Source organism: Monodelphis domestica, chromosome 1 (assembly GCF_027887165.1).
Source record: "Monodelphis domestica isolate mMonDom1 chromosome 1, mMonDom1.pri, whole genome shotgun sequence".
NCBI classification, from domain to species: domain Eukaryota; kingdom Metazoa; phylum Chordata; class Mammalia; order Didelphimorphia; family Didelphidae; genus Monodelphis; species Monodelphis domestica.
The window spans coordinates 239,265,392-239,337,480 of NC_077227.1; positions in this window are offsets into that span (position 1 = coordinate 239,265,392).

Below are 72,089 nucleotides of genomic sequence, written 5' to 3' on the forward strand. Positions count from 1 at the left end.
CATACCAAGGAGCTGGGAAGTTAATCCCAGGGCATATAGTACCCCTGTAGAACTCCCAAAAGAGGAGCATCTCTCATTTATAACTCTTTAGCTCACTTTATCCAACATCAACAGTACAGAAATTTGAGTTTTTCCTAGACTCCTCTGCCACATTTTTGTAATGATATCTATATTTCTTGATGATGTTCTAAAACCAAAATAAGTTTTACTTTGTTTAAAAATATGTTTACCAAAGTTGAAAGATTTGCTATGTCTGTAAAAACTTGTGGCAAGTATCCATTTTCTTTAAAAATGCCATACAGCAACTTATATGAAATATGATAGTGGGTTTGTTTGTTATTGTAATTAACTAGACTATTGAGAATTTTGGGGATATTGATACCTATGTATTTATACTACTGTTCTTTATAATAAAAAAAACTGTTACTTTGTGAAATTTATTTTCTTGTACTCACAGTGGATCATGGCCAGATATGAAGAGGAAATGGATCTCATTTTTGGTGAGAAAGCCTTGTATTCTATACTTTCTTAGCTGAGACAGTGTGTCAATGATTATAAGCTATATTTTTTTAACTTTAGAACTCTTTTATTATTATACTTTTCTTGCATGTGCAATATACTATTTCAGTTTTTTTTTTATTTTCTTCTCTCCTTTTCATATTTGAAGCATATGTCACCAGTATTAAGATTTTCTTTATTTTTTTTTTGGTTTAGCAGTAATATAAGTTTAAAATACATTTGCTCTAATATCAATGCATGCCCCCAAAAGCTTGAGACTATAAAAATGATGCCACTAATTGTTGAAAAAAAATTATGAGACTTTGCTTAATGATTCTGTCTGATTCCAAGAAAAGATATACAAAAGATCCATTGAACAGGGCCAAAGAAATCAATCCAGGAAGGATTGATGCACTTCTAAGCCAATAAAAAGGACTTGAGCCAGGTGTGAGCCTAGAGGTTGCGACTCTTGGCATATGTTAAGACATAGGCCTTCCTTGTATCCACACTCTTCATGAAAATACTTACAGACGAGTTCTCAAACTTGGCTCCTATCTGGCTCCTATAATCTAGTCCTTTTTCTGTCTTTTCTAGTGTGGCAACTTTCTGTAGTCCTGGCTACTGACTAGGTAAATGCTTACTTGCTTATATCATTTTAATTGGGTCCTGATTCATGGACCTGTTATAGATTTATTTTTCCTTTACCTAGAATTTTTACACATAAGGCTTTGATAGTCTATATTTTCATCCAGAAATTATCTTTTATTATTTGGATTTTTCTGATGTCTTTTTAATTTCTCTTGCCAATTGATTCATATACTTCATAACTCAGTCATGCATCCCTAAATGATTCCTGTGTTTTTCAATCACCCTCTTCAAAGGGGGAATGTAAAAATATTATTATTTTAAAATGAAAAGTTTAAATTCCTTTTGAGAAGAATTTTAGGTTGAGAAACATGAACTGTTTGGACAAGACACCATGAAGACATCTGCAGACCACAAGCTGCATGAGAAGATCAAGAATGAACTTTGGGTGTGGTTGAGTGAACATTTATTTGTATGTATACTTTCATGCCAAAGGGAACTGCCCCCTAATTGGGTTTTTGTTTAGCAATTATTGGTTTTGTTCTTTTTTCCTCTTATACTCAAATTATTGTAATCTTTAAGTTGATTATGTTTTCATGATGCTTTTGGGGAAACTGGTTTCCCAATAACGATCAAAGGGGAGAATATAAAAATGGAGATTTGAACCCCAGACTTCAATCCCCAGAAGTCCTTGGTACTTCCCAGAATTCCCTATAATCTCACCTGAGTCTCCACCTGGACAAGATCACAATTTATTATTTAAAGGGCTCTCAGCCTCTCAAGAGCTGTTCCTCTACTGAGAAATTGCAACAAGATATAAGTGCATTTTGAATGGGCTAATCAGCCCTAGGCATGTGCTTTTCTTATTTTGTATTTTCTTATTTCCTTGATTTCTAATAATCTTAATAGACCTCATAAAATATAATACTTTTAGTAGAGACACTAATTTAACTGTTACAGTATTCATATTTTGGTTTAGATTGATGACACAACTATATATACATAAGAGGAGGGATAATATATATTTTTGAAAATATATATATATATATATAGTTAGAAAAATAAAATCAGAAATAATTTTTAAATAAAATTAGAAATGAAATTGGGTCATAGAAATTATGGTTTTAAAAGTTAACTTTGTATGATAATATAGAAATCTTTTGAAAATTGTGTATAAATTTTTTTATAGAAAATACCAGAGAAATAGAAATTTTAGAAGAATTTTAAAGAAAATGTTTTATCACTGAAATTATTTTGGCACGAAAAGAAATACTATTTTGGCCTGTAAAAAAGTAGAAATGATAATGATAAGGTCCATCTCCTTGGAGTATTATGGGGATTAAATGAGGTGATGCAATAATGTACTTTCTAAACCCTAAATACTATGTAATGCTAGTTATTTTTATTGTTATCATTCATAGTTATAGAGATGAAAAAGATCTTACTTGGTTACTGTACTAATCTATAACATATGATAACAATTCATACTTCTACCTCAGTATTCAACATGATGCCCCAGCTCCTTATCCTGAAGCATGCTTTTCTAGTGAGAGTTCAAGAATATAATCTCTGCAAAGTATATGTTAATTGATTGCCTTATGGCTCCACTCACTATCTTTGTGACTTTTCTTTTGAAAACAGTGCCCCTTAGACACCAAATGTTTGATATTTGTTTTCTTCTCCTAGGAGAATGTAGGGTTAAGACTCTCTAGCTTTTTATCTTTGTATCCAAGTGCTAAACACTGGACCTGGAGCATGTTAAGAGCTTAATACATTTTTATTCAAAGTACCTTGTTGGGCTGAGCCTCTCCCACTGCTGCTTGTTCTATATTGTGTTGGATTTTGCCCTACCCTGCCGAGGTACCATGGTGCTCTTTCCAGTGCTTCTTGTGGTATATCAAGATATCAAGTCCAAGTTCTGCTGAAGCTTGTCAAGTACTCTCTCCTCATACTTCAGTGGGAGGAGTCCTTGTTGTCTTTCCATGTTGTTCTGTGTTGGAGCACTGCTTCACACCTTCTGTTGGTTCTGTCACTCCAGTATTTGTTTTGAGGTGATTTTGTTCTTCTGTGGTCATTTTGAAGGTGTTGGTAGGCTTCAAGTATTTCTTACTTTACCATCTTGGCTTGATCTCTTCAGTATTTCCCAACTCATTCACCTGGGTCTATGGGCTCCACAGCAGTCATCACTGCCCCTGCCAGAAGACCCTCTCCAGGGCAACATTTTAATGTATTATTCTGATCTACTGTTAATCATTTTATTCCTATTAAGAAGTTCTTTATGTTTCTTAAGTACTTACTTTAGAGTCAGATAATTTGAGTAAGAAAGGACTTGAGGCCTCTCTCCTAGACTCAGGATATGTAATCAAATCCTAAAATATGTCAGATCAAATAAATCAATGGTTTTATTTAGCTTTATGAAAGGGGATACTCCACCCCAATAGAAGCATTTGAAGATATAATTTTCAGATGTGGGGTTTTGGGGTACAAGGTTTAAATGAAGATAGCTTCCTTTGAAGCCTATAACTTCTGGAAGTGTACTCAAGAAAAAGGAAAATTTAACCAATCTTCACATAAGTAATATTGTGTCAGTTTGGATGAGTCAAGTACTCTTGACTCTGTGTAATGTGTAGCTTACATATCTTTCTGAGATTTGATACAAGGGCATAATTATACCTCTTGTGAGAGAATTAACTCCTAAAACCCTCCTATACAGACTAGCTTAGTTTTTTCCTATGGATGACTAGCTGACACAGTGAATAGAGTCTTGGGTCTAAAGTCAGAAAGACGTCTTCCTCAGTTCAAATCTGATCTCAGACACTTATTGGTTATGTGACTCTGGGCAAGTCACTTAAGCCATTTTGCCTCAGTTCCTCATCTGTAAAAGAGTAAGAGAAGGAACTGACAAACCACTCAAGTATCTTTGCCAAGAAAGTCTCAAGAAAATGAAGATTCGGACACAAATGAACAATAATGCTCTATCATATATTCACAAGAGTAGCTTTTACTTAATAGGTATTGGAATGTTTCAAGATACTCCTTAGGCTAAAGAACTAATATTCAAACCATTCAAGATGAGGTCAAAATGGTAAAGTATAGGTATAGAAAGCTTGAAACTCTATGAGAATACTCTTCATCTAATCTTAATATAATGCTTCAAAATGAATACTAGAGTGACAGAACCAATAAAGGAATAAAATGAAGCATTTTTCCTATACAAAACAATTTGGACTATGGGTAGAGAAGGTCTGGCTCACTGGGGTGAGAGGGAAGCTCAACTCTCAGCAAGGCCACATAGCTCACAGCAATGCCAAACAAAACCTGTGCCCAAACTAACTTTGAGACTTTCTAACTCTCTCTAAGCCAATTGCAGAGTACCCCCAAATTCTACCCCTTGAAGTTCAAGCCCTAGAGCAAGGCTATAGAAAATATTCAAGTTCTAGCACAAGGTGGTCCTCAGTGTGCCTGGGTGGTTGAGGACTAAACTGAGGCTTAGAACCCCTCCCCAAGCCTACAGTGAAGACCTAAGTCTCATCCTAAGTCATTCTTCAGTGTGCCTGGGCTATGGAAGCCTGGAATGAGGCCCAGAGCCCCAGAAAATGGTTGGTAACAGTCCTCTGAGTCGTGCAAGTCATCAGCAATCCTGGGTGGAGACTGAATCAGTTGTAAGAGAGAGTTTTCATAGTTCCCAACCCACAGATAATCATACCACCTTGGGTGTCTTGAAACTTATAGAAACCCAAAATTAGAGGTAAGAGTATCAGTAATGAAAAACTGAAATTTAAGAGAGTGATCTTCCTATTGTGACAAGGAAACCACTTTAAAAGACTGATATATATTAATTTAAGGTCACCAAGGAATTCAGCTATGTAATTCCTAAATGAAAACTCAAGTCAGCAATCAACCTTTTATAGAGTTTAATTACAAAACAGGAGGAAGAAAGGAATTAGAGATAGAGAGAGAGAGGGAGAGAGAAAGGGGAGAGAAGGGGATAGGGCTTAAATACCCCTTCTGTTTAGGCTGGGCCAAAAGGCACAAGCCCTTAGATAGCTGAGGCAAAGAAAGGAGATCAGTCCCTATTACTCACGTGACCAAAATAGAGAAACAGTCTCAAGGGCCTCCACCTCCAGCTTCCTTCAGAGCCAACCCTCAAAGCACCACCTCTCAGAGCAGAAACCTCTCCAACCAACCACCCTCAGTCCTCAGACCCCTCTATCTTTAAGGAAACCATCCAAGTTCCCTCCCCTCAGTTCTCACATCTACCAATCACTGTCCATCAATTTCCCTGTGCCAATGGTGGCTCTAGCTTAACCCAGGACCACCCAGAGGTCTGTGGCTTTGCACATGTCTGTTGAAGGTCATATTCTCAATAATTAAATCTTGATCCTTTGCTGCAGCCCTTCCTAAATCCTATTAGGACTGAGTGGGCTTGAAATTGTATTTTGCAAGACCTGGTTCTGTCATTCCAAGTATCACTATTGTATCAATTCTAAAATTAATCATGACTCAAAGAAATTCCTGTTCTATGCTTAAGCATAGGTCAAAGCCCTTTCCATTGTTCAGCAAAAGGTTTCTGTCCTAAAGTAATCTTAAGAAGGGAGGAGGAAGAACCTCCCATGCCAATGGGGTTCACATTCCAATAGAGTTCCCACTATCAATAGGAAATTTTTCAAGTATGAAATTTCCCAATGGTGAAATTTCCAACATTTATAAGTCTAAGAAATTTTAAGGTTTACAATCCCCCCTGATGATCATTGGGAGACTAGTCTCCCTATTGATCATTTAACATAATCATTTTGTAGTCCTAAATTCACTTCTAACTAAAGATATACACAATATTCAATTTTCTAAGAGAAATTAGAATAGTGAGAGAGGAAATAGAAAAGAAAAGAAAGCAAAACCAATGTTTGCTAGGCACATTGACAGAAAGCCAAATTAGGGGCAGTCCCTTTTGGCATAAATGTGTACAGTTACAATAAATGTTCAATCAAAAGTTCAGTCCAATCAATCACATCCAAAGTTCATTCTTGATCTTCTTGATGAAGTGTAGGTTTTCGGCATCTTTCTGCAACAGTTCATTCTCTGGATATAAAAGTGTCAAGCTTCTTTCTTGAAGATCTTTTCTCAAACAGAATCAAAATCTTTGAATTTTTTTTTATAAAAGTAAAATCTTAAATAAAATTCTTGGATTTTTATAAAAATACAATCTCAAACAACAAAAAATTCAAAAAAAATTCTTAGATTTTAAATTAAAATACAATCCCCCCTGAAGTAAGTATTAAAAAAATATCAAGTTTAGCTCAGAATGCAATGTTCAGTTATGGGGGTGTATGTGTCAATTATCAAAAGAATAGAAAAATAATCAAAAACATAAGAAAAATTCAAAATAGGCCTTGTATAGGTCCAGTTTAAAGTAATTTCTATCCCACAAGTATGTAGGACAGAATGCAGTAATATTTCACTTAGCCATTTGTAGCCAAGACTACAGGAAGTTGCCATAATATGAGAAGAAAAGAATTAGAATTCTATTTTGATGGGGAAATGTCATTCCCTCATCTGATTTTTTTTTCCATTCAGGGATATAGGGAGCCAGCATGATAGTCAAGCTTTGTACTAGTTTGAGTACTTCGTAAAGAGTGTAGATACAAGGAAGTCCTACGACGTAAACATAAGTTAAGCGTCGCAACTTCGAGTCTCACTTTAATATTTCTTGTGTGCTCTATTGGCACTATCCAGGTTTAGTCTGTGCTCCTTGTTTTTATCCCTTTTCCTGGAATCAGACACAAACATTAATCACAGTCCTATAATATTTTATCAATAAATGGCAGGTTCCAAAAGTTTAAAGCTTTTAGGCATATATTGATATTATAGCAAGAGTATATATATTAACTTGTATTACTGCAGGAAAAAATAATATTAATATTAATTATGTGTACCTTCAGTAAAAAAAAAGAGAAAAAACCAAATATTTTGATCAAAAAAGAAAAGAAATAAGGAAAATAAGAAAAAAATCAGTAATTCAATATATTCTTGAAAAAACAGCATCCATTTGTCTATGGATTATTATCTCCAATTCATATGATAAGATAGAGTCACAGTTCATATGATAGGATAGAGTCAATCAGTCTCAGCAGAAGATGCTTTCCTCACATGTGAGCAGTGAATCCAAGAGACTATTTCTCCAATCTTTATAGATGTTGGAGTAGTTAATAATATTTGGAATGGTCCTTCCCATGAAGGTTGAGTTGCTCCAGTTTGCTTGAAATTCTTGATATAAACTTTATCTCCTGGGTTCAGGTCATGCAGAGAAAAGTCTAATGGTCCGGCTTGTACTGCAGCTCTGGATTCATGAAGTTCACATAGTTTGTGCTGTAACTCCTTTATATAGGAAGCAATAGTAATATCTCCCCCTAATAGCGATGTATAAGCCGGGGAGAAAGGCTTAGCCTGTATAGGCGGATGTCCAAAAAGCATCTCAAATGGTGAAATATGTAAGTCTCCTCTAGGCCTCCTTCTAAGATAAAATAGGGCCAGAGGGAGAATTTCAGGCCATTTTAAATGGGTCTCTGCATAATTTGCCAATCATAGTCTTAAATTCTTTGTTCATTCTTTCCTACTATTTGGAGAGGAGAAAAAAAACTGAAAAAGGTTAATTAATATCAACAAAATCAATACAATCTAAGAAGAATCATCTTCATTATATTAGGAAGTTCCTTGGGCACCCTCCTGAAGGGCACCTCTCTGAGGTTCATTAGCACCTCAAGCATGTTTTGGACGAACGTCATTTCTCATATATTGTTGTTGAGTATTATCATTTTCTTCATTTGTAGAATTGTCATTATTTTCCCAATTCCTATTTCTATAATTTTGGTTTCTAAAGTTCTTATTTCTATATTGATTATAGTTATTTCCATAGTCATTATTATAATTTCTAGAATTCTGGTTTCTATAACCATTATCATCATTTCTATAGTTATTATTTCTAAAGCTATTATTAAACTGTGTATTCCTTCCAATCATCTTAAGAAAGGTTCTACATTCCATCATTTTGTGGCCCTTCTTCTCACAGAAGTGGCAAGTAATGGATTGATAATTGGATTTCTAGAGAGGGGCAATTGTCGTTGGTTCATTATCATGCCCACTTTCTAATTTAGTCATCCTATCTATTAAATATCTCATTTTTTCTTCATTTCCTTCATGTCATCATTATTTTCTTCCTCCTTTTCTTTGTTTCCCTTTAAAACATATATAGCTGTTTTTCGCAATTCTTCAAGGTCCATATCTGACCATCTTGGGCATTGTGTTCTAAAATAATTCTTAATTGCTTTGCAAGAGTTATTTACAAAGATTCTTCTAACTTGTCTTAAACTACTCTCTTTAGTTAAATCCCAATCTAAGTATCTGTCCCCAAACTCGATAATTCTATCCATAAATCTGGAGGGTGATTCTTCTTCCTTTTGCTTAACTTTTTTCCAGTTCTATCCACTTATCTGTACTGTCTGCACATTCCTTCATTGCCGTGAGAATGGCCTCTCCACAACAGTATAGTTGTAGATAATCCTCCGGATTGTTATAGTCCCATTCGGGATCCTGAGATGGCCAATGTGCTGCATTATGCCCCTAGGTTTTGTTGACATGAGCAATTATTTTATTTTTTTCACGTTCACTTAAAAAAGCCTGTAGTACATTCTCAACTTCCTTGTAAGACGGATTATACTGAAAAAATATGTCTCCCATCTTTTTTGTTACTAGAAAAGGATCTTGTTCGTATGTGGGGATATTTTGTGTAAATTTACTTATTTCTTGGGGAGTAAACGGTATCCTATGTCTTAAAGTCACCACATCCCCATTCTGTCCTATTTCAGGTACTTCTCTTAGAGGAAACAGGCCTCTAGTTGAATTTTGTACCTGTGGGTCAGTTTGACAAGGACAGGTTTACACTATCCTGAGAACAGAGTCCACATTTAAGATGAAAGTAAAAATTGAGAAAAAGGATAAATAAATGAGCAAGATTTTGAAAAACCTAATCACAGAAAACTATTATGGAGATAACAAATGACAAGGAACAGACCCGGAAGGGAACAGTGAGATAAATGCAGTGACACACAAATCAGTCTTCAAAGAAAAATGTGAATTGGCCTCAGGCTCTGGAAGAACTTAAAAAGAATTTCAAAAATCAAATAAAAGAGGAGAGGAAAATGGGGAAGAGAAATGAAATTGATGTAAAAAGAAAATAAAATCTTAAAAAAGCACAATTGGTCAAAAGGAAAAAGAGGCAAAACAATAACAACAACAATGAAAAGACTTTTTTTTAATTTTATTTAGTCAATTTAGGATATTATTCCTTGGTTACAAGAATAATATTCTTTCTGTCCCTCACCTACCCCTACCCTTCCCATAGTCAATGCTCAATTCCACTGAGTATTACATGTGTCCTTGATCAGAACCTATTTCCATGTAGTCGATGTTTGCACTAGGATGATCATTTAGAGTCTATATCCCCAATCATATCCCCCTCAACACATGTAATCAAGCAGTTGTTTTTCTTCTGTATTTCTACTCCCACCATTTTTCCTTTGAATGTGGATAGTGTTCTTTCTCATAAATCCCTCCAAGTTGTTCTAGATCAATGCATTGCCACTAATGGAGAAGTCCATTACATTTGATTGTACCACAGTGTATCAGTGTACAGTGTTCTCCTGTTTCTGCTCCTTTCACTGTGCATCAATTCCTCAAGATTATTCCAATTCACATGAAATTCAACCAGTTCATTATTCCCTTGAGCACAATAGTATTCCATCACCAACATATATGACAATTTGCTCGGCCATTCCCCAATTGAAGGGCATCCCCTCATTTTCCATTTTTTTTGCCACCAAAAAGAGCAAAGCTATGAATATTTATGTACATGTATTTTTCCTTATTATCTCTTTGGGGTAAAAACCCAGAAGTACTATGGCTGGATCAAAGGGCATACAGCCCTTTGAGCATAGTTCCAAATTGCCCTCCATAATGGCTGAATACATTCACAACTCTACCAATAATGCATTAACATCCCAACTGTGCCACATCCCCTCCAACATTCATTATTTTCCTTTCCTATCATGTTAGCCAATCTGATAGGTGTGAGGTGATACCTCAGAGTTGTTTTGATTTGCATCTCTGAATTTAAGAGATTTAGAACACTTTTTCATGTGCTTTTTAACAATTTTGATTTCTTTTTTTTTAGGTAGTGATTCTGCAATTCTTTAATTCTTTTTTTAAATTTTATAATATTTTATTTGATTATTTCCAAGTATTATTCATTAAAGACAAAGATCATTTTCTTTTCCTCTCCCCCACCACTCATAGCCGACATGTGATTCCACTGGGTATTACATGTGTTCTTGATTCGAACCCATTGCTATGTTGTTAATATTTGCATTAGGGTTTCCTTTAGAGTCTCTCCTCTGTCATGTCCCCTCAACCGCTATAGTCAGGCAGTTGCTTTTCCTCTGTGTTTGTACTCCCACAGTTTATCCTCTGCTTATGAATGGTGTTTTTTCCACTGGATCACTGCAGATTGTTCAGGGACATTACACCTCCACTAATGGAGAAGTTCGATTATACCATCGTGTATTAGTTTCTGTGTACAATGTTCTCCTGGTTCTGCTCCTCTCGCTTTGCATCACTTCCTGGAGGTCGTTCCAGTCTCCATGGAATTCCTCCACTTTATTATTCCTTTTAGCACAATAGTATTCCATCACCAACATATACCACGATTTGCTCAGCCATTCCCCAATGGCTGATGGGCATCCCCTCGTTTTCCAGTTTTTGGCCACCACAAAGAGCGCAGCTATGAATATTTTTGTACAAGTCTTTTTGTCCATTATCTCTTTGGGGTACAGACCCAGCAGTGCTATGGCTGGATCAAAGGGTAGATATTCTTTTGTCATCCTTTGGGCATAGTTACAAATTGCCCTCCAGAATGGTTAGATCAGTTCACAACTCCACCAGCAATGAATTAATGTCCCTACTTTGCTACATCCCCTCCAGCATTCATTACTTTCCTTTGCTATCATGCTAGCCAGTCTGCTTGGTGTGAGGTGATACCTCAGAGTTGTTTTGATTTGCATCTCTCTGATTATAAGAGATGTGGAGCACTATAGTTTTCTTTCTCTGTTTTTAACCTACCTGACTTTGGATTCAGTACCATATTTGTTTTGTAAAAGGAATTTGGTAGAACTCTTTCTTTGTTTATCCTGTCAAATAGTTTGTACAATATTGGGAGTAGTTGTTCTTTGAATATTGGATAGAATTCATTTTTGAATCCATCTGGTTATGAAGATTTTTTTCTTAGGGAGTTTTTTTGATGACTTGCGTGTTCAATTTCTTTTTTCTGATATGGGGTTCTTTAGGTATTCTATTTCTTCTTCTTTTAGTCTAGGCAATTTACATTTTTGTAAATAGCCATCCATGTCACCTAGATTGCCATATTTATTGCCATATAATTGGACATAATAATTTTTAATGATTGCTTTAATTTCCTCTTCATTAGAGGTGAGGTCTCCCTTTTCATCTTGGATACTATCAACTTGGTTTTCCTTTATCCCTTTTTTAATTAGATGGATCATTATTTTTTCTATTTTATTTGTTTTTTTTCTGAAAGTACCAACTTCTAGTTTTATTTATTAAATCAATAGTTCTTTGCCTTTCAATTTTATTAATTTCTCCTTTGATTTTTAGGATCTCTAATTTAGTTTTCATCTGAGGATTTTTAATTTGTTCACTTTCTAGTTTTTTAATTTGAATGTACAATTCATTGACCTCTGCCCTCCCTAATTTGTTAATATATGAATTCAAGGATATAAATTTACCCCTGAGTACTGCTTTGATTGCTTCACATAGATTTTGAAAGAATGTCTCATCATTGTCATTTTCTTCAATGAAAATATTAATTATTTCTTTGATTTGTTCTTTAACTAACCAATTTTGAAAATCATATTATTTAATTTCCAATTAATTTTTGATTTGTCTCTCCATGTATCTTTACTAATTATTATTTTCATTGCATTGTGGCCTGAGAATGATGCATTTATTATTTCTTGTCTTTTGCACTTGTTTGCAATGTATTTGTGGCCTAGTACATGGTCAGTTTTTGTGAATGTATAATATGCTGCTGAAAAAGCTCATTCCTTTTTGTCCCTATTTATTTTTCTCATCATATCTACTAACTCTAATTTTTCTAAGATTTCATTCATTTCTCTTACCTCTTTCTTATTTATTCTTTTGGTTTGATTTATCTAGTTCTGATAGAGGAATATTCAGGTCTCCCACTAGTATAGTTTTTCTATCTATTTCATCCTTGAGCTGCACTAGTTTCTTCTTTAGAAATTGAATGCTATGCCATTTGGAGCATACATGTTGAGTACTGAAATTTCCTCATTCTCTATACTGCCTTTTATCAGGATGTAATTACCTTCTCTATCTCTTTTGACTAGATTTATTTTTATTTTGGCTTTGTCAGATATTATGATTGAGAAAAAAAACCTTCTTTTTCCCAACTGATGCCCAATAGATTTGGCTCCATCCCCTTACTTTTACCCTATATGTGTCTACCTTCCTCATGTATGTTTCTTGTATACAGCATATGGTAGGGATTCTCAATCCACTCTGTTATTTGCTTGCATTTTATGGGTGAGTTCATTGCATTCACATTCAGAGTTATGATTACTAGCTGTGTTTTTCCCACCATTTTTATTTCCACTCATAGTCCTGCCCTTTTTTCTTTTACTATTTCCTTCTACACCAGTGTTTTGTTTTTAATCAGTCCCCTAATTCCCACCCTTATTTTATTTCCCTTTCTACCTCCTCCCTTCTTTTTCCCCTCTTATCTTCTTTACTGTCTTTTTAAACTACCCCCCCTCCCCCTCCCTTTTATTGCTTCCCTACCCACCAGTCTGTTTCTTACCCTTATACTTCTCTATGAGGATCAAATCTATTCTCTGCCCCAATGGATTTGATAGTTCTTCCCTCTTTGAGTCAATTTCAATACACAGAAGAATTGAGTATTTCCTATCTCCAACCTCTTTACCCTTCCAGGGTATTGCTGTTCTCCCCCACTCATGCCATGTACTTCTTTATGACATATAAATTTACCACATTTTGTTTCTTTTCCCATTTCTATTAGTATCAACCTCTTTTTACCTCTAATTATATATATATATATATATATATATGTGTGTGTGTGTGTGTGTGTGTGTGTGTATATTTATGCATACATATATCTATATACATATTTATATATTGGCATTTCATCATATAATGCTGGTCACTGTTCCCTCTAAGTATAATTCTTCTAGCTACCCAGGTGATAATAACAATTTTTTAGAGTTACCAATATCCTCTTTTCTCATAGGGATAAATATAATTTTAACTTATTGGGTCCCTTAAAAAAGTTGTATTGTTTCATTTTGTTTTGTTTTGTTTTTCGTTTTTCTGCCTGTCTTAATTACCTTTTGATGATTGTCTTGGGTTCTGTGTTTGGGCATCAAATTTTCTTGTGAGGTCTGGTCTTTTCTTTGCAAATGCTTGGAATGCTTCTATTTTATTAAATGGCCATACTTTTCCTTGCATAATATAGTCAGTTTTGCTGGGTAGTTGATTCTTGGTTATAGACCTAGTTCCCTTGCTTTCTGGAATTTCATATTCCATGTCTTCCTGTCCTTCAGTGTAGATGCAGCCAGATCCTATGTTATCCTCACTGTAGTTCCATGGTATCTGAATGACTTCTTCTTAGCAGCTTGTAATATTTTTTCCTTGGTCTGATATCTCTTGAATTCGTCTATAACATTCCTGGATATTGTCAGTTAGGGATTAAGTATAGCATGTCATCTGTGAATTCTTTCAATCTCCACCTTTTCCCTCTTGTTCTAGAATGTTGGGGCACTTTTCTTGGATAATTTCCTGTAGGATGATAACCAGGCCTTTTATTTTGTCATGGTCTTTGGGTAGACCAATAATTATTAAGTTGTCTCTCCTGCAATGATTTTCTAAATCTTCTGTTTTATGAATGAGGTGTTTCATATTTTCCTCAATTTTTTCATTCTTTTGATTTTGTTTTATAGTTTCCTACTGCCTTGTGAAATTGCATGCTTCTAATTGTTGTATTCTGGTTTTTAAAGACTGAATTTCATCCCTGGCTTTTTTTGTCATCTTTCTCCTTCTGGTCTGATTTTCTTTGGAGGTCACCTTTCATCTCCTTTACTTCATTTTCAAGATGATTAATTTTGGCTTTCAAGACACCATTTCCTGTTTCCAGATGACATCTTGCTTTTTTAAGTTCTTTTCCCAGTTGTCTTCAGCCTCTTTTAATTGTGTTTTGAATTGCATTTTGAGTTCTTCCAAAGCCTCTGTCCAATTCACTGGAGTTTCTGTGTTTTTGCTTTGTGTTCCTTGATCCTCCTCTGTTACATTTGCTCTTTTTTTATTGCCTGGATAAAGTCTGTTGATTGTAATTTCTTTTTTTTTCTTTTTCTGTTTTTTGCTCATATTTGACCCTTCTTTTCTCCCTGTAGTTGCCTGAGGTTTTGCTCCTCTCATTATGTGTTGTATCTGTGGGTTTGGGCTTTTCTATCAGCCTTCACCCTTGGAACTTAGCAAGGCTCTCAGAGAAGTCTGTGGGGTAGAGGTGTTGGAGCTTTAGCTTCCCTTCCTTCTAAAGGCTTGATAAGATTAATACCAGCAAAGTTGAATTTGTGGAGCTGGATGTGCACTCAGGCTAAAACCTCAGGAAGGGGTGCGGGCAATATGGAGCTGTGACTAGGCTGCCTGCTCTGTGCTTCTTCTCTAACTGTTTCTCCACTACCTGTTTTCAAAGCCCCGAGACTGGCAAGGCTTTACCCACAAGTTACTCCACCCAGACTAGTGCCTTTGCCCACTGGAGATTCCAGCCACCTCTGGAGGTTCATTACTATAGGTGAGAGAGGGGTCTTGGGACCTTCCTTTTTCCTTCCCCTTAAACCGAGTGTTCTGGGATTCAGGTTTTTGGAGGGTATATCTTTTAAGTTTAGTACAGCATGAGAGTTCCTATTTCTCTGTCCTTTTAGGTTTGGTTTTCAGTCCCCTAGGAGCATTTCATTTATAATCGATAAGGAAGGGTTTTCAGAGGTCTGACTTTTCACTGCCTCTATTCTGCCATCTTGATTCTGCCTCTCAAGAAATGACCTTTTAAAAAAAAGTAGAATTGGCCAAAAGGAAAAGGAGATTCAAAAACTCACAGAAGAAAATAATTCCTTATAAATTAGAATTGGGCAAGTAGAAGCTAATGACTTCATGAGACATCAAGAAAAAATAAAAATTATGAAAAAGGAGGAAAAAAATAATGTATTCTATTTAAAAAATCCATATAGAAAACAGATCTAGGAGAAACAATTTAAGAATTACTGGATTACCTGAAAGCCAAAATAAAAAAAAAATTGTAGATATCACATTACAATAATTTATCAAAGAAAACTTTCCTGATATTCTTGAACAAGAAAGTAAAATAGAAATTGAAAGAATCTACTGATAACCTTCTGAAATAATTCCCCAAATGACAACTACCAGATATATGGTAGACATATTCTAGAGCCTCCAAGCCAAGGAAAAAAATACTACAAACAGCCAAAAAAAAAATTCAAATATCATGGAGCCACAGTCAAGATTACACAGGGCATAGAGGATTATACATTAAAGGATAAGAAGGCTTGAGATACAATATTCTACTTGGGAGAGAAACTAGATTTATAACAAAAAGTCACTGACTTGGCAAAACTAAATATATTCTTTCCAAGACAATAGCCATTTATTAAAAACAGAATATTTCCAGTTTTTTTCTGATGAAAAGACCAAACATAAATAGAAATGTTGATGTTCAAATATAAAACTCAATAAAATCATAAAAAGTTCAATGGGAAAGAGAAAATTTGATGGATTTAATAAGTTTAAACTGTTTACTCTTAAAATTTTCATCATTATTAGATCAGTTAGAAGAAGTATTTATAGACAAAGAGTATGGAAATAAGTTGATTCAGATAACAGGAAATTGCAAAAAAAAAAGTAAAGGGGTGAAAAAGAGGACTGTACTGAGGGAAAAGGAAAGGGAGACTTAGAATGGGGTAAATTATCTCAACTAAAGAGGTGCAAAATATATATTAATGGAGGGGAAGATGAGGTTCGAGAATGCATAAAGCTTTCTTTCATCAGAATTGGTTCAGAGAGGAAAAAACAACCATACTCATTTGAGTATAGAATCTGATCACCTTATAGAGATGTAGAGATGAGATAAAGGGTAGGGGTGAGTGGTAGCAATTATAGAAGGGAGGAAGAACTTGGGCAGGGGAATTAAAAGTAAAACAGTGTGAGTAGGAATGAATGAAAATAGAGATAAAGAGCAAGATCAAAAAGGAAAGTGATATGGAAGGGAATACACAATTGGTAATCAAAACTATGAATGTGAATGGAATGAACTCACCAATAAAACAGAACTGGATAGAAGAGTGGATTAAAAAATTAAAATCCTACTATATGGTGTTTGCAAGAAATACATCTGGGGTAAGGGAATGGTGCAGAATCTACTGTGCAATATGTTCAAGTAGAAGTGTCATTAAAGGTTATGATCATTCTTTGTATATCTGAGCTTTGCAGTGGCAATTTATTAAACTTTTCTTTTAGCTGATATCTACCTTCTTTGCATTTCCACTTTAATAGCCTTCTCGTGGTATTTTTTTCCACATGGTGAATGAGTCTGCATTCTCTATCCATCCCTTTCTCTCCAATCCTGGAAACTTATGTCTCCTATTTCCTTAAATATCTCTCCTCCGTTAGATGTTATGCTGAAAGAAGAAGTAATTTAGCTTTGGCCTGCAAATGACTGGCAAAGAATAATGTGTTACTTTCAAGAAGCATTTATATTTCAAGGGGGTAGAAAATATTAGGACTTAAAATATTTGGAATTTTATGCACTAAGGCTAATGAAAGATTGGGAGAATTAGGAGGTAAAACTGTACTCTATAAACCATAGCATGTAAGAAAATGCCTGTTCTACTTACATATATGTAAAACCAGACTTGAACATGACATTCAATAAAAGTAGAGCTTGATAGTGAAAAAAATAATTAAGGGTGAAGCAAGGATGCCTAATATAAACACTATTATTTATTTTTATTAACTCAGAATTTTTCAGCAAATTTTGCTGATAAAGGTCTAATTTTTCTATTCAAGAGTGATTTAGAACATTTTAATATGATTCTTTAATTATTTTTTAAATTTGTTTAACTTAATATAATTATATGCATATAATTATATAAATAAATTCTTTAATATTATTCTTTAATTTCTTCAACTGAAAGCTACTTGTTCATATCCGTTGACCATTTGTCAATTAATATTCTGTATTATTAGGAATTATCTTGTTTTCTATAAATTTGAGAAATTAGACTTTTGTCATTTTATACTATAACACTCTCAGACTGACTTTGATGTTGGAGGGGATATGAGAAAATCATGATATTCATACCCTGTTGGTATAACTATGGATTGATCCAACTATTCTGAAGGATAATTTGCAATTAAATCCAAATGGCTAAAAAAGTGTGTATATCCTTTAATCTTGTAATGCCCAGAAATTTAAAAAAAAAAGGACCTACTTTTATGAAAATATTCATAGTAGCTCTTTTTGTGGTGTAAGCAGGATGAGTTCAGAAAAAGCTGGAAAGAACTACATGAATTAATGCAGAGTGAAATAAGCCAGAACCAGGAGAACACTGTGCACTGTAACAGCAATATTTGTATATGATGAGTGACTATGAAAGGCTTAGCTACTCTCAGCAATACAATGTTCCAAGAAAATTCTGAGGGACTTATGACAAAGAATGCTATCCACTTCCAAAGTGAAGTGTGCAGAAACAAGAGAATATTGTACACAGTAACAACAATATTATTTAATGATCAACTGTGAATGACTTAGTTATTCTCAGTGATACAATGACCGCATACAATTTAAAAGGACTTACGATGAAAAATACTATCCACCTATATAGAAAGACCTGATGAAATCTGAATGTAGTAATATATTTTTAAACTTTCTTTTTCTTTTCATTATTTTTTCTTTTACTACATGACTGATATGAAAATATGTTTTGTATGGCTGCACATGTAAAATCTATATCGAGTTGCTCTCCTTCAAAAGGAAGTGGGACAGGAGGGAGGAGCAGAATTAGAAATAAACATTTTAAAAATCAAATTTTTAAAATTCTATTTGCAAACAATTAGGAAAAAATATGAAGACTGGGGGGAAAATAAGGAATCGTGAGTAAACAAAAAATCCCAAGCATTAAAAGTTTCTACATTGACAAGGAAGCTCAACATGCAAATAATCTTTTTCCTTGTTTTTCCTTGATGTCTCATTGAGTCATCATTTTCAAATGTTGAAGTCTAATGTTAAAGCATCGTTTTCTTCAGTATTTTTTACTTTTATAATTTGATCAAGTCTTAAAGAAAAATGTAAATTGGACACAACATTAAGAAAAATTCCCAGAATTTAGGAAATACATAAAAAATAAAAATGATTATTTGTTTTAGGAAATTCCCTGATTCTGCCAAGAACATGAAAGCAAGATTTTATTATTTCATTTTTCTACCATATTTTCCCCAATTAGATGTAGATAGAATTTTTAATAATCACTTTCTGATATTTTGTGATCCATGTTCGCTCACTTTTTCCTTCCTCCACCTGCTTCTTGAGATAGAAAATAATATTATATTGGTTATACATGTCCTATCATGATATATATTTCCATATTCATCATGTTGTGAAAGAAGACCATTATCACATTATAGTAGGAAAAAAAGCTCATGAGGGAAAGAAAGCAAAAAATGATACATTTCAAACTACATTGAGACTATTCCAGTTCCTTCTGTGGTAGTTGATAGGCTTTTTCAACATGAATCCTTTGAAGTTGTCTCAAATACTTGCATTGTTCATAATAATAGAATCATTCAAAGCTGGTCATCATATAATATTATTGTTACTATGGAAAATGTTCTTCTGGTTCTTCCCAGTTCACTTTGAATCACTTTATATAAAATCTGCAGATTGTTTTTGTGATCATCTTGTATCATCATTTTTATATGGCACAATAGTATTCCATTACAACCTTATACCATAACTTGTTCAGCCATTCTCTAATTGATGGCCATTCCTTCAGTTTATAATTCTTTACCACCATCAAAAGAACTGGTATAAATATTTTTCTAAAAGTATGTCCTTTCCCCCTATTTTGGATTTCTTTGGAATACAGACCTAGTTGCTGTCAAATGGTATGTAGTTCTTTTGCCCTTTGGACATGGTTCCAAATTGTTCTCCAGAATAGTTGGACCAGTTCACATCTGCTATAAAGTGTATTATTGTCCTGATTTTTCCATGTACCATCAAATATTTGTCATTTTTGTCATACAAGTCACTCTGATGGGTATGAGGTAGTACCTCACAGTCATTTTAATTTGTAACTTTCTAATTAATATGGATCAGGAGCATTTTTATATGACTAAAAATAGTTTTAATTTCTTCATCTGAGAACAGTCTGTTTATATCCTTCAATGATTTATCCATTGAAGAATGACATATAATCTTATAAACTTGACTTAGTTATCTATATGAAATATTTTGTATTTCTCTATTTTTATGGTATCACCCTTAATTTCTAAATCATATATAAATTTCAACTTTATCTTGATATATGGCATGAGATTCATGTATGCATAATTTGTACCATACTGTTGAAATCCAGAGTTCTTATTATGAAAGCTTGGATCTTTAGGTTTATGACATACTTACTGTAATCATTTACTATTACAGGTCGACTGTATAATCTATTCAATTGATCAAGAATTCTATTTCTTAGACACAGCCACATTGTTTTGATGATTATCACTTTATGATAGAGTTTGAGACCTGGTACAGATAGGTCACCTTCTTTGATATTTTTCCATTAATTCATTCAGGTAGAAGAATCATGAGAACATATAATATTCGTGTGAAAGGAGTGATCAACAGTGTTAGATGTTGAAGAGGTCAATAAGAATGAAGCTATATGAAATGGCAACTACTATGTCAAATTAAGATCTAATTAGAATTTAAGAATGGATTGGCATGAGCTTTACAATTGACAGGTATACATACATACATATTCACTCTTAGTTGTGAGAGAGATTTATGCCATATATTCATCTTTAAGCTAGGAGGTGGACTTGCATCCTGCCCAGGAGTTTTGAAAAGAAAGAAAGGGGTCAATTTTAGGGGAAGCAAACTAAAAGAATGATACAGAGAAAATGCAATAGTTGGAAAGGTGGATGCTATGTTTTTAGTCCCAGATGATACTTAACAAAATGAGCTGAAGAGAGAGGCAGACAGGGAGCAAAACAAAGAGACATAGACTCAGAGACCCAAAGAGAGATACAGAGATAGAGTTGCAGATATAGAAAGATACATGGAGCCAGAGATAGAGACACAGAGATACAAAGCAGAGGGAGAAACAGAGAAAGTTAGCAGGAAGAGCTAAAGCCAATGAAACAAAGGCTAACTGCTTCTCAGTTAGCTCATTACTTTTAATTCCTTAGGTATTATGTTTTTAGCAACATAATATAACCCACATTAAGCCATCTCTGTCTAATGACAAGCTTTAGTCTAGCAGAGTTGGATTATATCTAGCATTCATGCTACTCTCTCTTTTTGCATTTCTTCATCTTGATTCATAATATCTGTGGAAACTGATGATTTACTATTTACTTCAAAGTATGAGTTGCTCTTTCAAAAGCGGGGGGGAGTGAATAGTTTTTTTTTTTTTTTTAAGCACTCTTCCTCTCAAGAGAGCCATCTACATTTTTAGAGATACAGTGAATAAAGGAAGGGAAAGTGTTGGGGAAAAGGAGGCAAAAGTCATTTTTGTTATTCTACATACAATGTGTCACTCTTCAAGGAAGTACTGGAGAACCTGATGTATTGAGAACTAACAAAAATAAAATGGAACTTATAGAGCTAAGGCATTCAGCTAGCAGTTACACTTGCTTCAGTAGTGAAAGGAAAGGAGTTTTTTTAGGAATGATTCATTCTCTATGAAAGAGTCATACCTGACATTTGAAAGAAAATAACCTTTCTTTAAATCCAAGGTATTAAGAGGTCAAACAATGAACCAACTTTGTATTCCCATAGTTTTCATAACATCACAAATACTGGGGAAATGAGATGTAGAAAAAATGTGATAAAAAAATAATAGCTCAGACACCAACTGGATGACATTATAGATAAAACAAATGATGTTTGTCTAGCCTTTCTTACCTTTATCCCACTCCCCATTTTATAGATAGATTCCAACTGCTGTTAGAGGAGGGAGAAAACACCATGAATGAAAAGAGAAAAAAATGGTAGGCCAAGGTTCACCATTGCCCACCCCTTCTCAATTGCAGGAAATTGATCATGATTATGTGCATCTGATACTAATGGATGGTCCCTGATCTGTGCCCCAGAGAAAGACTCTAGGATGATGTGGGGGTTGGATAGGGGAGGAAAGAAGTAATTCAAGGTCCCTGCCAAAAAATGCCAAAATGCCCTGAGGAAGAAATTGCTTCCTCAAGTTAAATCTGGAGATCATTTTAGCCTCATATTTTAAAGAAAAAATCAACATAGTTAAGTAAATAATTCTATGTATGTCCCCATATCTCAATAGTGTAGATCTTAGTAATGTAGTAGTAGAACAGGTCCTGGGACCATAATAGGGACTGAATGTTATTTATTTTATGCTTTAGAAAATTAAATATTTTGAGAGTTATTATTGCATAGTTCCACTTTTGACACATAATGGCTATGTGATATTAGTCAAGATACTTAACCTCTCAGTTTTCTAGGCAATTTTTAAAGACTAAGCTAGAGAGAGTTATGTGTCTATATTGATGGAGGGAATTCTTTCACCTGGGAGTTGCCATCATTGTTTAAAATAACATGTACAGCCTTTATCTCCCTAATCCTTAAAGGAGTTCTATCAAGTTCTTTACTTCCCCCAAACCTACTCATCTTCCAAACTCCTCTTTTTCTGGAGATATCATCAACTTTATAATCACCCTTCACTGATGATCATATTATCAAATTAGTGGCCAAACATTTTTATTTTTACTCCTATAACATCTTTTTCCATCACATAAAGCTCCTTATTTTCAGTTATTTTGCCACCAACCTAGTTCAAGCTGTCATCATTTCTCTCCTAAAATATTTCAATAGCTTCCTGATTATCTTCCTTTCTTAAAATTCTTTCCTCCATATAAATAACAAAGAGTTTTCCTTAAAGTGGAGATCTAACTAAATTAAAACCTTCCTTCTTATAAACTCCAGTAGCCATCTCAAGAATGAACCTCAATTTGTTTAGCATGTAAAGTCCTTCAGGACGTGGATCCTACTTTTCTAAATTTTGTATATATTATTCCTCTACACAACCACTAGAATCCAGTCAAATTGGCCTTCATCTTCACAGGCTTTTGCACTTGTATCCCCATACATATAATGCACTCCTCGTCTTACATACCAATCTTTAAATACGTGGTTTCATTCAAAGCTCAAGGTGCCCCCTTTCTCTATAATTTCCTGATCTCCTCAGTTGTTAGGGCCTTCCCTACAAGATTACTTCTAGAAAACATACACATATATGTGTACATATTGTCTCTCCTAGGGAGAATAGAAAATTTTCAAGTACAGAGACTAATTCATTTGTTTTCATTTCACTGGTGTACCTAATAAATGAATATTCAAATAAACAAATTAATATGTCTATATACACATATAGTAGTAGTCTCTCGGTAACTGAGGATGAGGGTTGTCTTTGTGCGCTTTCAACTGTGATGTAGATGAGTGTGCACAAAAACACTTGTGCGTGAAGGAGATTTAAGTGGAAAAGTCAATGCACAGAGACAGTCCCACTCTCTCGGCGTTGGAAGCCTGGGTCCAATGGCACGAAAAGTTGTTACACCTGGAGACTTCCTCAGCTGCATTGGATGGTCGTGCTGTCCTTTGTGCTCCATCACGCCCTGAGCACTCCACAGTGCTTTGCTGCGTCGCCATCTCAGCCATTGAACCTTCTTATTGGTTTCTTCCATCTGTTTGGCTGAAGCAGTCTTCACATGCTGGGTGAGCAAGACCCTGGTTCACCAGGGGTCGACGTCAACCGATGGCTACTCTCACAAGGTTTAGCCGGCCTGTCGAAGCCGTTGCCTGGAGTGTGGCCGCTGCCGCTTGCTAGCAGCTACTGGGAGTCACAAGTGAGAGCTGGGTGTCAGGTGAGGGTCAGGTGAGGGTCAGAGGCTGGAGAGCTGCCCTAGGAGGGCACAACAAGCCCTCCATACCACATATACATATATGCATATATCTATCCATAAAACCCTTCTTATATTTCTCTGAATTTTCTCATGCACAAAGTAAAGATATTTCTATTCACCCAATCTCTCATATTAGAAAACTTGAGATTTCCTTTGACTCACTCTTTTACATCTCTGCATTATTTCTTACTAGGAGATATTTAAGGAAAGAGTGGCCACTTACACTAAAGGGCAGAATTGCTTAATGCTTTCTTGAAGAGGATAATGTCTGAGCTGAATCTTGAAGAAAGATTACTAATGAGAAAAAATTGTCTACGGTCTTGTTTCCTCAAAAACTATTAATAATATGATTAGATTGTTAGATTCTATAAATTCAACAGTATATCGTATATAGAAATCCATATTAAAATTCAAGTCAGAAATCTATTGTTTATGTAGAATGTTCCCTTTATATATAAACTATTGCTTTTTATTTTAGCAAGCTTTATTTTATATCCTTGAAAGTTGATCTAGCAGCATCATAGTCAATAGGGGGAAAAGCTGCTGGTGAGAAAAAATAAATTCTTCCTGAAATAAAAGAACACAGATAAAGGAGTAGGGCATGCAAATTGAAATGTTTTTCTTAGAGTAGCTATGCATTTTCACTGATTTTTTTTCTATTTATCTTTTGACTCATGATATTTGCTTAACATCATAGATCTTGGAGCACAAAGGAGTCTTCATAGGTCATCTTTTTCAAGTTCTTAATTTTACAAACAAGAAATATTTTAGTTTAATCATGTTAAGTGACTTACTCAGGGTCACATGGAGAATAAGTAGCATACAAAGAACTGAAATCTTCAGCCTCTGACAACAAATCTTTTTCAGTATACCTCACTGTCAACAAGAGACCATTTAACTCATTTATCTGATGTCTTTCATGATATTTGGCATAGTGACAAGTCCAGAGAAGTGATCCAATAAGCACAAATTTCATTTACTGAGTTACTTATTATTAAATACAAATAAAGAAAATCACTGATTCAAACTATTAAGTTACCCTTAATTAATCACTAGGTACTAACTAACCAAGTTAAATTTAAAAAAATATTTCTTCTCCAAGGTGTTCAAAAGTATTACAACAGATGGGAAAGCCTGCTCAAGGAATCATAGCATAACAAGATATCAAGTTTTCTTTTGGGTCCATGAGGTTGACCCAGTAGTGTTAAGGTGGAAAATAAAGCTGGTGGAAAAAAATTTGCCCAGCATCACAGGACAATTGGGAGCAGATGAAGGCCTCCTCCCAATTGCTCCTCAAATCTACCACCACTTATTAATGGGCATTAGGGAATTAAGCAAATCAAGCAATATACAAAATAAAGGGAGTCTCTTGTGCACTCATAAGTTACTCATTTCATAGAGAAAAAGAAAAATAGAGAATAAGATGATAAATATTTTATCTCATAGGGATGACAGATATAATAGAGAATGAGATAAAGGCAATTTCTGACCAAAAGAATTGACAGAGGAATGTGGTTTGACTATGTGACAGGTGAAAGATGAAATGACTGAGTAAACAAAAATTTCCACTTCCTAGCATTTCAGGTTGTTTTGCAATTCTTAACAATTGCTTAACAAATCAGAACCAGTAGCCATCCTCAGTTTTGACACTGGACCCCAATTACAGAGAAGACAGATTTTTCTAAATTAAAAAACAATTAATTACGAATGTAATGGATTTCTCCATTAGTGGCAATGCAGTGATCTTGAACAACTCAGGGGGATTTATGAGAAAGAACACTATCCACATTCAGAAGAAAAACTGTGGGAGTAGAAACACGAAAGAAAAACAACTGCTTGATTACATGGGTCGAAGGGATATGATTGGGAATATAGACTCTAAATGATCATTCTAGTGCAAATATCAACAACATGGAAATAGGTTTTGATCAAGGACACATGTAAAACCCAGGGGAATTATGCATCAGCTACAGGAAGGGGTAGGGGAAGGGAGGGGAAATATATGATTCTAATGTTCTAATTTTGACTAATTAAATAAAATTAAAAATAAGCAAACAAAAACAATGAATTAGTTAAGATCAATAAAATAAAAGGAAATAACACAACATTAGATAATCTGATTGCTAGCTAATGAAAAGATTTGGGACTTTCTACATTGGGAGAGGGAGGATTAAAAGGTACAATTCTCTAAAACCAGAAAATGAGGTGCCCTGCTTCCCCCAAGTATCTGTGAATAATAAAAAAAAATCAAAGAAAAATAGCATTGATCATTAAGAACCAGTTTTCATATAGGATATCTGTGTTCCTTGAAAGTTACAATTGTGAGAAAAATCCTTGCAACAGTCTTTGGATCTGATTGGTTTCTGCTAAGCATATTCTAGGTCCTTAGTTAGGGGGTCTCTAAGCAGTATGTAGATGTGGTCCAGCTTCTAGCCATCCAGAAATAAGTTCCAATAATACCATAAGGTTTTCTCACAATTGCCACAATTTTAAAAAAAAAGTTTTTTTCACAAGACAAAAAAATGGAATAGATCCATAAATGAATTGAAAGGGGCCCGAGTTAAACCCAGAATTGAGTCACAAGATGGAGCTAGTGTAGTTCCCTCAATTCCCACCATACTAGTTATTCTAATTCCTTCATAGTGCTCATATAATATGATACTTGAGAAGTTTAATGGGTCTAAGATCTCATCAATATGGATAGTCCCTTCATCATCACATTTCACAATTGCATACATTCTGATCATAAGCAATTTTAATCATATACAGAAAATAAATTTTTCTATAGAGTTGAAGGCCTCCTTCTAGATATTTTAATATTTTTTTCATACCATTGAACTATTTGGGCTAATGATTTCTCACTCTCCCTCTATGAGTATCCTCCCTTTTGGATTATACATTTTCTCAATTTTACCTTTTGTGCCAGTTATTTGACATTTCTTAGTTGATAACATATTGCAACCTATTCATCTCCATCATATTTCTTCATTTCTCTTTGGATTCTGTCTAAGTCACTGTCCGGGTTTTCCCAAAAGAGTTTTTAATAGAAAACATATCTTTAAATCTCTAACTGAATTCCTTTACCAAACTTCTTAAAATCTATGGATATCTTTAAATGGGGATTCTTTTTGTAATCATTATTAGGATGCATGTTGGGCTGAACCCTGCTGAATAAATAGTCAGCTTGGCTGGAGAGAGTCAAAGAGATATTTAATCAGAAACAGCAGGAACATAGACTTTTTTTCTTGGAAATTTCTGTCTCAGTACAAAAGTACCAATTCATTAAAAATAAGTCCAGTACATTGTGAATATACTCCATGAGATATCTCAGATACAAAAATCACAGACTTTGAGGGTAGAATTAGATTATTTCTCCTAGGCCTAAGTGCACCTTCCTTTGCCCCAGACAATCTTTTCAGCTCCAAACTAAGGGCAGGAACACATGTGCACATACACACCAGTATGCACCTGTATACATACACATACACACTATCTGGTTTCTCTGTTGCTCCACTGACAAGGAAAGTGATAAAGAACTGAGAAAAGAATGAAGAGAGGATTCAAAGTAAGGAGACTCAGAAAGGCTTATTTTATAACCTTGCCTACTACATGCCTTTCTGTTCATTCCTTAGAAACTTCCCTATTGCAAGCTTTGGGATTGAAGGCAACATTTTTCTGCATCACAAGCTCATTGCTTGTTCAGAGGACCAGTAAAGATCCAGTATACACATACATGCACATACACACATGCTTTGCAAGGAATAATTCTGTTTCCACTCTTCTGCCTTGGAGCCAATACACAGTATATATATATATATAGTGTTTTCAACACTAAAAGCTGAAACCTCTGGTACATCGCTTCTTGAGAGTCAATTTTCTAAGACGTTGTGCTTGTTGAAATGAAATAGGGAACAGGATGAGTAGTTCTCTCACTCACTATTTCAAACAGCTAGAAGGAAATTTAATGTCATTTGTAATTGTAATGTTGAGGATGGCTAAGCAGATTCCTAATAGCCATATCTACTTGTGATTTTTGAGTTTCGTGTGTTTCACAATTCCCAGCCAGAGTATTAAAAGAAAGCTAGCTTTAAAAAGATAAATTCTTTTATCAGCTGAGGATCAATGAAAGTATTGTGCAGTAGCACATGCAATACAGCTTATTCTTCTCCTTTTATTGAATTCCATGCCCAATTAATTGTCACTTTATTTATTAAAGATGTCAATAATTATACATTTTTAAGGTCTTGCCTAAACCTAAATCATTATCATTTCTCCTAAATAGAAATGAATTGACTTTCATAACAAGGAGGTTTGTAGCAAAACTCCATATTAATCACTTGGTGTCTATTTATGAAATCAAGTTATATGGCTCCACACACATGAAAAAATACATAAGATATTCATTACCTCTTGAAGATTTTCTCTATACCAAAATGTCATTTAGCTACACAAAATATAAAAATTATAACAGTAGCCTTAGAAAGATATAAAAGTATGACCAATTTTGTATTAGAAAGCCAAATACAAAAAAGAGATAAAAGTCATATTCAAAAATACTTTTATCTTTTCTCTGCAATGCCTGGTGAGCATGAGGAAAATGTATACAACAAAGACTTACATTCTGACACCCAAAGAGAATCATGTATGATAGAGCAACTAACACCTGCATAATGCCAGTATTAATGAATATTTTTAGCAAAAATTGTATCATAGCCAATTAAGAATGTACCCAGTCAAAACTTTGTGCAATATTTATGCAACACAGAGTTTTTCAGTCCCAAATTCCTCATTAACAAAGAGGAAGAAAATTGAGGACATGATCAACTGGATAAACATCTATAGAGACAGATCTAGAACAAACAGATGTCACTTCACAAAGCTATATTGAGGCTCACAATTGCTATATACATTGGGTTTATTGAATGTAACCAATGGAGATTTACCTTTGGCTAGGTCATAGGGAATGGCTAAGATTCAAGAGTAGAAATAAAGGTTGTCCTTAGATGACACCCAGATAAACTGAAACAATGATATGTATATAGAGAAATATCAAGAAAAAGATTGAGTGAATCAAATTTGTTATGAGAAAAAAGGGGCTGATAATGACACATGATCAAGTTATTGCTGTAAGAAATTAAGTAAAGCTCATTTTAAGGATGTTAGACATATTAATCTAGAGATATTTTGCAAAGAAAAGGTAGAAACTGCAACAAATTGCAATTTAGAATTTCTTAATTTCTATTTCTCAGAAATACTTGATCAACTGGAACAAACTCCAGAACTGATGCAGAGTAAAAGTAGCAGAACCAAGAGAATAATGTACAGAGACTGATACACTGTGGTATAATCTCAAGAAATGGACTTCTCTACTAGTAGCAATGCAATGATCCAGAAGTATTTGGAGGGACTTATGATAAAGAATACTATCCACATCCAGAGGAAGAACTATGGGAAAAGAAACACAGAAGAAAAACAAATTCTGGATCACATGGATCAATGGAGATATGAGTGGGGATGTAGAATCTAAATGATTACCCTAGTGTAAATATTAATAATATGGAAATAGTTCTTGATCAATGACATGTTAAACCCAGTGAAATTTTACACCAGCTACAGGAGGGGGTGGGGGAGAGGAGAGGGAAAGAACATGAATCTTGTAACCATGGAAAAATATTCTAAATCATCTAATTAAATAAAATTTAAAAAAAGAAAGAATACCTGGAAGTGACTAAACTGATAAAAAAAGAAATACTTGATCAAAAAGTAGAATTATATAACTCAAGCTAACTATATTTCATAAATTTAAGAAATCCAGACTAAAAATGCAAATTCAAATATTTCCTTCAATAAATTACCTGTACCAGTATCTGATCATTATTATAGACAAAACTGTTAGCTATGATCTCCCAAACATAACACTGATCTTTTAAAATTCAAGAACAATTTTAATAGATGGTACCATATTGATATTCACAACCTCAAATGTATATGGAATGAAATCTGAAAACATATAAACCTAGTATAATAAATCACAAGTATGTGGAAACAGGATGAAATAATTGTAATTTCCATTGTCTTGCCTATTTCTCTCAAAAAGATCTCCCATTTCAGTAAATGATTTTATATCCAATTATTTTTATTCAGTTACCAAAAGCAATCCATTTATACACATGCACAGTAGTTCGCCATATATTAAATGTGAGTAGGATAAAGATATTCCCTAGGACTGTTTACACATATATAAAATAAATATATATGTATATACACATATATATCTCATTGAACATAAATATGAGAAAATTAAGTTGATAAATATAGCATAGCTCACATTTCTATGACAATTAAATAGATTTGTCAAAAGAAGCATAGTCAAATTATTCAGAATTCTTTACAGTATATTAGTTAAAGGAACAGATAAGTGTGTAAAAACTATTTTATGCATGATCTAACACATCTTCCTACATTGTAAAGTATCCATCCGAAATGCTCCTCTATGACACTCTGACCCTATTTGCCTAATCCCTAAAGATTCAAGAGCTTAGTTACTTCTCAGCTATTGAGTTAAATCAAGTAAAAATTAATAGGAAGATATATGGACAGAAACTGGTTCGTGATTGCATCTGTTTGGAAAACAGTGCATATCACTCAACCCATATAGTTGTGATTTATTCCAGTCTATTTCAGTTAGTATTCTCTCTGTTTATGAAAGACTAACCAATGATTTATTAAAAGAGAATCCCCCTAATAAAGGTAAGTATTGACACTATCATAATGGGAGACCATGCATTCATGCAAATAGGTTATTTTCATTTTTTCTCTCCTCATTACTTAAATATTAAATTTAGCAGAATCCTTATTTGCTATCACATGAAAATATGTTTCTGTAGAATGATCCACATATTGATAAACAAATATGCATTTTGTAATAACATGAACAAAGTTTGTTTCTTCTCTTCAAAGTAAGGCTTTTAATTTGCACTAAGTAAAATAATGAAAAAATACACTTTATTTCTTAAATCCAAATTATTTTTAAATACAAAAATGCTTCTGTCCAATTCAATGAAGATCTCTTGCATTGTTAAAGATTTTAAAAATTCTGGGAAAATACAAACCATCATTATATGACATTCTAAAGACCAATTCTCTGCCTTGGTCAAAAGAGATGCTTTTGACAACCAGGACATTATTAATTAAGAAGTCACTGCAGGATCCATATTAACTGATGCAAGAATTTTCTATTGGTCCTTTATTTAAGCCCAATGTGCTTATCTGTTATTCAAGATGTTATAAAGATTCTTGATTTGACTTTAAAGTACAAGTGACTATTACTTATGGAAGTGAATTTATTTATTGATAAAAGGAATCACATTCACTATCTAGTGTAAACCTTAGAATTTCTTAGACTTATGAATGTTTGAAATTTCACCATTGGGAAATTTCATACTGGAAAAAATTTCCTACTGATAGTAAGAACTCTATTGGAATGTGAAACCCCTTGGCATGGAAGGATCCTTCTCCTCCCTACTTAAGACTACTTTAGGACAGAAACCTTTTGCTAAACAATGGAAAGGGTTTTGACCTATGCTTAAGCATAGAACAGGAAGTTCTTTGAGTCATGATTGATTTTTGAATTGATACAATAGAGATACTTGGAATGACAGAACTAGGTCTTGGAAAATACAATCTCCACCCTACTTAGAGTAATAGGATTTAGGAAGGGCTTCAGCATAGATCAAGATTTAATTATTTGAGAATATGACCTTCAACAGACATGTGAAAAGCCACAGACCTCTGGGCAGTCCTGGGTTAAACTAGGTTAAACATTGGCACAGGGGAGACATTGACAGTGATTGGTAGATGTGAGAACTGAGGGGAGGGAACTAGAGATTGTTTCCTTAAAGATAGCGGGGTCTGAGGTCCTAGAAGAGAGAGCTCCCGGAGAGGTCTTGAAGGAGGCTGTGGAAGGAGAACTCAGGAGGAGTCAGGAGGAGAATTCTCTGGAACATTTCTTGAAAGGAGACTCTCTTGAAGCTGGAGCCTGAGGTTGGCATGAGAAGCCTTACCTAGAGAGATCTTGGGTGAGTGATAAAACCAACTGACTGATTTATTCATTCTTATTCCTTTCTTGCTTTCTCTCTTTTTCTATTGATTAATCAGTGTATTATAAATTAAATTTCTCTATAAAACCCAGTTGGATTGGGCATATTCATAAATTGGGAATATATTCCCTGGTGACCATCATATATTTATATAAAACCAAGACAGTAGAAAACATATTTCAGCAGTCATAATTGTTGTATATTTCCCTTGCTCCCAAAACATTTTAATTATCACACTAGTCACCTGTTCACATTTGTGGGAGAAAAAACTATATATAGCAATTTTTGGTAAAGTTTTCTTGAAATAATAGTAATATCTCATCATATTTGTGTTGCAAAAATGAATTATTTGCATCAATTATTATGGGCTAAACACAAGGCAGTAATAATTTAGTACAGATTACATCAGTATTTTTATGAAATATATATTTCTAAATTGCTAATGTTGGGATAGAAGGCACATGTCAAATATTCAACAAAAAAATCACAGTAAAGTGGAAGATGGCATTCTTTGATCTGCACTCAGACTCCAACAGTTCCTTCTTTAGCTATTCATCATGAATCCCTTGTAATTCCCTTAGAAACTTGCTTTGCTGATAATGGTTTATTTCTTCACAGTTGACCATTGCATATTTTTGCTACTGTATATAGTGTTTCTCCTAATTCTGCTCAGTTCCCTTTGCACCATTCCTATAAGGCTTACAGGTGTGTCTGAAATCATTTTGTTATTTCTTATGGCACAATAGTATTCCATTACGGCCATATACCACAGCTTGTTCAGTGATTCCCCAAGTGATAGACAACTCAGTTTCCAATTATTTGCCAATAAAAAAGAGCTGCTAAAATGTCTAGTTGGGTCTTTCCCCCTTATCTCTGATCTCTTTGGGATGCAGACCCAATAGTGGTATTTCTGGGCCAAAAAGTATGCATACTTTTGTGGCCCTTTGAGCATGGTTCCATTTTCCTTTGCAAAATGATTGTATCAGTTCAGTTTCACCAATGATGCATTAGTGTCACAATTTTTTCACATATCCTCCTACATTTATCATATACCATTTTGGTCATGTTAGCTTATATAAGTGTGAGATATATCAAAATTGTTTTAATTTGTATTTCTCTAAGAGTGTTTTGAAGCCTTTTCATATTACTATAGAGAGTTGAAATTTATTCCTCTGATAATTGTTTTTTCACATCCTTTGACCATTTTTCCAATTGTAGATATGCTTTGTATTCTAATCAATTTCACTCAGTTTTAAAATAGTTGAATAATGAGGCTTTTGCCAGAGAGCCTTGATAAAAATTTCCCCCAAAATTTATTGTTTCCCTTCTAATCTTGGTATAACACCTTTTTAATTTTAATTTTATATTTTAATTTAATATAACAAAATTTAATATAACAAAAATTATCTATTTCATTTTTGTAATGTTCTCTTTGTCTTGTTTGGTCATAAATTTTTCCCTTATCAATAAGTCTATGAAGTGAACTTTTCCATGTTCCCCTAATTTGTTTATGGTATGCCTCTTTTTTCTAGGTTAAGTGTCTATTGTATACACTTTGACTTTATCCTCGTGTATAGTGGGAGACATTGATCCATGCCTAATTTCTGTCATACTGTTTTCCATTTTCAGAGTAGTTTATGTGAAATAGTGAGTTCTTTCCCTAAAATCTTTAATCTTTGAGTTTCACAAACTACAAGTTGCAATGGACATTAACTGCCATGTGTTGATTACCTAATCTATTTTAATCCATCATTCTTTCTTATCTAGTTGAAGATTGTTTTGTTGATCACTTCATTATAGTATATTTTGAGATGTGGTGTGGCTAGGTCTCCTTACTTCATATTTTCTTTTATCAATTCCCTTGATATTCTTGGTCTTTTGCTCTTCCCAATTAATATTGTTGTTATTTTGTCTAGTTGTAAGAAATAATTTTGGGTAGGCTAATTGGTATGATACTCAATGGGGAAATACATGTTGGCAAGAACATTATTGTTATTATATTGACTCAGCCTATCCTTGAGTAATTAAATTTTTTCCAATTATTTAGATTCCCCTTTATTTGTGTGAATGTGATAGTGTTCATATAGTTGCTGGGTTTGTTTTGGTAAGTAGATCCCAAAGAATTTTATATTGTTTGAATTATTTTGAGTGGAATTTTTATTTTTCTATCTCTTGCTGTTCTATTTTAATAGAAATGCTGATGATTTATTTGGTTTTATTTTGTATTCTGTGAATTTGCTGAAGGTGATCATTATTTCTGTTAGTTTTTTGGTTGATTTTCTTAGGTTCTCTAGAGATACCACAATATATCATCTACAAAGTGAGTTTCTTCATTGACTGTTCTAATGCCTTTCATTTCTTTTTTCTGCTCTTCTCACTATAGCTAGCATTTCTAGTATAATAGTAAAAAATAATGGTGATTATGGGCATGCTTGCTTTACTCCTAATCTTATTGTGAAGAGTTTTAGTCTGTCCCCTTTGTAGATAATGCTTCCTGAATATTTTAGATAGATACCATTCATTACTTTAAAGAAGATTCCATTTATTCCAATATTTTCTATTTTTTATAAAAAAATGAGCATTGAATTTTGTCAAATGCTTCTTTGGCATGTAATAAAATAACCAGATGGTTTCATTTGGTTTTGTTACTGATATGGTCAATTATTATAGAGTTTTCCCTAATATTGAACCATTCCTGAATTCTTGGTATTAAAAAATCCTGATTCTGGTGTTTGATTCTTGTGATATAATGCTATATTCTTGCTAGTATTTTATGTAAACTTTTTGCATCAATGTTCATTAGGGATATTGGTCCATAGTTTTCTTTCTTGGATTTAGTTCTTCTAGGTTTAGGTATCAGTACTTTTTCATGTCATAAAAAAGAGTTTTGAGGAATGACCTCTTCCCTTTCTTTTTTTTCTAAATAGTTCATGTATTATTGGAGTTACTCATTCTTTGAATGTTTGATAGTATTCTTTTGCAATCCATTTGGCCCTGGGGCCTTTTCTTATGGGGTTCTTTGATGTTATATTTTTATTAAGAAATACAGTTAAGGGGGCAGCTGAGTAGCTCAGTAGATTGAGAGCTAGTCCTAGAGACGGGAGGTCCTAGGTTCAAATCTGGCCTCAGACACTTCCCAGCTGTGTGACCCTGGGGAAGTTACTTAAACCCCATTGCCTAGCCCTTACCACTCTTCTGCCTTGGAACCAATACACAGTAGTGATTTTTTAAAATATTAAGATATTTTAAATATTTAAAAATATAAATAATTACTGAGAAAAAATATTACTGAGAAACAAAAGCAAAACAAAAGTCATGTCACCACCCATTCTTCTCTGAATAAGAGATAGTCACAGGTATCATTTCAGTCAAGAGCTAGAAACTGAGGAGTAGGGCCACTGAATGTATCATTTCAGTCAGACATTGGTCTTCTATAGTTAAATACAGATATGGCACCATGAGACACTTCTTTACTGGATATTGTTCCACTGATGGCTTTGTTGGGTCCTATAACCTCCGTTGCTGATATTTGTGATTTCAATGATTGAAGGAAATCACAACTAGTAAATACTCTCTACTAATGGGATCAGCAATGTTTTCAATTTACAATTTTAAAGCATTGACTAAAGCAGTGGAGTCCTTATTCTGCTCTTTTCCTAAGTGAACACAGAGGAGCCAACATAGTTTGGAAACAAGTTTGTGAAATGTTTGACTAATTGATTATTGCCTGATGACCTGAAAGAAACCTGCAGAGTCTTTACTATGGCCTGTGGCTATACTTTCTCAGTAATTCCAAGGTCAGGGCAAAGTTAATCACTTTCAGGCTGTACTGACACTGAAATCAAATGACAGAAAATACCCCATGGGTTTCCCAATCTAAGAAAAGGATATAACCCTTAATATTTACCATTGAACCACCAACTGATCTAGCTTTGTGTATGGAGAATAGAGAGAGTAGATTTAAGGCATTTCATGATTTCCAACATCTACTTGGCAAAGTTTTTTTTTTTTCAATTTTCACATGTAAACCAAATCATCATTGACAAGCTCTGAATGGGACCCATATTCTTCAATATAATCTCTGACTTATTTAGACCTAGATCTATGTTACCTAAATTTTTGACTGGAGTAAGACTGTCTAACTTTCCTATATATTAGCTACATGATTTGGGGTAAGTTTTTTAACCTTTTTAGTAATTCAAGAACCTACTATTAGTTGCAGAAGAATTGTCATCTGTCTTGATAGGAGTTTTGTTAATGAGTGTTTCTAGTACCAATGAAATAACAGTTCTAGACCTTGTTCCCCAACTCCTAGGGCTTAAGCTATACTAAACGAGAGAGACAGTATAATGCAATGAAAAATATTCTATACTTGGAATTAAGGGACCAGATTTCTAGTCTTGTCCTTAGAATGAACTAGTTCTGTGACCATATACAAAACACTTCACTTTTCTAAATCTGTTTCCTGATATGTGAAATTAAGGCTTTGTATTGGCTCATTTCTCAGGTTCAATCATTGCTTTTTGCTGAAGGTAAAAGAGGTTGGACTGAGAATTTGAAGGCTTCCTCAATCCACTTTATATTCCATCTCCCCTTTCCATGCCTTTGCACTGGATGTCTCCTATTCTAGAAATGCTGTGCTTCAGTTTCCACTCCTTTTCTTCCAGACTCAGATCAAAACTATCTTCTGGGCCTTCCAGGTTTTCTCCTTTCAAATTACTTCTACCTATTCTGTATACATCTTGTGTGTACTTAGTAATTTATATAATATTTTCTCCATTGGAATTTATGCTTTTTGAGAATAAGTACTGTCTTTTAGCTTTGTTGTATCCCCAGCACTTAATACAGTGCTCAATATATAGGAAAAGCTTAATAAAGAAATGTTGTTGGTTTTTTTTTTTGCTGATTAACTTTATTACTGACATTCTTATTGTTTTAAACCTGGAGAACTAATGGTCCAATATTGTGTATTTGCTTGGTCTATATGATTGTTCTGACATGCCTTCTTGAAGATATATATTAGGAATGGTAGGCATAGAAAATACTGCTGACCCTTCAAGATCTTGAATTTTTCCCATTTGGTCATAGAGTGAGCATTCACATCCTTGATTTCATCTTTTCCATAGGCTTTTGCTTTTCAGTGAGAACTGTCAAGTACCTTGATTCTTACATTGCTTTAGCACCCCCTCACCTAAAAATACATCTAAAGAGAATGATTAGGCATATTAGATTCCTACCATTGATTGCTAAACACCATGCTGCTTTCTAAGCATGTGGTTTAAAGAGAGCTATAAACTATACATGTTATACTCAGAGGGACAATTTTCTCCTTTTTTCCTCTAGATTTGTACACAGTCATTACTAGACAGGATATTGCAGTGTGGGAGGAAAAGAAGAAAGAAAAAAAAAACTAAACAAGGGAACAAATCTCTCTGCCTTGTATTCCATTTTACTTTCATAAAGGAAAAAAATATAAAGGTATATTTTCCCCCATTTAACAGGTATCCGAGTGTACAAAGGATGAGCAAAGGAAACTTGTACCTTACCATTAATATACCACCTTTTTATTTTTTTTCAGTTACCTTTCTTTTTCTGAATACCTCTAGATTGCAGTTCTCATAGACTTATTTCTAAGGAATGTAAACAATGTTATGTCTAAGTCAGTAGCTTTTATCAAAGTCTATTTGAAAGAGCTCTGGAGTATGTTCTAGTCACTGCTCAGGATTGATTCTTTCTATGGCCCTATACAAGTCCTTTTGCTGTCCTAGGACTAACTTACAACTTACAACCCTCTTACTGCAGAGATGTTATCTGCATTCTAACTACCTACCAGGGCTTCTTGGAAGTTAAATTTAGACAGTAATGTGATTTAACAATATTAAAAAAAAATATATCACTGGGTTAATGTAATCTATTTTCAGAATCATATTTGCTCTCATCTAAAAAATGTTGAATACAAATAAATTAGCATTTGAAAATGTGATTTTCTGATTTCAGAAGGTTGCTAATTAGATCACTTTATTGTTAATTTGAATGAATGTCAGTGTGGAGATACCTATAGGAACTGTAGGTAAAATTTGGAAGGAAATATAAAGAATGATTTTATTAGATTCTTAAAAATGTTTGCTTCCACTTTTGTCAGAAGTCATCCGAGGTTCTTTAACATTTGTTCAATATATTGCAATTTCATTTAACAAACATTTGTTAAGAGACTGTTATATGTAAAGAACTATCCATGGTTCTGGGGTTACAAAAGCAACAGTGAAACTATCCCTCACTTCAAGAAGGATATACAATATAATCAAACTAGGACAGCATTAAGCAACCTGTGTTACAATCTTGACTCTGTCGTTAAATAAGTATGTGGCCATTTTGCTATTCACACAGAAACATATATACACACAATGTATATGAAAACAAACGTGTATATGGGTATACATGGGTCACTTCCCTAAAACGTTAGTGTAGTTTTCAGCTGTAATAAGTATAAAAACTAAATTTTTCAAAAAAACACCTTTTGAAATGTCAAATATCTGAATCTATTAGCTGTTTATTTTTTATAATTGAGTAAATATTTTAATTTTAACCAGATGAACACCTTTTCATTACATATTATGTGTGACAGTTTCTGTGTGAAACTAATATAGACGAATTGATTGGTAGAGAATATTCTTTTGTTTGATAACCTTAGTTACCAGATCTATCTTGATTAGATTTTTTGTTATGGTATCAACCACACCAAACTGTCACAACTTCCCCAAAATTCTTTCTTTGGAGAATTTTAAGGTTAGGATTATAAACATTCCTTTTGATTACTGATCTCATTAAAGAAAATTTTACAAAATTTGAAAACTGGCTAGAGAAATATATAGTGCATGGATGTACTTGTGTTGAATTTTAATTTATAAAACAAGAAATATTTTTAATTTAATTAATTAATCTTTCAAAGTATTTTTGGTATGTCTGTGGCCTTTATAATTCTGAAGTTATTGAAGTTTAAAACTGCACTCGGTCTTTTGTGATTACACATACATTATATATATGAACATATTTTATATATTCATGGCTATAAAGACATATATGTACCTATGTACATGAATTTGTGTATAGATATATAGTACATATAAAATTATAGCTAGGTAGCTCAGTGGATAAAGTGCTATGCTTGGAGTCAGGAAGGCTCAACTTCTTGAGATCAAATCTGGTCTCAGGCACTTATTAGTTGTATGACCCTGGGCAAATCACTTAACCCTCTTTGATTCCATTTCTTCACCTGTAAAATGACCTGGACAAGAAAATGTCAAACTACTTCAGTATCTCTTCCAAGAAAATCTCAATGGGGCCATGAAGAGTCAGACATGTCTGAAAAATGACTTAACCTACATGTATATATCTATATATCTGTTTATCTATACAGATGACAATTGAAACCATGAGAGCTGATGGGATTCTTAATCAATGTAGTATAGAGTGAGAAGAGAACAGGGCTTAACACAAATCTTTTAGATAATCTCATGGTTAGTAGTGAGGAACTAGTTGGTTAAAGGTGCTGAAATTGAGGCTGAGAAGGTAAGACAAGGAGAAGAACCAACATATATAAAGTGTCACAAAAACTTAGAAAGGAGAGAATGTTTAGGAAAAGAGTGATTTTGGCAAAGACTGAAAATAGGTCAAGAATTGTAGACTGAGAAAAAGTCATTAAATTTGTCATTTAAGAGATCATTACTAACTTTGCAGAAAGATTCTTTCCAGGAAAATTTCCAATGAAGCAAACAATCTTATTATATTTTTAAAAAGAAGAATTTAAAATGTTTATATATTTTTACATTTTTCTTGATTAAATTTGCAATCTTGGAAAAGTTCTTTGGGCTTATTAGTCCTCTATAAAATAGAAAATAATAATACATTTACTGCTCAATGCATTGGGTTATTGTGAGAAAAGAACTTTTGAAAATGTATAAAATTGGATTATAATTATGAAATAGTTGATCTCAAAGGTCAGAACTATAGGTTATAGGTTCTATTCTTGGAGCTCTATAGAAAAAGGTTATTAGGTTATCATCTAGCATTATGTAAATGGAATGGATAGATAAATCTGTAATGGTTTTGTAACATACATCAATTATACAATCACACTGACCACAAACCTCATGGACTAAAGTATAGGAGCATTTCAACATATATGATCTCTTTGTTTAAGATGCCATGGGCTTTTAAGATGTGCTTGGACTTTGGATCGTGTTTGAGACCACCCAGTTAGATACTATTGGCCTCCACATAGCCACTGGAGAGCAATGCTTCTATTCTTCAGTGATTAACATTGTCTGGACTAGTACCAGCTATTTAGAAGTGAAAGACTCACTGTCCCATAACTAATCCTCAAAGCCATGTACTCCCTTAGAATTGTTTAATTAATTTCATACCTGCTGTGGAGATCTTATAAGTTGTGGGGAAATAATGATTAGCAGCTGTGGTAACATGATATCTTTGCTGTCGTGAGATATTGTAACAGGAAGTGAATTAACCCCAAGTTACCACCAAATTTCAAGGTCAATACTCTTGTGCTTTTGGCACATTTTAGAGAATTTAGTGTATAGCATTGTAACTTAAATCTGGAGAATATCGCCATCCCTGCTGCACATATTTTTTTAAGTGCCATATTAAAAGAAAACTGAGGTCAGTGTTTTTGCCCTTAAGACTTTCTTAAGTCTATTATATATTTTACTATCTCAATATGAATTTCTTCTCCAAGCTCACAAAATAAGAGACTAGTCTAGCACTGTAGGGAGTAAGGTACAGTACTGATGAAATGTTAACTTCCCTTTCCTCTGTTCAGTATGACTAAACCTCCAGCATATCCCTCTTTTCCCCTGAAATATGGAGTGGTTTCTTTTTATCAATAGGATATATTCTTAATTCTTAGCCATAAGATCAGTTCTTTAGAAGTCTTCTGTTCTACATTTATTAAGTTCTATAATATATGGCCAGAAAGAGACACACGCACATACACTGGGGAACTGGAGAGACAGAGAGAAAGAGTTGAGAGAATGTAGAGTGGGGGAAAGGTTGATCTTCCCCTCTCTTCCCCTTGGGGAAGGTAACTGGGCTTTGTCACTCTGAGGGACTGAGTATGTCTCGTCAGGGAGTGGCTCTGGGAGGTGAAGGTTAAGAACTAGAGAAAAGAGCTGAGGTGCAATGACACACAGCTTCTCTTCTTGGTCTCATCTATTGTTGAGAGACAAGATAGATCTTCCTGTCTCTGGATCCTTCAAGTACACCAACTGCCACTTCTCTTCAAACCCTTGGGTTTATACCCCCACCAAGGAAAGAGGTTGTTTCTTGGATCTAGTTATTTGGATCCCTAGGATCCTGAGATAAATCTCCTTTTGGGGGAGAGGTATGGTTCTCCCCAAATCTTCAGCCCCCTTCCTTAGTGTCAGGAACTAGGCAAACCTGATCTAAGTAGTAAACACTTTATTTGGGTTCACTCAGGGAAGGAAGAGATGAAAGTATTTAGAGAGGAAAGTGGGTAGGCAGGAATTTCTGGCAGACTGACTCCCCAAATTTCAGGGGTCCAGGCTATTGGCCTCAACTCTTCTTCTGGTCAACTGCTGGCTTAGTCCCTACTCCTGAGCTAATCTAGCTTGAGGAATGGAGTCCAGGACAAATTAGGGAGAGAGAGGTGGAGAATAGATCTTTGGGGAGAAGATTTCTCAACAGACAGCTTCCTTCAAAGCCCAGTCTACTATATTTTAAGCTGAGTGAGAAATTTCAGGAGTTCACTGGGAAACAATTGTTATCCAGAGGGGCCCCAACTTTGAAGATCCTCTTTTCAAGTTCTTAGTTGGAGGAGTGAGGTGAGCTGGCAATTTTTTGAGTTCTCTTCTGTTTTCTCACTGAAATCCTGGCTTTTTTCTTCTTGCCCCACTGGATCTGTTTTCTCTCTTTTACAAATTCCTCTCTTATAGTTTCTATGGTGGACAAAGCAGTTTACCCAGACTCTGGGAGAGATAAAATCTACATAAAATATGATACATAAAAATCTGATGATTCATAAAGTATGTTATAAGTTTACTTGGAGAATGGGATATCTTTACTGACTAGGAAAGTCTTCATGTTAGTGAAACTTAAGGAAAAACTGAGAGACATTAATAACTTTTTAGTCAAATGGTTCTAGTGTATCAATATGTTCATTTCAGTGCTGACCCTTGACCAACAAATCTAATCTCTGGATGTTAATTTTATTTTTCTAAATTGCTAGATCTGAGTTATATACTTTAATTGAAGGGATTCATTCATCCAGTAAAATAACTCAAATGTCTACTACTGTATAAGGAAATCAATAAACTATTTTGATTTTTCCTTTTCCTCAAGCTCATGAAAGCAAGAAATTATTAAAAAAAAACATACTTCCCATTTCCATTTCTCCTTTTTAGATTTGTTTTATGGAATCAGAGTAAGATTATAGAATGTCATTTTTGAATTGGATTTAGCATGTACCTGAGTTTAACTAATATTATTTTAAATTATAATTAGGAAGTTAGAAGATGGCAGTATAGAGGCAGCAAACTTTCAGACCTCTAAAAACCCTTCCTTAGGGATCACACACTAAATCCTCCTAGGGGACTGAAAATCAAACCTAACAACAAGACATAGCCAAGGAACCCTCCTGCTGGATTCAACTTAAAAGGTACTCCCCCCAAAGCCAGAATTCGAGAACACTTTGGTTAAAGGGGAATGAAGAAGGAAGGTCCCAGGATCCCTTCCCCACTTAGAGTGCTAAGCTTCCAGTGGCAGCTGAAACCTCTGGGTAGGCAAAGGCACTGATCTGGAGGGAGTACCTTGCTAGCAAAGCAGTGCCAGGCTCAGAGTGTCCAGTGCAGGCAGTGGGGAAGCATATAGAGGAGAAATGCAGAGGGCAGAGCCAGCCGGAGGCATAGTTGAAACAACAGAGACATTCCATATTGCCCACCCCCTTCCAGAGGTTTTGGCCTCAGGGCACATCCAGAAACCCAGCTGAAGGTAATCCCATCAAACCCTCCAGAGCACAGGGAAGCTCAAGCTCCAAAACCCCTCTCCCATAGACTGCTGGACTTCATCCCATCAAAGCCTCCAAAGGGCAGAGAAAGTCAAGTTCCAACACCCTTCCCCCACAGACTCACTGAGAGAGTTACTGACAAAACTCCAAGGATAAAGGTGGAAAGAAAAGCCCAAAACCACAAAAAAACAAAAAATAAAAATAAAAAATGAGAGGAGCAAGATCTCAGGAAACTAGGGGGAGTAAAGAAGGGGTAAATATGGGCAAACAACAAAAAAAGAAAAAAGAAATTAAAATTATAATTCATTGTTTTTGTTAAAGGAGTATGGTCTTTGCTTCTTATTTATCTACTAATGTACAAGGCATGACAGGGAGATAAGAAAAATGATATTCAATCAGATTATTCTCAAGGAAAATTTAAGTATTCAGGTTAACCTAGAGTAATTTGTATTATAAAAATAAAAGAGGAAAATGGGAAAAAAAATCATTTCCTTGACTTTTTTAAACCCTTACCTTCCATTTTAGACTCAATACTATGTATTGGTTTCAAGGCAGAAGAGTGGTAAGGGCTAGGCGTTGTGGGGGTAGGCAACATGCCCAGGGTCACACAGCTAGGAAGTGTCTGAGGTCAGATTTGAACCCAGGACCTCCCATCTCTAGGCCTGTCTCTCAAGCCACTGAACCAACCAGCTGTCCTTTAGCTTGACTTTTAAACAAGTTTGAGTTCAGTTATTGCAACTTAACTCTATTAAAACACATGCAATTGACAAAATTACAAACTAGGAGGTTGCCAATATAAGGAAGATACTATGAGATATCTGAATAAGAGAATTCCTTATAATTGGGGAAAATCAACAAATGTTTCATGGAAAAAGAGTACATTTCATAATGCTTACATGTGTCATAGACATAGTAAAGAAGGGGTAAATATGTGGAGATGGAATTGAATTAATTCTGAAACCATATTAAATTCTGAAGAAAACATAACCTTTCTATTCCCTGTATTCACATTGTTATATTTTTGATCAAGCAGCAAAATGTATTGACAGATAGCCTTGGAACTCATAAAGACTTTGGTACAAACCTTGCATCTGACACCTACTGGCTATGTGGTTATGGACAAGTTGCTTAAAACCTCAATACCTCAAACTGATAAAGACTGTAAGTTACAGAGCTTTGCTGATCTGCATTTGTGGAGAGAGATTTTTACATGCTCACTAAAAAAAGGAAGCAATTAAGGTCTGGATTTACAACTTTTGACCAACCATATTGTGATTTGCACATATGCCACCAGTTTTTCTTTTGTTTTTGCTTTTTTCCTTTTAGGCAATGTGCATCCTACAATACAAGCTGATGCTCAGGAGTCATGTACTCCATCAAGGCCAGCTCCCCCAGATGTGATGGTTGGTAATAGAGAGAGGTTCAAATCTACTGTAGACTACTATGCATCAGAAAATATCCTATGAGGTTGTTATTGATGGAAAGAACACATGATGGTTAGGTCACTTTTTCACAAACTTTCCTGGGACACAGTACAAAGGAGAATTTTCAGCAGGGGAAGAGAGGCTGTTGGGAAATAAGCAACTGAATCCAAGATAAGCCTCAAAGTGATGAGGGCAAAATGTTGTGGTGATTCAAAAGGGGGGCAAGGACTTAGAGTGTTTTAAAGAAAATAAACAAGCAGGGATTTCCACTCACTTTCTCCAGTCCCCCAGGGACTGCTTTGAATAACTTTCCTATTAAAGCTTTTTGACAAAGGTAACATTTATTGATTCAAAAGGCAAATTCATTGCACTCATAAACTTTTCACAATTTATTTTTTAACAAAAGTTCTTTTAAATGGGCTTCAAGAAAACTGCTCCTCATCTGCTTTTACAGACTGATCCTATAGTAGAATTAGTGATTGTCTTCTTTTCGGGGCATTTTAGTCTTTTGTCGTTGGGATAAGAGTAAGATAATATGCATAATTTACTGCAAGAACCAGAAGGGTCTTGGGCTGGCAAAGGAAAGAGGCAGTTGTTAAATAAAGTGAGGTGAATTCTCTGTTCTTTGACATGTGAGTAACTACCCCTTTAAAGATGGAGGGGGTGTGTTCTAGCCAAGGAGGGCAGATTTTATCCTTATTTCCTTTTTGATAATAAACAAAAGTGACAAGAAAAGTGATGAAAAACACATTAAAAATAAATGGCCTTAAATTGAAGCCTGATATAATGGAAAGTTTCCTGCAGTTTGAAAGTCTAATAGAAATAATACCTTATTGATCCTGGAAGGGTGAGAAGAATGAGCTATACTCTTGGGAACTCACAAACCAAATGTAACTTAACCTAACAAAAAGGAAAATCTTTCCAGAAAGGGCTTCTCAAATGGTCTCCAGAGTGCTTCTCTCTTCATTTGGATGACGACTGCCATCTGAGAGAAAGCAAGGACATGTGCTCTTGTCACAAGCTGAAGGCTATTTTCATAATGGTCTTTGAGGGGTAGAGTCAAGGAAATGTACAAATGGAACATATTGACATTGCCAGTAATAATCCAAATGGCACAAAGGATGAATAACTCTGTCTCTTAAACCTCCTTTAGCCATCTGCTCTATTTTATTACCTGTGACACATACTTTTATAAATGGCACTTTTAAGGTTATAAACAAAGGCAAGTTCACTGGTTTCACATTTCCTGAAGGAAGCCCATCAATCACAGCTTGAAAAAAGTATTCAAAGTTGAGAGTTTTGGCAAGTCACACTGCCCTAGGCACAGCATCCATAATTATGGGTTTCCGAAATTAGTATAGTATAGCTCTGTTTGTCTAACCTGGAAGTGACCTTTCATATATGAATATTATTTTCAAGGTTGGCCTCACAGATTAGGGATGATGGGGCACATTATTACAATATCTCACTCTATAAACTTAAGCTGACAATTGGGAGTCGCTAGGACATAATAGTCAATGTTCTACTCTGCTCCTGAGGCGTCTAAAGGCCTCAGGTTTGTCCACATGCTTGGAATCTTTGATAGAATGCACATAATTCCATTATGCCAGTATTTTAAACCTTAGAATAATAGTCTATATGCTTTCTATTTTTTCCTTCACTCTCTTTCTCTTTCTCACTGCTTTTCTCTGCTCTGTTCTTATATGTCTACCTTTCTATCTCCCACTCTCTCTGATTGAATAGCAATTAAAATAAGGGCATTCAAAACTACAAAACTATTTAAATTAGGTCATAATTAAGTCAGTAATGGAGCACAAAAGTTTATCAAATCCACTTTTACTCATTTGATCTAGTAATTCTACTCTAGTCCCAACATGTTCAAAAACAGAGGAAAATAGCATCAGTTAAGATGACTCAACAAATCATGATCTATAAATGTAATAAAATAATGATACACTGTTCTCAACTCAGATATTCAAATGAAACTGTGACTTCATCCATTTGAATATTTTCTCTCATGATACAACAGCCTATCTATCACACCCTATTATGTGCAATTCTGGGTCATGTATTTTCAGAAGTTTCCCATTGGGCATCCACCCTACATTCTAGAGTTCTTAATTATCTCCTTACATTGTAAAAGTACTCATGGGACACTGAGGTTGTACACTTCCCATCCCTCATCCTTATCACATGGCCAGTCCATCTTCTCTTCTTATGATAGATTTCTATGATGAAATCATTTACTCCTCTCATTTGAATTTCTCAAATACCCCCCTCTCTCTTTCTCTCTCTCTCTCTCTCTCTCTCTCTCTCTCTCTCTCTCTCTCTCTCTCTCTCTCTCTCTCTCTCTCTCTCTCTCTCTCTCTCTCTCTCTCTCTCTCTCTCTCTCTCTCTCTTCTCTCTCTCTCTCTCTCTCTCTCTCTCTCTCTCTCTCTCTCTCTCTCTCTCTCTCTCTCTCTCTCTCTCTCTCTTTCTCTCTCATAATCCAGGGTAAGATTTGGAAAGAAAGAATAGTTTGTGGAAGAGAGGAAAAAGTATTCCAGAATAGAAGGCAATAATGTATTGAAATAACTGACCATAGTATTGAGATTGGAGAGGAAGAAAAATGAAGCTATAGTCAGAATAATGTGGAGATAAGAAAGTTTTGAGGAATAATACATAGGTTGACATAGAATAAAAGGAGATTGTGGGTCAGATAGAAAAATTTCAGCATTTTCAATTTGGGAAGTGAGACATTTCATCCCCTATGTGGCATTAAAATGATATAAAGAAGTAGGCCATGAGATTGAAAAAGACTGCTGAGAGGATTAGAGGAGTATGGAGTTTGAGGCAGCCTTTATCCAAATTTTAACATCCTTTATGATAAGGCGACTAGTGTCGAACTCTTGGATAAAGAAGAAATAATAACTAGGTATTGGTTTACTATAGCCATCATAATATAAATTGGTCATTTTTATTAAGTGGCTATCAAAGAAGGAAAAGATGTTGAAGGCAATAAATAGAAAGTCTGAAACTGATAGTGGGGAACAGTGTTATTGGGGACCATCCATGTTGAATGTTGGATAAAAGATGATTCATTTGACTGCCTCTCATTCCTTCTGATTCCAGTCTATCCTCCCCTCTATTGACAAAGTATTTTTTCTACAGCACAAATCTGACTAGATAATGTCCTCCACAAAAAAAATCAATCAATCAAATTTAAAGGCATTCTGTTTTCTCCAGGATTGAATATAAAACCTTTATTTGGCTTTTTAAGCTCTTCATAATCTGGACTTGATACCTTTACAATCTTCTTACATTTTACTCCCCTCCATTCATTCTTTAATCCAACAAAGCTGACCTTACTGTTCTCCTTCCATTACCCCTTTTCCTTAACTTTGCTTTTCATTGGCTGTTCCCTATATCTATTCCCCTGCCCTTTCCTGGCTTCATCTTATCTTATCTTATCTCAGTTCAAACCCCATCTTTTACAAGAGCCTTTCCTGCTTCCTCCCCTGGTTAATACAATGCCTCCTCATCCATACTATCTTCTATTACTGTGGTGTATATTATCTGTGCATGTACATAGTTATTTGCATATTATCTTCCCTATTTGAATGTGAACTCTTTGAGGGCAGGGACTTTTTTGTTTTTATTTTCCTCCCCTTTCTTTGTATTCCTGGAACTCAGCTTTGTACTTGTCCTGTAATGAATGCTCAAGCAATGCTTGTTGATTCACTTAAGGCATATATGAGTGAGATTGAGGTTAGTGGGACTCAAATGGGTCTTAGTTAGGTTCTACCTTGGCCTGAAGTATGTAGCAGATCTGGTCTGTTCTACCATGTGGCTGGTCGAATAAGGTTGAGGGGATTAGGGTATAAATCAGGATCCTCTACCCGACTCCCAGGCAGAAGGGGAATGATTAGTGTCAATCTGCCCATTATAACTGCTCCAGCTCTTTGAGGCCAACGGACCTAACATTGATAACTGTCCTCATGGAGGAGAAAATAAATACAACTTTATAAACTTCTCCAGGCAGAAAAGTACTTGTGAGCAAAATTTAAAGACAAGAGAAAAGATTAGAAATGTTAGCTTTCCACTTCTTAAAAGAGAAATCACTAATTTTAACAACCATTTGGAGGATTGCTCTAGTCACTGAGTGAGAAAAAATGCTAATCCAAACAACTATGACAGGGAGGCAGACTCAAGATGGAGGCTAGAGAGCAGCAAAAGTTCAGACCTCTGGAAAACTCTTCCTCACCAATTAAAAAACAAATGTTCCTAGGGGACTGAAAACCAAATCTAACAACAGGACAGAGCTAAGGAACCCTCTTGCTAGACTCAACTTAAAAGATATCGCTCCCCCCCCAAAAGAAAAAGCCTGAATTCTAGAACACTTGTGTTTAAGAGGAAGGAAGAAGGAAGATCCCAGGACCCCTCCCCCACTCACAGTACTGAGCCTCCAGTAGTGGCTGGAATCTCTGGGCCAGCAAGGATGCTAGCCTAGAGGGATGTACCTAATGGACAAAGCAGTGTCAGGCTCAGATCTCTGACAGGGGTGTCTGGGTGGTAGCTGGCGGAGAAGCACAGAGGAGGCAGCCTAGTCCCAGAAGCAGAAACACTCCATATTGTCACTCCCCTTCTCATGGTTTTGAGCTGCAGGGCATATCCAGCTCTGCAAATTCAACTCAGCTGGGCTTAATCTCATCAAGCCTTCAGAGGGAAAGAAGCTCAAGCTCTAACACCCCTCCCCCACAGACTGCTCTGAGTGCCTTGCTAAGCCCCAAGGGTGAAACCTGACAGAAAAAGCCGAAACCCACAGATCCAGCACACAATGAGAGAAGCAAGAGTGCAGACAACTATGGGGGCGAGGGGGGGGGGAAGAAGGGGAAAATATGAGCAAACAACAGAAAAAGAAAAAAGAAATTACAATTGACAGCTTCTATCCAGGCAAAGAACAAAGAGCAAATGTAACAGAGGAGGATCAAGAATCACTAAGAAAAAACACAGGAACTCCAGTGAATTGGACAGAGGCTTTGGAAGAACTCAAAATACAATTCAAAACACAATTAAGAGAGGCTGAAGACAATTCAGAAAAGAACTTTAAAAGCAAGATGAATCATCTGGAAATAGAGGCACTTGAACTAAAACGAGAAAACAGTGTCTTGAAAGCCAAAATTAATCAGCTTGAAAATGAGACAAAGGAGATGAAAGATGAGGCAAAGAAAATGAAAGATGAGGCAAAGAAGAAGAAAGATGACCTCCAAAGAAAATCAGACCAGAAGGAGGATAACCAAAAAAGCCAGGGATGAAATTCAGTCTTCAAAAACCAGAATATAACAATTAGAAGCAAGTGACTTCACAAGGCAGCAGGAAACTATAAAACAAATTCAAAAGAATGAAAAAATTGAGGAAAATATGAAACATCTCATTCACAATACAGAAGATTTAAAAAATTGTTCCAAGAGGGACAACTTAAGAATCACTGGTCTACCAGAAGACCATGATAAAAGAAAAAGCCTGGACCTCATCCTACAGGAAAATATCCAAGAAAACTTCCCCAACATTCTAGAACAAGAGGGAAAAGTAGAGATTGAAAGAATCCACAGATCACCTCCTGTACTTAATTCCCAACTAACAACACCCAGGAATATTATAGCCAAATTCAAGAACTACCAGACCAAGGAAAAAATATTACAAGCTGGTAAGAAGAAGTCATTCAGATACCAGTTATCTGTTATATACTGTTATCAGAGGATAACACAGAATCTGGCTGCATCTACACTGAAGGATCAAAAGGTAAGGAATATGATATTCTGGAAAGCAAGGGAACTAGGTCTACAACCAAACAACTATGATGTTTCATATTAAATCCAGTAAATTGTCAAAGATATTAAAGATGAAAAAATGGGAATTGTCATTGTTGGAGGGGTTATAGGAAGATAGACACATACAGATAGAGACATACATATTTTTCATGGAGCTATGAAATGACAACCATTTTCTGGAAAGTGATTTAAAACTATGCTAAGAAGGAAATGAAATTTTTCTCCCTTTTGACCAAAAAGTCCCATGGCTATGTGTATAACTTGAAAAAAAATCAAGTATGAAAAAGAAAGTCTAACAGTTATCAAAAATATTTCAAAGACATTTTTGAAGCAGCAAATAACATTAAATAACTGAGGTGTCCATTGATGGGGAAATTATTGAACAGATCATGCTCCCTGACTCTAATGGATTATTGTCAGGCTAGAAGAAATGAAGAATATGAAGAATTCAGAGAAACCTCAAAAAAAAAAGAACTGAGGCAAATTGAATTAGGCAAAATCAGTAAACTGATATGTGTGTGTATGAGAACTAGAGAGAGAGGAAGAGAGAATAAAAATATAAATGGAGGGAAAAAGCACTTGAGACTGAATAATGTAAAAATTATAATGGCCACTTTTGGCCATTGAAGACATGAGAATACATATCCCTCCCTGTGTTTTTTGCAAAGGTAGAGCCTTATATGGATGGATGAATACATACAATTAAGAATTTTATTGATTTTATCTTTAATTTTGCTGAAATTTTTACCTCTCTTATTTATTCTTTATTCTAAGGTACAACCCCATGGAGTGAGGAAGGAGAAAGGATATTTTAGAAATTGAAGGTGATATAAAACAAAGCACATCAAAAGAAAAAAATTAAATATTAATACATTTTTCAGAGGTCAAATTATTGTATAGGAAGCTGTACTGAGTTCTACTTTCTCCTTTATAAATGAACCTAGACATTGACCTAGAAGAATTTATTGTAAAGAATAACACTGATTGATTTTTCAAAAAACACTTCATCTTTCTGAGTGTCAGTTTACTCATCTATAAAATAGGAAGATTGAACTAGATGAGGTTCAATGTCACTTCTAGTTCCAAATCTAAGCACTGTAATATGGCTGAGGTCACAAAGAAAATAAGGGTTAGAGAAAATAATTGAATCTATAGTCTCTTAACTTAGAATCCAATGCTTCAAGTCCAGACCATTTGTGTCCTTCCTTATTCTGAATTACTGCCATGAGAGATATTATATTCATTTTAATAAAATTATTACTCAAGGATCTAATTTATTTAAAAGTGAATCAAGAAATGTAAGTATTTTGACTTATAGCACTTGGCCTTTATAGAACCTCAGATTGGCATACTATGATAGAGTCACACCTGTGACCATTGTGATTGTGTTTATTTTCCCTTCCTACTCAGGGAAAAAAAGAAATCAAAACAAAAAACTGTTGGACAGCCATTATGGCAACTCATCCTCCTTGCGGGCTATTAGCTGAATGGATTCTCTGTTGAGTAGTCAAGTGGAAATTTTAGATGTCTCTTTAGTTTAAAATCCATTCTGCTCTATTAATTCAAATATGTGTCCAAAGGTGCTTGGTGTTTAATTATTTTTGGTTCTTTCTTTCCAGGTAAGAACCCTGAAGATAACAAATGCTCTAGATAATTAGAATTATATTCTAAGACTCATGTAAAATTCTGGGATACAACTCAAATTAACCTCATTAAATGTGTCACTATGAATTTAAGGCTTGAAAATGGAAATAAATAAACAAAAAAGGTGATGAATGAATGAAAAAAAAATTTAGCACATGACCTCTGTTGCCAGATAATTATCATATTTATCTTATATATCTTAATAATTTGATTTAAGAAGTATGCAGTCTTCCAGAGGCAGAGATGAATGAAAAGGATTTTCATCATGTGATTTATAATTAAGAGGAATTCATGAAAGCCTTGACAGAAATGTCTTTCCCTTAATGCCTCTAAAGAATCTGACCCCTGATGGGAAAAATTTGATGAGTCAAGTTCTGAGGAGTAAAGTCCAAATCCATATAGTTAAATAGCAAATGTGAAACTTTGTCAGAGTAAATGTTTATTTTTTTTAATCTACTTAACCTTTTTAGAGCTAGCACACCCTGAACCAACTCTAAATAGGATTCTGTGTGCACACTATTATGCCCTTTTGGTAGAGAGAATTAAAATGGTCTAGAAATAATACTGGTCTAGATATCAATAGACCTGAATTCTGGGCCTGATTCTACCACAAATTTTCTGTGTTACCAAAAAATCTAACTCACAGGCTCCCATTTTCTGAAAATTGGAAAATTAGGAGGTTTTTTTTTTTTTCCCAAAAAACACCTCAAAGGAGAAACAGGAAGGAGTGTGCATGTTCTAGACATCAAAACACTCCTACTAGCTCAACAACCAGATCCTTTCAAAACTGAGTAGAAATAGCACAGAACCCTGAGACCAAGAGAAACATGAATAACTACTTTCTTCCAGTCCTGCTTCCAGTGAATCCCTAGCAGCCTCCATCTAAGGAAACAACTCTTACTTAGGCAGATCTGACCAGGCAAGTGGTTCTGCAACCCCTGCTTACTTAATAGTCATAGGGTCTACTGAAGACATTGAAAAGAAAATTCTTTCTACCAATGTCCTTGGCTCCATCAAATGATTTAACATCAGAAATGCATATGACTTTGCCAGTGGAAATAACATTTCAAAAATATTGTTTCATATGACTTAATCAGTGGAAGTAACATTTCAAAAATACTGTATTGTAAGAACCATAGGGGTTTTCCATTGACTTGTCCCCATTATGGAGATTCAAATTTGGGGTTGTAGCAGAGGGTGGTTTGGGGGATGGGATTAGATGTTTAATTATAGGCCAGTATCAGGATAACTGTTTTGGGAAGGCCAACTGTAGGCTGAGAGGTTAACAGGTCCAGTCTAGGCAGTGCCTGTCCTGAGGTAACAAACACAGACCACTATATAACAGGAACAGATGTTGGGTTTATAAAACTAGGGAAAGTGAAAAGGGGATTTGGAGAATTCTAAGATAATTTCAACTACCTAAACCCCCAAATCTAAATGTTCTGTCACCAGGAGTCTTCATAAATTTGAACTACACTGATCCTTATCTATCTGTCTAAGATCCCAGACCCTAATATAAATAAGCCTACACTAACTGTAACCCCCCCCCCCTTTTGATGTTAATAAAGGTAGTGGGGTTTGGCAGTTAGGCAGGACAGGGCACAGGGAGAGGTCCTGGATCCAGAAGGACTCCAGACCTAATCTTACAGATATGGCCCAAATGGTTCAAGATCACACCAGGAAGCTCAGTAAATGACAATAAGTCAGCAGGTAAGCAGGTAGGATGGGATTTTTCTTTCTCCCAAAAGTTAAACTTTCTTCCATTTTTTTTCTTTATGTTTTTGTTTTTTCTTCTCTTCTTTGATAATTCACTCATATACCCTCATAACTCAACCATTCATCATGAGCTAAACTGGGTGTTTCTCAACACCTACTTCAGGGGGGATTGTATTTTAATAAAAATCCAAGATTTAATTTTTGTTGTTGTTCTAGCAAGATCTTAAAGGAAAGAAGCTTGCTAACTCCTAAAATCTGAAGAATTAACTGTTTGCAGAAAGATGCCTGAAAAACCTATGCTACATCAAGAAGATCCAGAATTGAATTTTGGCTGCGGTTGATTGAACATTTAATTTAAATGTATACTCAGGTCAAAAGGGGACTGCCCCCTAATTGGTTTTTGTCAATGCATCCAACAAAACATTGGTTTGGTTCTCTTTCTCTCTTCTATTCCCCTCTTCTCTCTAACTATTGTAGTTTCCTCTTAGAAGGTGAAATTTGTATGTACCTGCATTTAGAAGAATTTAGAGGTGCCGGATGATGGATGATTATGTTTAGCAATCAATTGGGTAGAATAGTCTCCCAATCATCATCAGGGGGGATTGTGAATTTTAGAATTACTCCACCCTGTTTAGTCTAGAAACCAGGAATGTATACACCCCTATTTAAGGATTAAGTGTTGAGGAGAATGGCCTATGATAGACACATACTAGCAAGTGATAAATAAGAAACAACTGACAGAACCCCTGCGCTGTCCTAAGTCAAGCTTAAGCTACCATTGGTACATGTGAGACACAGGAAGTGATGTAAAGAATGGTCTATATATTTCACATCACATTCTCTCTCCAGCCACTCTTGTGGAGATGTGGCTCTCACTCTCACTCTTACTTGCAGAGACTTTGGTCTCTGTTGGCAGTGTGGAGAATGCTGGGCAGCATTTGGCATCTTGGTGGTTGGCATTTGTGGCTTGCTGGTAAGGGACTGGAGAAACTCAGTAGCATGGGTTAGGTGAGGCGTCCTCCCTGAGCGACCTGGGTGAGTAATTTAGGCTTATTCCTTTTTATTTACCTCTTAAAAGCACTATCCTCTTAGGAGGCCCTTATCTCGGAGTAGACCTCATGGCTGGAAGCCAAGCTAGTTTTAATCTTCTGAGGAGACCTCATGAATGAGTTCTCTGAACTTCCCTTGGCTTAGGCTATACCTGAGAAATCTTATATCCTTTTCTTTCTCTTCTTCTTCTTAATTCCTTCCCTCTATTGTAATTTAACCACCATAAAATTCCCAAACTGACTTGAGTATTTTTATTGGGATTGAATTAATCCCTGGCGACCACTAGTATACTATATTCAGTCAATAAAGTTATCCCTTACAAAAAACAAGGTCTATAAACTATGCACAAACACATATACAATGCATACATATACATGTGTGAATATATGTGCACATATACATATATGGATTAAGAATTAATGCATTCATACATAAGTATGTGGATGCATTTATATATACATGAATGTGCACATACATATATGAGAGAGAACTGTATTTTGATATAACTAGATTCCTATGTAAACCTATATATTTTATTTTATACATATAAAACATTATTCCTAATAGGAGCCAACAGGATTTACCAAACTATCAATGAATTCATCATACAGAAAGATTTAAGAACTCCAACCCCATTAGAATGTGATCTCCTTGAAAACAGCAATTGCCCTACTTTTCTAGTTTATTCTATTTGTATGCAGTGCTTTAGGTAGCACAGTAGCTATAGTATTGGGCCTGAAGTCAGGAAGACTCATCTTCCTGAGTTCAAATCTGATTTTAGAGACTTATTAATCTGTGCAACCTTGGGAAAGTCACTTAGCGCTGTTTGCCTCAGTTTCCTCATTTGTAAAATGAGCTTGAAAAGGAAATGGCAAACCATTCCATTACCTCTGCCAAGAAAACCCAGATATAGTCACAGTCCAACACAACTGAAAAAGACTGAACAACAACCACATAGAGTGCTTTGCACATAATAAGCCATTAGTAACTTTTATTTTCATGCATTTAGTTGAAAGCATTGGAGGGGGTCCAGGGGCTTCCACAAAGTTAGAAATAGATAATATATAAGGTCTCTTCCTAATCTTTGATTTTGTAGTCTATGTGTGAAAGAAAGAAGACGTACTCCATTGTCCTTGCTACATACATAGTCATTTCTTACTAGTAATCAGTTTGAGCACCTGAAGGTCAAGACAGGTAGAAAAGGAATAAATAAGAAAAAAAAACCTTAAGGAAAACAGATGCCAATGCAAATTTTAACAACCAAGCAGAAATGCTGTGGCTTTAATGAATTTGAAATCTCTACAAGGCTAGGTTATAAATCTTTTGAAAAAGGGTAGGTAAAGAATGTCTCTTGCCAATACATATTTCAAAGCTGTGTGAATGAACCACGCCAAAATAGGAAAAACATTATGCAGTTAATTTTTAGTGTTTTTAAAATTGTTTCAAGGTATTTGAATTCATATTTCAGCTACAGAAAGCTCTTAAATTGCTTTCATATATTGAAGTTTTGTGTATTACTATTTAAAGAAGGTGTCAAAGCAGGTTAAGGAATAGTTTTCCTTGATTTCTTCATTCAACTAGAACAAAACATCCCCAGAAGATTTGTAAAATAAAAGGAGATATAGCCTGAAAATAGCAAAATTCAGGAAAATATGATTTTAATTTTTGTGTGTGTGGAGGGGCTGGACCACTTGAAATACATGAATTTGGTTGATTTATTCTTAGTAAAGCAAACATACCTAAGCTCCATTAATTTTAAAACCTTCATGAAGGCTTCACAATATCGATTCACCAAGTTGTGAGTCAGAGAGAATTCTGAAAACTCTCAACTTCTACCTCTGTCTGTGAGGGGGGGGAGAAGGAGAAAAAGAGGGAGAGACACACAAACACATAGACACAGAGAGGGAGATAGACACAGATACAGTCAGAGGCACACTGAGACAGACGATTCTCTCCATTCATCCCTTTAACAATTAGTCCAGGGAGATGAGAAAGAAGTAAGATATATTTTTCATACTTTGAATGCTTAAGAAGAAAATCAGTTCTGTAATTGTAATGAATAGTTTGAATCTGTCTTTGTATCCCTACACTTAACCCAGAATATAAACAGTATTTACTGAGTTGGATTCAATAAGTAGATTCCCATGACCACTTCCCATAGATTTTACTCCTCTGACCAGAATTTTTATCAAGACAAATTACCCAAAAGACCATATCAGGCTTCAAATATTCCAAAATATCTGAGTAAAGATCAAGCCTTTAGATTCTTCATGTCTCAAAAAGTTGAAGTATTTTATTTCAAAGGTACTTTTTAGGTTCGATCTTATGTCTCTGAAGGCCTACAGATTACATATGAATAAGAGAATAGAGGATTTCATCATCCCACTTGATGAAATATCCCTTTTGGAATAAGTCTAATTTTTAGGATTGTCTAACTATTCCTCCTCATGAACTTAGTAGACCCAAAGAGAACTGACTTGTTCAAGATCACACAGATTAAGTAAGTGAATAGTATTTGAATGCATTCATTTTTGAGCAGCATTGAGAAATCTCATCTTCAGTTTTTTTTTTATTTCAAATCATAAATTTTTAGACTTAAAGGAGATTGTAGGGATCATCTAGAAAATCTGCCCTCATTTTACAGGTGGGGAATGTGAGGTTCAGAATGATTAGGTAAATTGTTCAGTGTAACACACAAATTAGCAGTAGAGCTGGAAATTGACTTCTTGTCTCCTAATTCCTAAACCATTGCTCCATATATACCACCATGTAAAGTAAAAACAAGACAAAACAAAACAAAATACACACACACAAATAAACCAAATGATCTCTCAATACTTTAATCACCTGAAAATTCATTGAATTTATAATATTCTCCCACCAAGTTATATTACTCAAGAACCCATTATCACAAACACTTTCCTTCATGAGTGCTCTCTTTTCATTAGGGCCCAGAATTCCTTTCATGTATTTCCCACTTCATCATCTTAAAATAAGATCTGGCCTTTTCTCTTTTTGCTTCCTTTCCTTTTCCTTTAAACACAGCACCAGATTTCCATCCTTTACTTTCTTTCCTTTCTCTCACACCAGCTCTCAAGTTAAGAAAGTTGTTAATTGATAGCGGATTCCTTAATCACAGGGGGTAGAAAAACAACTTCCCTTAAGGTGATTATTATTATGTCCCCCTCATTCCATAGGACTAATATAACTTCCCCTGCTTCTTAGAGAGCTGTTCAGGAACCCAAGAAGCTTGCAGAGCATCCCTGTCCTTATCACTGACCCTTTTCTACACCCAGCTGGTCCCTTTTATAATTGGAATTCCACCCATAATGAATCACAGCTGTGCATTTAGCCCACCCTATAACTAGAGACCACTTTAAAGAACAAGGTCTCTCTCCTGCTCCACTCACAGTTGGACACTAAGTGGGAAAGAGTACATTGTCCCTTGTATACATTTAGCACCACATCAGGTACAGAAATTCCTGGTGAGTAGAGGAAGCTGGGTACCATTTTTGTTTTCCTCTCTTAATTTATCTCTATGCCGTTGGCCAAACAGCAGTACTCAGAAACTGAGTTGGTGTAGAGCTTTATTAAGGCTAGGAGAGAGCCCAATACAATCACAAAATTTTCAAGGCTCACAAAACTTGCATAATTACACTAGCTGCTGGAGCCTTCCGGCTCTTTTCAGATATAATGACAATCTGGCGAATTTCCCACTGGTTTAATCTATAACTTCAAAGGCTCTTAAGGCAGTTACAATTCTTTTGTTTGCTTTTCAGGTGACCTACAACATCCTTATTGACCATAAGAGTTCTCAGGTTGATTAATTAGAAGAGAACAGCTTTAATTTAGGATTTAGGATTTTTGTAAAATCTCTCCTGCCTGCATAGATACACACACACACACACACACACACACACACACACACACAGATACACACCCTCCACCTCCAGTCAATATGCATTTTTACCAACTTTCCCTAGTGTCTGGAATGCTATGCCCCCTCATTTCTGCATCCTGACGGTATATGTATATTGTATATGTATATGTATGTTGGTATAGATGTACACATATACAAATATGTACATGTATACATACAAACCTATATGTGTATATATACAATTTACTATACTATATATTATACTTTACTGTGTGTATATTACTTACTATATTACATATTATTTATATATAGCTATCATTTAATCCATTAAGAGAATTCTTACGTCTTTATATAACTTACAGTATTTATTGCTGCAAGAATGGGTCATAAGTAACAAAAATACTAACTGCAATAAAACTAATCATACAAAATCCTAACATATACTAATACATAAACATTATGAAAAATTATATGCTACTTTCAGCTTTCCACTTTATTTAGAAATGTGAGTGAAATTTGTAGAAGTAGCAGCTTCTCTAATACTTTATAGCTAGTAGAAATTGTAAATAGAATTTGAATACTCTGTAAGAGAAAATAGTAATTATTCATTATCCAGATGACCATTAGGGAGGGAAACAAAATCTCAAAGTAGAGAATGATGAGGCAGAGAAAAAAAAAGAATTAAAACAGTTTACTTTTAATATAGTATTTTGAAGAAAGAAATAAGAATTAATTTTGAACCAGAATCATCCTTAACATAATAGGACTGTCATAAAGAACTTAAGGTAGTACTACATTGCTAGACTTGTCTAAATTCACTTAAATGCAGAAAATGAAAAATTAGTCATTTAAATGATTTAAAAATTATTACATGGGAGATAAAATACTGAACCATATGGAAATGATGATTTGCTAGTTCTGAAGTTTGCTGAGACAAGTTTTAAGTAGATTTACCTCACACTAAATGCTAGAATGAAGACATAATTTCCATTATTTTAGGGTTAGACCTGTGCATATATTAATGTGTGGAATATATTAAAGAACAAAGAAAATATTAAAGCAAAATATGACCTGTTCTGCACTTTATAGTCTTACATAGTTGGAGTATTGAGAAGTTAAATGACTTCTCCACAGTCACAGTCAGTAATGGTCAAAAAGAGACTTAAACCCACATCTCCCTGATTCCAATTTCTGCTATCTAGCTACTATAATATAATGCATCTCTCAGCTAGATAATGGTGACAAGACCCATACTCCTTTAAGGGCCATACTAGACATTTTTTTTTCCTTTTCCATAATTTCAGCAAAGATTCCATTCTCATCACTATCACCATTTTGCCTTAAGGAAGACTAAGGGATAAATGTGGTTCAACACATTGGTTTATGTGTCTTGAAGCTATTTGCAAATACAGAGGACCCAAGACTGAATTTGATATGAATAAATTAAAAATAAATCATTTTAAAATCTTCTCGCTTCCTTACCACATCTCTAATGTAATCATTTCCCAAGTTATTTTACCTGAATCACGTGTCTCTCAACCATCATGAACTCCCTATTTCTCTAGCATCTATCCTAATTCAAGCCTTCATTCCATTTTACCAAATATAGTAAAAAACCTTTTAATTGGTCTCCCTGCTTTTAGATTCTAAGTGCCTCCAATCCATCCCCAAATATATACAAAGTTACTACTAATAAAACATAGAACTGATCATGTAATTTCCCAGTTTGAAAAACCTTCAGTGATTCCCTATTTCCACTAGGATTAAGTAAAATATGTTCAGGTTGTATTTTAAAGTCCCTCACATGGGTTGTCCATTGATTGGGGAATGGCTGCACAAATTTTGGCATCTGATGGTGATGGAATACTATTGTGATAAAAGGAATAATGAACTGGAGGAATTCCACGTGAACTGGAATGACCTCCAGGAATTGATGCAGAGTGAAAGGAACAGAAACAGGAGAACATTATACTCAGAGACTGACACATAATGGCACAATCGATTGTAAGACTTTTCTACTAGCAGCAATGCAATGATCCAGGACAATCCAGAGGAACTTATGAGAAAAAATGTTATCCACATCCAGAGAAAGAACTGTGGAAACAGAAATGAAGAAGAAAAACATATGATCAATCACATAGTTCCATGGGGATATGATTAGGGTTTTATGTTAAAAGATCACACTACTGCAAATATGAATAACATGTAAATGGGTTTTGAACAATAATATATGTATATATATAATCCAACCGAATTGCTTCTCAGCTTTGGGACAGGGGAGGAAAGGAGGTGGGAATCATGAATAGCATAACCATGGTAAAATTTTCTAAGTAAAAAAGGGAAAAAAATAAAGTCCTTCACAACCTGAATCCAACTCCATTTCCTGACTAAGTTTATATTACTCACACTATGCACTCTCCATTTCAGTCAAACTAGTAAGCTAATTATTTCCTAATTATGAAGTTGAGTAATTTATGAGGTCAGAAAGATAGATTAGGGCTAGGTAGTTAAGAATTTTGAATGTCAAACAGAAGAGTTCATATTTGAACTCAGAGGTAATAGAAACAACTGAAGTTTATTAGAAGTTTTTCATTATCAGATGACTATATGTTATGTTGCATGTTATAATGTTATATAGAAATAAAGGTATATATTTGTAATGTAAATATACACAAAACAAATTACAAAATAAAAATAAATGAAGAAAGAAAGAAAGAAAGAAAGAAAGAAAGAAAGAAAGAAAGAAAGAAAGAAAGAAAGAAAGAAAGAAAGAAAGAAAGAAAGAAAGAAAGAAAGAAAGAAAGAAAGAAAGAAAGAAAGAAAGAAAGAAAGAAAGGAAGGAAGGAAGGAAGGAAGGAAGGAAGGAAGGAAGGAAGGAAGGAAGGAAGAAAGGAAGGAAGGAAGGAAGGAAGAAAGAAAGAAAGAAAGAAAGAAAGGAAGGAAGGAAGGAAGGAAGAAAGAAAGAAAGAAAGAAAGAAAGGAAGGAAGAAAGGAACGAACGAACGAACGAACGAAGATCACATTCTCAAAAAGCTTGCATTATCATGGTAGACTATGACATATTCAATTACGTTGAAAAGAAAAACATACTTTGGCATCTATAGAAGATGGATTGTAGAAAGGAGAAACTTTAGGCAAAATGACCAAGTAACTGGTTATTACAATTAGCCAGGAAAATGATTATAAGAATATGATCTATTATGATTGTTTTGTTCATAAAGAGAAAATGATAGGTAAGACATGCTTTAGAGAGAAAAATGACAAGATTTGGCAAATGACTAGGTATTTAGTGATGAAGTAGAGTTGGAGATGAGAACAAGGCAGATATTACAAACATGGTTAACTGGAAGTATGATGATACTCTAAAGAGAAATAAGGAAGTTTTATATTTGGATTTTTTCGAAGGGGATATGACTGGTGAAAATATAATGACTTTGGCAAGTGGATCCTTCTATCAGTTAAGCAAAGTGAAGAGCTCTATAGATGAAATGAAAAAGGCTTTCACGTATTTCAGTAATGTCACATTAATATGGAGTAATATGAACTGATAATGCATATATTTAGCATAGTAAGTAAGATGGCTATATGAAATAATGGGCAAAACCCTACATCTGGAGTCAGGAAAAGAATTGAAATCCTGCCTTAGATATATAATAGCTGTGAGAACTGAGCAATCTACTTAACCACTTTCAGATGGACTCAGTTTCCTCTTCTGTCATAAGAATAGAATAATAGCACTTATCTCCCTGGGCTTCTGTGTGGAACAAATGAGAGAATATATACAGTACTATGTAATTGTTAGTGATGATGATGATGATGATATTGTTTTTGTCTTATACTAGAAAATATCTCTGGAGTTTCTGCCTCCACTGAGGCCAATTTTGAAGAATGCTGACAACAGCAAGCTAGAGATGCACCTTGAAATACCATGAAGATTAATACCTTCTCTGCAGAAACTCCTCTAAGGATAGAGAGGAAAGGCTTTTTGCAGAGATCAATACAGAATCACAGAACTCTCCAGATCAAAGATGAATCCAGAAAAAATAAAATTTAGAAACTCTTCAGTAACTTAGCAATAGAATAGTCTTAGGAGAAGCTTAGTCCATGACAAGTTTATTTTCACTGCCTTAGTAATGTAACAGGCATGCCTAAAGAATGATACCTACTAAACAATTCTCAAACTTTTTGAAAGTGAAGGAGTCCTGAAGTGATGCTTGAAGAGGCTGTTAGCAGCAATTCCAATAACTGAAATTTTTGGTTGCTAAGTGGGCTGTCACTGGTGATTTATGAGACCTTTGTGTTTGGATCTTGAACATGTAAGAAAGGACAACAATACAGTAACACATGGCTGTCAAGTTATAAGTTGAATGTTGCCAGCCACACAAGAGTAGCATTATTGCCCAATTTAGTATTCAGTGTGAGTTACCAGCCACTGGTTATCCCTAGGTAAATAATGAAAACACTGTGAATAGTGGTACAAGAAATCACTGCTAATAGTTTGAAACTTCTTCTGGAGGGTGTAATACGAGGGGAAACAAACACTGGAGGAATAAATCAAAACCTTTGTCCTAAATAGTCATGGGAAGTAGACAGCTAAAGGACAAATTTCTTCAAGAAGACTTAAAGTCAAGAGAGAGGAACATGATCCTTGGTGACTTAGGATTAGCTGCTATTAAGTTCTTGGGTACTGAAGGAGTGGTAGAAATTGGAGTTTAACAATAGTGTTATATGCACTAGTAGAAATAATTCTGCCAAAAAAAGGGGAAAAAAGTAGTTGATACTAACAAAGGTCTACTAATCCAAGGCGATGAGTATTATCCATGATTTCTTTGGATATATATACTAACATGAAACTGATGCTAAAACGATTTGGGAGGTTCCATAATAGCAATGGATATGGGTAAGAAGTTTGGGATCTGTGCTTGGTGAGTTCAAAAGAAAAGAATGGTGAACCATATTAGAGGCAATGATATTTTAGAGCTGTGTTCAGATACTTCCTCTTATGGAAAATGATTAAAAGAATGTGCAACACTTCACCCAGTACAAACCTATCCAAAAAGAACCAAAACAGAACAAAAAGGCTTCTAATTTTAAAAAGGTATAAAGGAAATGTACATGTTCCCATTTTGATTGAGTTTGAGATTTTGAAAGCAAATTGGTGCTCAACCAACTGGAAATTTTTTTTAAAGCTAGAACTATATCATATTATTCTCAAAGGACTTTATAACCAGATTATTATAATCATGCACTGATAAACAGACCCTTAAATCTAATTTAACACGTGAACATTCTAGATCATGCACATTTTGTCACAAAGAGTGACTCAGGATTAAAGTTTCATATCTGTTGATGTTGGGTAATAGACATGGATTTGTGCTCTGTAATCTGAGAAAGTAGAATTGACAACAAAATTTCCAAATAGCACACACGTCAACTAAGAGACCATGTAAAGGAATCTTGACATCCTGCAATGGTTTCCACTCAGCAAATCAGAAGGAAGAACATTCATGGTAAGGGACTCCACTAAGTAAAGAGTTCTACTCTGCAATCTTTCTGTTCAAGGAAAACAAATATAATGGAGCAAGAAAATAATGTCCTTTATCCAATACTCAAAAGATAGAATGCTCTTCTTGTTTACAAGATAAAATTATTGTGTTTCTGAAAAAAAATAATCTAAAGCACCCACTTACTCTTAAAATAGAGATCAATCACATTCTTTAGTGAACTTGAAGATAAGAATGATTGAGCTAGAATAGAAATGTTGTTCATCAAGAAGGTCCCGTATGATATGTAGGATGCTCAAGCTCTATTTTGCCCTATATCAACTGAGATAGCTTGCCTTTCTCATGGTCCAGATTAAAAAAAAAACAAAAACAAAAACTTTTCAGTGTTCTCTTCTTAGGGATAAAGGGCTATACAACATACTTGGTATAATCTATAGGGATTAAAATATTTTAAACTACAGTGACTCTTTGGTACACAAATCTTAGCTGTATTTTGCTTCCCCTCCTTTCCCTCTTCTTAGCAATGATAATAGACTCATTGAGTATGTGCGAGGGTATGAAAATACCCCCTTCAAAGAGGATGAATAATTAATATTTCTATTGAGTTTGTGACTATAAGCAGCAAAGAAAGGAAATCAACCATTTGATTTTAATATATAAGATCCTTTAGTGAAGAAACTATTCCATTTTTATTTTTGCATTCCTCATCTAGCATGCAGTAGGTATTTAATAATTCTTTGCTAAATTAAATGGCATCTAGCTTGTATTCATACATAAAGATAAGAGAAATCAAGCAAGAAAAAGTGACACCTGGCTTATGTTTAGTTGTAATTTGAAAGGAGAGGGTGAAACTTAACCATGGAAAGAAAAATAAATGTAGACTTAAATGAGAGAAAATAGACAGAAGAAGACATCCTGAAAGCTTCTAAGACTATGGAGAAATGAATTCTGACCAGAAAGAAAGACTTAATATATGTTTTCCTTCTTTGACCTTGTCTTAGAAAATATTTTTCACTTTGATTTTTTGAGGGAAGGAAGACACTTTACTGATGTGGGAATACTGCTTTAAATATTATGACTTCAAGAATATTCCCAGCTGATGAGACTTGTCTAGGCATAGACGTATCGGATATGAATCTTTAACCAAGGGATTCTGAATTTTTTGTCCACTAGATTACAATTCAACATAATTCAGTCAACTAAATATTTTAATTTCCTAATATATGCAAGAACTTGAATCAGAAATAAAGACAAATAAATGAAATATTTCCTACCTTGAGTTGTGTGCTAAAGCAATTTTTACATGGCCTCAAATTATTAAATTCAATATAATTTGAAGGAGGAAAGAGAACTAGCAATTGGCAAAGTTGCTGGAGTCAGGAAAAGCTTCATATTGAAAATGCTACCTGAGTTGAGTTTTAAAGGATATGAGTGGTTTTTAGAGGAGGAAGTGAGGAATGAATTCATTTCAATAATTGAATATGTGTAAAGACACAGAAACTGGAAAGGGCATATAGAATACAGGGAACAGCCAATAATTTGCTTAGGATATAATATAGAGAGGGTGAAGAGGAAGTTAAACAGCTGATCCTGAGATATAAAATCACTGAGTAGCATCTAAGATATAGAAGATTATTATCCTTCCAGATTCAAATGGTATTTCAAAATCCATTGCATCTTTATGAAAATAGACTTTTTTAAGTCTATGAGAAAAATGATAATGTTCAAGTAAGAAGAATGTGTGATAAGGCATTTTTAGGAAGCTTTTGAAACTTATCATAGTCTTTTTACTCTTAAGGTAAGAAAACTGAAGAAAAAAGATTCTAACTTCTTGACAAAAACATGCTTTATAAATCTAAAGAAGTCTTGCTGTAGTTTATGCAATAAAGAAAGAGTATTGAGATTTATTCTGTTACAGTATTCCAGAACAACCACAGAAGCCTGTTCTCAAGCATAAAAATATGAATGTAACAAAGAAGTTTAAAACATTTTTGCACGGCATTTTGAGAATTATTCTTCTATAGTCTGATAAAAATCTTTTAAAAATCAGTCAACAAACATCTGCCAGTAGTTTATCAGATATATTTCTTATTTTGTTTTAATCTTTATATTGTCACTGCCAATGATATTCTAATAGGAGTGTTAGGAGTAACTGTCTCTGGTCACCTATGGAAATGTGAATTGCTCATCATAATGAAAATAGATATAACTAGCATAGAGGGCAGGTAGCATGGAGTAGTGAAAAAGAATACTTGCATTTAAGAATTAGAGAATTTAGGCTCAAATTCCAACTCTATCATTTGCTAGGGAGTATAATCCTTGGATAGGTTATTAAATTTCCCTGAGATTCTATCAGTAAAATTAAAGGTATTGTATTAAATTACTTCTAAGGTTTCATCTAGTTCTAAATCAATAATGTAATTTATTATCAACTAGTTATTAAATGGTGGACTTTCCTATAGGTATCTGAAAGTTAGAGCAATATCATAGAAAGATTGCAAGGACTAAAGTTGGCATGGAGTTGTAGCACCCAGAATTTTTAACCAAAAACTATAAGGTCATTTTAATTGCTAATTAATGAGATATAGAGTCTATTGACAAAGAATGGATTCTTGGATCCTCCTCTCACATAAAAGACCTTCAGTGAACACTGACACCCTCTGTTATAGGAAAGCATATCCTCTTTTTGTCTAATATTTTGTTACCTTGGACCTCCCCTGGCATTCCCCACTGATGGATATTTTGAAGGAGGAGGTTGACTTAGAGATCTCAACTCCTCCCTCATGACTTCAGCATAGGGGAAGTGGATCTTTACCAAATTAGGGAAATTCTAACCCATTTTACTTTAAAGTAGGTAAAAGTTCACCAGCTAGAGAAACATGGTGAATCTGCCATTCTCTGGAATATTAAGAAATTAAATGACAGGGGGCTTATGAAATCCAGACTGGATGTGGTTTGGACTCTTTCAGTCTGACCTTAAAGGTAAAGGGATTTAGGGAAAATAAATTATTTTTCATAGAAATACTAATAAATAATACAATTCAATATCAATTTTCCTCAGAGTGGAATTCTGGATCTGAGATTGATAGTAAAGTCACTTCCTCATTTACAATCTCACTAAATAAGTAAAAAAATACTTATGTTCCCTACCACAAATTGTGTGGAAATCTTTTTTTTTTTAATATAAGCACTACAAAGCTACATTATTGTTAATGTTATCCTTATCTAGAGAGAGATCCACACCTTCCCTTTTTACTCTGTTTAGTTTTGTATGAATTCTGACCCTTTTGCCTAAGTCAAGATGAGATTGGAGAAGACAAACAGCCTGACAATTGATCAATTTCCTAGAATATACTGTAGTTTGTTTAATGATCCAGAAAGGAATTCCTGACTTTAATTTCTCCTTCAGAAAACAGTTTTCTTCATTTCAATTCTTGGATTTCATCTCTCTAAAAATGGTCTCAGCCTATTTTTAAGGCTTTCATTTATTAGTTAAGATTCTTATTATCTATATCAGGTGTAATATAGTTTTTTCATGGAGGATTTTTGTTGTTGTTTTGGGAAAGTGGGTTTGAAGAGTTGTCTAATCTTAATCCCTAGAATATATCAACCGATTCACTGTTTCTAGGGAGATATTAGAAATTGACTAAAAATAAAGTAGCCAGCTACAAGAATGAGTGGACAGGGTGTGTATGGGTGGGGGGCGGGGGAAAGGTGGACTGTGAGATAAGGGAATAGTCTAGTCCTTACCTTCATAGTCTATAACACAACCATTGTATTTTTAAGTATTAAGATATAGGGATAGGGACAAATAAAGGGAAAGGAATAGGGATAGGGTTAAGGAAAAAGATAAGGATAAGGACTGGATCTGACATTTTATTGGTGTAGGGACTACCAGATGAGTAAATTCGCTATATAAATGTAAGTCATCTTCTTTGGACTTTGTTTTATATAGTCTCCGGGGGAACTGAGAGGTTATGAGACTTTCCCATGTTTACAAGGACAGTATATGCCAAAAAGTAAAAGTTGATTCCAGTCCCCTGGACAGCTCTCTTTCCACTATGCAAAACTGGCCATCATTAGAACTTGAGAAGTTTAATAAAGAAAAATGAAATATATCTCCCTCATAAAATACCACCTATGTTTAACCTGATTTAAAATTATTCTTGACATTTCTAATCCCCAGAGATTTTCTTGTTTAAATTTGAACTTCTGAAATTCTTTTGACTGTATAGTGTTGTTTAGTAAATTAGTCATGTCCAACTGTTTCATTCAACTAGTGATCAACTGAGATTGGACCTGGAATCAGATTTTCCTGAGTCCATGACTTCCACTCCATCCACTAGGACACACTGCTGCCTCTATATTCATGTACTAAGAATTATATTTCAATCTTACTGAATACTTTATGTCTTAAAAAATTTTAATTAATTCAATCTCATTTTTCCTATGTAACTAAAGGAGAGGGTATGACTTTGTTGTTGGATTTGTAAACCTTGAAAACTTGAAATATAGTAATTGCATATCAAATTCTGACAAATTTATTTTTAAATGCTTTAACTTGCTTTTTTAACTACCTAAGAAAGTAGGTAATATGTAAGCCTTTGTAATCACATCATATTGTACTGCTATCAGATGAGATAAAACAGTATCATGTTCTTTCTAAAATGTAGATGCTTCCTTTCTTGTTTTCTTTTTCTTGGTTTACAGGTTAAGAAAATGTAACAGTTCCTTCCTCTCAGAGGATTTATTCTAATAAATTCTTTGATCCTTCCAGATGAAAGGCCTACAAGGCATATTGTTGCTTGTGGCTTTGTCATTTGGGACTCACTATGAGGCTTAGAAACAAAAAGGACCCAAATACTTTCCTGATTTCACTGATTTTTTTGAAGAGAAAATGTATGTTTATCTTTATATTGTTACTTTTTTAGTTTGAAAACAAAATTCTACAACTTGGAAATAATGGAATTTGAAACAGGCATTTCTAATATCCAGATACTTGATTCTGTCTCTCAATAAATTTTCTTAGTTAATTATTCTTATTAATTTGAAAATAAAAATCTTGAAGTTAGAGATCATGGAATTTGAGCAAATCATTTCTAATATTCAAGAAATTGATGCAGTCACTTATACAAAAATGTGATTGTCTTGCTGATTATTTTCTGATAATGGAAATTGTGGAACTTAAATGCTTAAGGATTATAATGAACCTTTAATAATGAAGGAATATGATTTTTTGCAGTAATTTGCCATTGTTTGGCATTCACAGTTAAGTAAGCCTATGATATCAATAATTTGAATTAATCATCTAATAAATCTAAAACTACGATTTAAACATTTTCTGTGTTCTAAGCACAAGAAGACAAAAATTAAACAGTCCATGCCTTCATGAATCTTAGAAGCTTATCTTCTATTGGGGGAAAGAAGTATACATTTTGAGTGTCATGAATCAGAAACATGATAATTTTGTGGGAAGGGGATGAAGAGACTTTTATAGTTGGAGCAGGTAGTTAAATGAATATGAATAAAGTTGAAAATGGGTCAATCACTGTGAAAACTCAACAAGTAAAGACTACAAATTTTTTAACTAAATACAACTAAATATCATCTTTTGTTGAGTGGAATGAACATAAAGAAGATATGTCAATTCAAGGCAACAAACATTTGCTAAGAGCCTACAATGTTATAGATACTCTAAGTGTTGAGGAAACAATGAAACATTGAAAAACAAAAGATGGTGCCCAGTCTAAATGAGTTTTATAGGCTAATTAGGAAGATAACATGCAAAAATGTTATATATGCAGAAGATACAGGAAAATTTTGAAATAATCAACAGAAAGAAGGCACTAATATTAAGAACTAGGAAAAGGTTCTTGCAGCAGGTGGAATTTTCAATGATCCTTGAAAGAAACCAGGGAAACCAGAAGGTAAAGGTGAGGAGAGAAGAAATAACCAGACATGAAAGATAGTCTGAGAAAATGCATGAAGTCAAGACATAGTAAAACTTTAAACATGCAAGCTGCTATGGATTTGAAATAACTTTCCATCAGACATTCTTCAAATCTTCCTTTACCCACATGCTTTCTTTTTGAACTTAATATTTTTTTTTGTCTTTATCCCTGGGAATACTTTGTCCCCTTATATTTTATTTTATTTATTTATTAATATAATTTATTTTCCAGGTATCTCAGTCCCTCTTTTCCTGCATCATACTATAGAATTCATCATCTGGGAAAAATATATGTATATATAGATTATGTCTTTTGTGTTTCCATTTTGCAGTTCATTCTCTGAAGGTGAACATTAACAAGTTATTTTTCCAATATTAAATCTTTGTATGAAACGTTCTTTTGGTTTACTTCTTTCTATTTTTATTATCTCATGTAATTCTTTCCAATTAAAAAAATGTGTTCATAGTTTTTCATGGAACAATATTCTGATACAATTATACAGCACAATTTGTTTATCCATTTTCCAACTAATGCATATCCCCTCAATTTCCAGTTCTTTGGCACCATGAAGGGAATTGCTATAAATATTTTGGAACATGTAGGTTCTCTTTTACCCTAATCTCCTTGGGAAATAACCCCAGCAATACCATTGGTCTAAGGATATGCAATGTTTTAAAGTTTTCTTGGTATAATTCTAAATCATTCTCCAAAATGGATCGTTCACAGTCCTACCAACAAGATAATTAGTGTCCCTACTTTTCCATATCCACTCCAACTTCTGTCATTTTAGTAAATCTGATGGGTGTGAGATACCTCAGAATTGTTTTGTTTTTTTCTCTAATCAGTAGTTATTTCATGCATTTTTTCATACTTCTATATATGACTTTGATTTCTTCATCTGATAATTGTCTATTCATATATTTTTCTCATTTACCAAATGAAAGATGGCTGGTATTCCCATAAATTTGACAAATTTCTCTATATATTTTAGATATGACTTCTACCTTAGAGACAATCTATGAAAAATTTCCCATTTTCTGCTTTTCTTCTAATCTTGGCACGTTTGTTTTATTCATACAAAAACTTTCCAATTTAATGTACTCAAAATTGTCCATTTGACATCTCAAAATGCTCTCCATCTCTTATTTCTCATAAATTCTTTTCATATCCCAAAATCTGATGGATAATATGTTCCTTGTTCTTCTAATCTTCTTATGATATCTCCTTTAATATTTAGATCCTCTATCCATTTTTATCTTCTTAGTGAATGGTGTAAAATATCACTCTTTACCTAGTTTCAAACAAACTACTTTTCAGTTGTTCCAGCAATTTTGGCAAAATAGTGATTGTTTATTATAATAGCCTGAATTTATACTTTTTGTCAAATACAAGATTATTATAACTTTTTATCACTTTGTTCTATGTCTGTTCTTTACCACTGACCTAACTTTTCTGTTTCTTAGCCAGTACCAGATAGTTTTGATAATTACTGCTTTATAAATTACAGTTTGAAATCTGGGACTGCTAAACTTCATTCCATTAATTTGTTTTTCATTAATTCTTTTGATTTTCTTGATCTTTTGTTCTTTCAAATGAATTTTTATTTTTCTAGCTCAATAAGATACATTTTTGCTAATTTTATTGGGATGGCCTTGAATAAGATAATTAGTTTAAATGCAAATACTAACAACATAGCAATGGGTTCGAATCAAGAACACATGTGATACCTAGTGGAATCATGCATCGGCTATGGGGGGGAGGAAAAGAAAATGATCTTTGTCTCTAATGAATAATGCTTGGAAATGATCAAATAAAATATTATTTAAAATTAAAAAGAAAAGATAATTAGTTTAGGTTAAAATGTCATTTTAATTATTTTGGCTTTGCCCATCCATGAAGAATTAATTTTTCTGCAATTATTTAGATCTGAAATTGTGTACAAAAGTATTTTATAATTATATTTTATAGTTCCTGAGTTTGTTTAAGCAGTTGTACTTCCAGGTATTTTATTCTGTGTTTATTTTAAATAAACTCTATCTCTTCTTGTATGACTTTGTTAGTAAAATATAAAAATATTAGTGACTTATATGGTCTTATTTTTTATCCTGCTCAAAAATACTTTTAAAATATTTAAATGCTCCTATTAAAATACGTATCTCTGTTGATTAATTCACATCATTCATCACCCAAGTAATAACTTTCCTTTATAACAAATATTTGTAGTCAAGTTAATCTATGCAAGGTATTGACAAGTGTTCCTTTTGGGTTGTCTTTGCTAATCTGATGATGAAGAATTGTTTTTGTTTTATATTTTTCTTATTATTAGTGATTTGGTATATTTCCTATATACTTGTTGATGATTTGTATTTTTTTTCATTTGAGAACTTCCTTTTCATAGCCTTTGACTATTTACTTAGTGGAGAATGTCTTTGTTTCTTAAGAATTATATGCAATGTTCATATATATTGGAGATTAAAATTTATTCGGAGACATTTGCTATGAATATTTCTTCC